Below are 72,089 nucleotides of genomic sequence, written 5' to 3' on the forward strand. Positions count from 1 at the left end.
CTAGGTTGGACCAAGATTTAAACAAGTTTAACACGTGAAAACGAAAAGGTAAGCATGGATCCTTCTTAGTCACTCCAAAATGTACCAATTGATAGATGTGTTAACTTTGCTTCATGGAAAAAATAATGTCATGTAAATGAGTTAACTTGGATTTCCTACCCTTGAATCCATAGGAAACTTTGCTCTAATGCACTATAATAATCAACCGAGTTTTTACACCAACAGGTCTGTCACTTACGTGTGGTGCCCATGCGTGAGGTCCCACACTTCAGTGAGCACAAGTCACGTGCAATAGGTACGCAAACTCCCAGCCATTTTCTTTGTCAAGAGAAGACGCATCAGGATGCGTATTGGAAGTCTCTGGGTCCTTCAGGATCCTTCGGTTGTCCCTCTCACAAAAAAAACAAATCTCTCTCATTCTCGGCCTCGCTCGACTCGCTCGCTCGCTCGCACCTGCTGCTCACTGACAAACCGTGCACAACAGTCAACATCATCACCCGAAAAAGGGGAGACACCATAATGCTCTCCCTCCTCCTTCTCTCCTTCCGAGTGATCCCTCTTCCTCCGAGTTTCACTCGACGGGCAAACACATATGTGCTCCATAGTAGAGTAATAATAAAAAGGTACTTACGTAGAAAAATCGACCTACGAATCTATAATTAAATAGGTTAAACTAGGGTTTTGCCCAGTACTACAGATCAAGGTTCAAAAAAATTCAACTACGGGGTTCGAACAACCCCATTTCTAATCAAAGATTTTTTTCGACGTCATCCAAATGGCCTCAAACTATAGCATGGGCGGATCCAGACTATAGCCAAGGGGGGCAGTGATGACCCACAAGTATAGTGGGTGTATCGTAGTATCTTCGATAAGTAAGAATGTCGATCCCAACGAGGAGCAGAAGGTGTTGACAAGCAGTTTCGATAAAGGATTCACTGTAAATGCTCACAGACAAGTATTCAGGGGGTTTTGATGTAACAGATGAATAAAGTACAAGTAAGTAAAATGCGAGAGAAATAATTGCAGCGAGTGGCCCAATCCTTTTTAGCACAAAGGACAAGCTGGTTTGTTTACTTATAATGAGCAAACGTTCTTGAGGACACACGGGATTTTAGTCTAGTGCTTTCGCTACATACAGCTGATTAATCTTCATTGTTTTGATAAGTGTTGTGTGGGTGAACCTATGCTAATGTACCGCCCTTCCTAGGACTAATACATACTTGTGATTATACCCCTTGCAAGCATCCGCAACTACAAGAAAGTAATTAAGATAAATCTAACCACAGCCTTAAACTCTGAGATCCTGCGATCCCTCCTGCATCGATATACCAACGGGGGCTCAGGTTTCTGTCACTCCGGCAACCCCGCAATTGGCAAACGAGTACAAGATGTATTCCCCTAGGCCCATAAATGGTGAAGTATCGTGTAGTCGACGTTCACACGACACCACTAGAAGAATGACACCACAACTTAAATATCATAACATTGAATATTACTCAACCATAATTCACTACTAACATTTAGACTTCACCCATGTCCTCAAGAACTAAATGAACTACTCACGAGACATCATATGGAACATGATCAGAGGTGATATGATAATGAATAACAATCTGAACATAAACCTTGGTTCAATGGTTTCTCTCAATAGCATCAATAACAAGTAGAAATCAACACTGGGAGAGTTTCCCCTATCAAACAATCAAGATCAAACCCAAATTGCTACAGCGGTGACGAGGTGCTGCGGTGGAGATGGCGGTGATGATGATGAAGATGATGGTCATGGCGATGGAGATGATGTCCAGCTCGATGGCGGTGACGATGGCGTCGATTTCCCCCTCCGGGAGGGAATTTCCCCGGTGGATTCCTGCCCGCCGGAGAGCTCTTTTCTCTCTGGTGTTCTTCGCCCCGCAGAGGCGGCTGTGGCTCTTCGCGACATACCCTCTGGAGCTTAGGTTTTCGGGACGAAGGGTTTCGCGAAGAAAAGGAGGCCAAAGGGGCTGTGGGGCCCCCACACCACAAGGTGGCGCGGCCAGGCCATGGGCCGCGCCGGCCTGTGGTCTGGCCCCACCTTGGGTCTTCTCGACTCCCCCTTCTGGCTTTCTCCGTCATCTGGAAAAATAGGATTTTTGGTATAATTTCCTTCCACAGTTGATCTTCCGAAATATTGCATCCTGGCGGTGCTTTTTCCAGTAGAATCCTGGCTCCGGTGCGCGATCTCCAAATAATCATGAAACATGCAAAATAGATGAAATAACATAAGTATTGTGTCCCAATATGAAATATATCAATGAATAACAGCAAATTATGATATAAAATAGTGATGCAAATTGGACGTATCAACTCCCCCCAAGCTTAGACTTCGCTTGTCCCCAAGCGAAACTGAACTCGGTAAACATGACCACATGTTTATGGAGTGAAGAGTCGATAAATAAAATACGGACAAGAAGCATCATATTAATTCACACAAGGTATTCTAGTGAACAACTTCCTCATATAATTCAACTTGAAATAAGTATAAGGTAATCACAAATAAAGGTGCATAGGGAATCATAATTGGTGATGGCAAACTTTGTTCTTGGTCAGAGAACAGTTAACAGATTATACTTATCTATTGAGCAGCGCTCTCATATTAAAGCTTATGGTAAACTTGCATACTCAATCATATTAATCATTGATGACTTTCAAAGCTATATTCATTCAGGTAAAACTTGTACTAAACAAGGAAGAGTAAAGACATGATGAAGCAAATCACAATATAATAGTTTGATCACAACAACTCAAATGCTTGCTTGAGATGGAGGGAAATAGGTTAACTGACTCAACATAAAGTAAAAGACAAGCCCTTCGCAGAGGGAAGCAGGGATTAAATCATGTGCTAGAGCTTTTTCAGTTTTGAAATCATATAAAGAGAATACAAGTAAAGTTTTGAGAGGTGTTTGTCGTTGTCAACGACTGGTAGCTGGTACTCTAACCCCCTTGCCAAACAGACCTCCAAAGAGCGGCTCCCATGAAGGACGTTATCTCTACCAGCAAGGTAGATCATCCCTCTTCTCTTTTGTTTACACATGTATTTTAGTTTATTTAAGGATGACACTCCCCCCAACCTTTGCTTACACAAGCCATGGCTAACCGAATCCTCGGGTGCCTTCCAACAATCTCATACCATGGAGGAGTGTCTATTGCAAAATTAAGTTGCTTACTGATGAATCAGAGCAAAACACGTGAAGAGAATTATTAATGAAAGTTGATTAATTGGGGCTGGGAACCCCGTTGCCAGCTCTTATTGCAAAACCATAGGATAAGTGGATGAAGCCACTAGTCCATTAGTGGAAGCTGCCTAACAAGACTGAAAGATAAAACACCACATACTTCCTCATGAGCTATAAAACATTGACACAAATAAGAAGTAATAAATTTTGAATTGTTTAAAGGTAGCACATGAAGTATTTACTTGGGATGGCAGGAAATACCACATAATAGGTAGTTATAGTGGACACACATGGCATGGGTTTTGGTTTAAAGGTTTGGATGCACGAGAAGCATTCCCTCTCAGTACAGGCCTTTGGCTAGCAAGGTTAAATAGCAAGCATAAGAGTTGAGGGAAACAAACAAATATACATGTGATAGAAACAATCATGCATCTTACTTGTAAGCACAAACAATCTTAACTTCAGAATAATAAGCTATGAGCTAACAAGAAAGGAAGACAATGAAACAACTATATGTATTTCTCGTTTTTCTACGTAAACCTCAAGGTGTTGTTGCTATTTGACCAATGCTAAGTTTGCCAAAACCAAATAGATTTACTCAATTCTCCCAAAGTGGTACCAATACTAAAATCAAGATCAATCATATAGTAGAAATTGCAAACTAAAATAAGGTGTGCAATATGTAAATGATAAGACTTCTCATTAATATTTCATAACGATAACTCACACCAAGGGATACATAGACAAACTAAAGGAGAGATACTTCCAAACTGCAACCCATCTTATACGATAACCTCCCTATTCACGATATGACACTACTTGATAGTAAAAAGTAAAAGGTAGTGATGATGTGATACCGCGGCACTCCCCCAAGCTTGGAACAAACCAAGGGGATGCCAATACCGATGATGAATTACTCCTTTGGCGATGGTGGTGATGAATTCCCGTCTTCAGACTTCCAAGATAGAGGCTCTCCATCAACGAATGACATCTTGGTCTCGGGAATCCTGAAACTAGCAGCATGGCTTATGTGTTTAAACCTGTTTTCATACTCACAGTTATGATTATGAACGTCATAGAGTTGAGCTTGGAGTTTGTTGGTGGTGTCGTGAAGTGAGAGGATGTCGCCCCATAGCTTTGCAGTTTCCTTCTCATGTTTAGCAATGAGTTCAGACACAATCTTGTGGAAGATATCCACTTCACGCTCGGCCATCTTCTTGTAATTGAAGACCTCTTGTTCTAGCTTCTCCATCCTGTCTTCCAAGCTTCCTTCTCCTTTGGGACCCTGAACATCTTTGATCTGCAGTTTTCCCTCAACGAGCATCAACTCCTTTGGGTGCATCCTCAGCTCCTCCATGTTCAAGTTGCCAACATCCTTGCAGGAGCTGTCCTTCGGAGTTCCCGACGAAGACATGATGGCTCTAGATCCGAAACAAATCCTGGCAGAAACAGCTCGAAACAAAACACGTCGAGAAAACGATATACGGACCTCCAGGGGTCCGGGAGATTATATAGTAAAAAATTTCAGAACAAACGGAAAGTACCAGGTCGAACCAGAGTCGGAAAGAGGCGACGAGGCGGTGTCCTCATAGGGCGGCGCGGGCCCAGGCCAGGCCGCGCCGGCCTGTGGTGGCACGCCCTCGTGCGTCTTTTCCACTCCGATTCGATCTCGTAATTTTTCATATTTTCCAAAAACAGCAAAAATATTGTTCGGAAAGTAAATTGCGAACTTTTCATTACCAGTACTGTTACCTATTCAAAGTCGAGTTCTGGCGGGCTGTCAATTTGTCCTTTGATGAAAGCCTCCGGTGTTTCCACTTGAATAATATCAACATCAACATTATAAGAATCACCCGAGATATAATGCTTGAGTCTTTGTCCATTCACCACTTGCGTAGCATTGCCTTGGAGAGAGCTAATTTTAATTGCTCCTGAACGATACACCTCCTCAACAACATATGGTCCTTCCCATTTCGAGAGTAATTTCCCTGCAAAGAATCTGAGACGAGACCGATACAATAGGACTTTATCCCCAATATTAAACTCTCTTTTGATAATCCTTCTATCATGCCATTTCTTAACTTTCTCTTTAAAGAGTTTAGCGTTTTCATAAGCTTCACTTCTCCATTCATCTAGAGAACTTAATTGCAGCAACCTCTTATTACCGGCTAGTTTAGGATCTTTATTTAATTCTCTAACAGCCCAATAAGCTTTGTGCTCTAGTTCTAAAGGTAAATGACAAGCTTTTCCATAAACCATTTTATAAGGTGACATTCCCATGGGATTTTTATAAGCAGTTCTATAAGCCCATAGAGCTTCCTTCAATTTACTAGCCCAATTTTTTCTAGATTTATTAACGGTCTTTCCCAAAATAGATTTAATCTCTCTATTCGATAATTCTACTTGACCACTAGTTTGAGGGTGATAAGCGGAAGCAATTCTATGATTAATACCATACCTAGCAAGAGTTTTTCTAAAACCTCCATGAATAAAATGAGAACCTCCATTAGTCATAATATATCTAGGAACTCCAAATCTAGGAAAAATAATATCTAAAAGCATTCTTAAAGAGGTCTCACCGTCAGCACTTTTTGTAGGTATGGCTTCCACCCATTTAGTAACATAATCAACAGCAACAAGTATTACCTTCTTAAGACGGAAAAGGTCCCATGAAGTCAAATCCCCAACAATCAAATGGTTCAATAACAAGAGTATAATTCATAGGCATTTCATTGCGTCTGGAGATATTACCAACCCTTTGACATTCATCACAAGATAAAATAAACTTCCTTGCATCTTTGAAGAGAGTTGGCCAATAAAAACCTGATTGTAGAACCTTTTGCGCGGTTCTATCTCCGGCGTGATGTCCTCCATAAGCACTACCATGACATTTACTCAATATTTCTTGTTGTTCATATTCGGGAACACACCTTCACAGAATACCATCCACTCCTTCTTTATATAAGTGTGGGTCATCCCAAAAATAATGCCTCAAGTCATAAAAGAATTTCCTCCTTTCTTTGAAAATTTGAAAAGGTTGGAGGCAAGTACTTGGATACAATAAAGTTAGCATAATCAGCATACCAAGGGCTATCTCGCGAGCTCACCTTTATTGTAGCCAATTGTTCATTTGGAAAACTATCATTAACAGGAACAGGATCATAAGCAATATTTTCCAATCTAGACAAATTATCAGCAACAGGATTATCAGCACCTTTCCTATCTACAATATGTAAATCAAATTCTTGCAAAAGAAGTACCCATCTAATAAGCCTCAGCTTAGCATCTTTCTTTGTCATAAGGTATCTAATTGCAGCATGATCAGTATGAATTGTGACTTTTGAATCAACAATATAGGATCTAAACTTGTCACAAGCAAAGACTACAGCTAATAATTCTTTTTCAGTTGTAGCATAATTTCTTTGAGCAGCATCAAGAGTTTTACTAGCATAATGAATAACATTCAGTTTTTTATCTACTCGCTGTCCAAGAACAGCGCCTACAGCAAAATCACTAGCATCACACATAATTTCAAAAGGCAATTTCCAATCAGGAGGTTCAACTACAGGAGCAGTTGTTAAGGCTTTCTTTAGAGTTTCAAAAGCTTCCTTACAATCATCATCAAAAACAAAAGGTACATCTTTTTGAAGAAGATTAGTAAGAGGCTTTGAAATCTTAGAAAAATCTTTAATAAATCTCCTATAAAACCTAGCATGACCAAGAACACTACGAATACCTTTAACATCCCTAGGATAGGGCATCTTCTCAATGGCTTCAACTTTAGCTCTATCAACTTCAATACCTCTCTCAGAAATTTTATGTCCCAATACAATTCCTTAATTAACCATAAAGTGGCATTTCTCCCAATTAAGAACAAGGTTAGTTTCTTCACATCTCTGCGAAACTTTATCAAGGTTTCGCAAACAACTATCAAAAGAATTCCCATAGACAGAAAAATCATCCATGAATACTTCCACAATACTCTCGCAAAAGCCATGAAAAATAGCAGACATGCATCTTTGAAAAGTAGCAGGAGCATTACATAAACCAAAAGGCATACGCCTATAAGCATAAGTTCCATAGGGACAAGTAAAAGTGGTTTTCTCTTGATCTTTAGTTTTAACAGCAATTTGTGAAAACCCAGAATAACCATCAAGAAAGCAAAAATGAGTATTTTTAGACAACCTTTCTAGCATTTGATCAATAAATGGTAAGGGGTAATGATCTTTCTTAGTAACTTTATTAACTTTTCGAAAATCAATGCACATTCTATACCCTACAACTACTCTTTGAGGGATGAGCTCATCATTATCATTAGGCACAACAGTCATTCCTCCTTTCTTAGGAACGCAATGCACAGGACTAACCCATCTACTATCAGCAATAGGATATATAATACCAGCTTCAAGAAGTTTTAATACCTCATTCCTTACCACCTCCTTCATCTTCGGAATTAGACGACGCTGATGTTCAACAACAGGCTTTGCATCATCTTCCATATTAATAGCATGTTGGCAAATAGAAGGAGAAATCCCCTTCAAATCATCAAGAGTGTAGCCAATAGCTCCTCGGTGTTTCTTCAATATTTCCAATAACCTTTCTTCCTCAATCTCTGAAAGCTTAGAACTAATAATAACAGGATATATTTTCTTATCATCAATATGAGCATATTTAAGATTATCATGCAAAGGCTTTAAATCAAAAACAGGATCTTCCTTTGGTGGTGGTGTTGTACCCAAATCTTCCACCGGTAAATCATGCTTGAGAATAGGTTGGCGAAGAAAAATTTCCTCAAGCTCATCTCTTTCTTTCCTAAAAACTTCACTCTCGCTATTCTCCAAATGTTGCTGCAAAGGATTATTAGGAACAAGAACAATAGATGCACACTGCTCCATTTTAAAATCATCACTAGGCAAATCAGCTTTATAAGGAGTTTTGGTAAATTTAGAGAAGTTAAACTCATAAGATTCACCAGCAAATTTAGTCAAAATTTTCTCTTTCTTGCAATCTATAATAGCTCCACAAGTATTTAGAAAAGGTCTACCAAAAATGATAGGACAATAATCACTAGCAGCAGAACCAAGTACCAAAAAGTCACGAGGATATTTAATCTTACCACATAGAACTTCCACATCTCGAACAATACCAATTGGAGAAATAGTTTCTCTATTAGCCAGCTGAATAACCACATCAATATCTTCAAGTTCACAAGAATCAATTTCGTGCATAATCTCCGTGTAAAGCTCATAAGGAATAGCACTAACACTTGCACCAATATCACATAAACCATAATAGCAATGATCACCAATTCTAACAGATAGCATAGGAACACTAACTTGTTTGGGTTTATTAGGATGTGAAACAATATTAGAAGCATCTTCACAGAAAATAATATAACCATCCTCCACATTTTCAGTCACAAGATCTTTAACTATTGCAACAGCAGGTTCAACTTTTATTTGTTCTTCAGGTTCTATAGGTTTCTTTTCACTTTTATGAACCGCACTATTTATAACAGAGTACTCCTTCATTTTAGCAGGGAAAGGAGTTTTTTCAATATAAGCTTCAGGAATAACATGATCAACAGTTTCAACTACAACGCATTTATTAATAGATGAATCAATTTTATCTTTATACGGTTCATGATACTTATCAAAATTCTTCTTAGGCAATTCATAATGAGAGGCAAAAGCTTTATAAAGATTTGCAGCAACTTGAGAATCAAGACCATATGTAGCACTCATATTACGAAATTTATCAGTATCCATAAAAGCTTCAATGCATTTATAATCATAAATTATACCTGATTCTCTATCCTTGTCGTTCTCCCAACCTTCAGTATTTTCTTGGATCCGATCAAGAAGGTCCCTTTTAAACTCTTCTTTGTTGCGTGTAAATGATCCAGAACAAGAAGTATCCAGCAAGGTCTTGTCTTGAAAAGAAAGTCTTGCATAGAAATTATCAATAATAACATTACCAGGAAGCTCATGAATGGGGCATTTGAGCATTAAAGACTTCAATCTCCCCCAAGCTTGGGCAATACTTTCTCCATCATGAGGCCAGAAATTATATATGCGGTTACGATCTTTGTGAATTTCACTTGGAGGATAGAATTTAGAATAAAATAAAGGCACAATGTCCTCCCAATCAAGAGAATCACCATTCTTCAGCAATTTATACCAATGCGCCGTTTTACCAGACAGCGATATAGAGAATAGTTTCTTTCTAACTTCATTCATAGCAATACCTGCACATTTGAATAACCCGCATAATTCATGCAAAAACAGTTAATGATCACCAGGATGGACAGTTCCATCCCCTTCATAGCGGTTATCCATAACACGTTCAATAATTTTCATAGGTATTTTATATGGTATCACTTCCTCACCTGGCGCCTCATCCACTACCGTTGCAGTAGTAGTAGATTTCCCAAATAGAAATTGAAGAGAAGATCTCTCCATAATGACTTATAGCAGCAGGTAGAAATAAAATCAGCACAAACAGTAAAGGTTTTCCTTACCAATTCCACTTACCAATAGCGCTTCACTCCCCGGCAACGGCGCCAGAAAATAGTCTTGATGACCCACAAGTATAGGGGGTGTATCGTAGTATCTTCGATAAGTAAGAATGTCGATCCCAACGAGGAGCAGAAGGTGTTGACAAGCAGTTTCGATAAAGGATTCACTGTAAATGCTCACAGACAAGTATTCAGGGGGTTTTGATGTAACAGATGAATAAAGTACAAGTAAGTAAAATGCGAGAGAAATAATTGCAGCGAGTGGCCCAATCCTTTTTAGCACAAAGGACAAGCCGGTTTGTTTACTTATAATGACCAAACGTTCTTGAGGACACACGGGGTTTTAGTCTAGTGCTTTCGCTACATACAGCTGATTAATCTTCATTGTTTTGATAAGTGTTGTGTGGGTGAACCTATGCTAATGTACCGCCCTTCCTAGGACTAATACATACTTGTGATTATACCCCTTGCAAGCATCCGCAACTACAAGAAAGTAATTAAGATAAATCTAACCACAGCCTTAAACTCTGAGATCCTGCGATCCCTCCTGCATCGATATACCAACGGGGGCTCAGGTTTCTGTCACTCCGGCAACCCCGCAATTGGCAAACGAGTACAAGATGTATTCCCCTAGGCCCATAAATGGTGAAGTATCGTGTAGTCGACGTTCACACGACACCACTAGAAGAATGACACCACAACTTAAATATCATAACATTGAATATTACTCAACCATAATTCACTACTAACATTTAGACTTCACCCATGTCCTCAAGAACTAAACGAACTACTCACGAGACATCATATGGAACATGATCAGAGGTGATATGATAATGAATAACAATCTGAACATAAACCTTGGTTCAACGGTTTCACTCAATAGCATCAATAACAAGTAGAAATCAACACTGGGAGAGTTTCCCCTATCAAACAATCAAGATCAAACCCAAATTGCTACAGCGGTGACGAGGTGCTGCGGTGGAGATGGCGGTGATGATGATGAAGATGATGGTCATGGCGATGGAGATGATGTCCAGCTCGATGGCGGTGACGATGGCGTCGATTTCCCCCTCCGGGAGGGAATTTCCCCGGTGGATTCCAATATGAAATATATCAATGAATAACAGCAAATTATGATATAAAATAGTGATGCAAATTGGACGTATCAGGCAGCCGCCCCCACTCAATTTTCTGAAACCTTGTAATATGTTAAGCTAAAGGCTGGTTTGCCCGCACTTAGAAATGATATTTGCATCACTTATCATATGTTTACCCATTTGAATCTTGTCAAATCCTAGATTTGACCAAGATAATTTAAACAAGTTTAAAACATGAAAATGAAAAGGGAAGCTTGTATCCTTCTTAGTCACTCTAAAATGAAGTTTGGGGAGGTTTTTGAAATTTCCATGCTTGAAACCAAAAACCACTTCTCTTCATGCTTGACTTCATAAGACAAAGTTTAGGGTTAGGGGGTAGATACATGATTTTTCTGGTTTGAATATGTCTAGACCTTGTTTATCAACTTAATTGAATGCCTACTATATAACATAAGAAGACCTTTTTTGTTTTTTTGAATTTTTATACCCATTTGAATCTTGGTCAAATCCTAGGTTTCACCAAGATTTGAATAAGTTTAAAACATGAATATGAAAAAGTAAGCATGCATGTATGCTTCTTAATTAATCACTTCGAAATGAAGCTCTTGGGAGGGTTTTTGAAATTTCCATGTTTGAAACCAAAAACCACATATCTTCATGCGCTTGACTTCATGAGACTAAGTTTAGGGTTAGGGGGTAGATACATGATTTCTCTGGTTTGAATATGTCTAGACCTTGTTTATCAACTTAATTGAATGCTTACTATATGACATAAAAAGACTATGTGCCTTGATTTTTCATTTTTTTAAATTTTGCCCATTTGAATCTTGGTCAAATCCTAGGTTTGACCATGATTTAAACAAATTAAGCATGTATCCTTCGTAGTCACTCCAAAATGAAGCTCTTGAGAGGGTTTTTGAAATTTCCATGTTTGAAACCAAAAAACCGCGTACTTCTCTTCATGCTAAACTTCATAAGATAGAATTTGGGGTTAGGGGTAGCTTGATACATGATTTTTCTCGTTTGAATATGTCTAGACCGTACCTTGTTTATCAACTTAATTGAATGCTTACTATATATATGACATAAGAAGACTATATGCATTGGATTTTCATTTTATTGTTTTTTTAATTTTATGCCCATTTGAATCTTGGTCAAATCCTAGGTTTGACCCTGATTTAAACAAGTTGAAAACATGAATATGAAAAATTAAGCATATATCCTTCTTAGTCACTCCAAAATGAAGCTCTTTGGGAGGGTTTTTGAAATTTCCATGTTTGAAACCAAAAACCACATATCTTCATGCGCTTGACTTCATGAGACAGAGTTTAGGGTTAGGGGTAGATACATGATTTCTCTGGTTTGAATATGTTTAGACCTTGTTTATCAACTTAATTGAATGCTTACTATATGACATAAGAAGACTACGTGCCTTGGTTTTTCATTTTTTTTAATTATGCCCATTTGAATCTTGGTCAAATCCTAGGTTTGACCATGATTTAAACAAGTTTAAAACATGAATATGAAAAATTAAGCATGTATCCTTCGTAGTCACTCCAAAATGAAGCTCTTGAGAGGTTTTTTCAAATTTTCATGTTTGAAACCAAAAAACCACGTACTTCACTTCATGCTTGTCTTCATAAGACAGAGTTTGGGGTTAGGGGTAGCTTGTTGATACATGATTTTTCTGGTTTGAATATGTCTAGACTTTATTTATCAACTTAATTGAATGCTTACTAGATGACATAAGATGACTATGTGCATTGGTTTTTCATTTTATTGTTTTATTTTTATTTTTTATGCCCATTTGAATCTTGGTCAAATCCTAGGTTTGACCATGATTTAATCAAGTTTAAAACATGAATATGAAAAATTAAGCATCTATCCTTCTTAGTCACTCCAATATGTAGCTCTTGGGAGGGTTTTTGAAATTTCCATGCTTGAAAACCAAAAACCACTTCTCTTCATGCATGCTTGACTTCATAAGACAAAGTTTAGGGTTAGGGGGTAGATACATGATTTTCCTGCTAGTTTGAATATGTCTAGACCTTGTTTATCAATTTAATTGAATGCTCACTATATGACATGAGCAGACCTTGGTTTTAATTTTTTTTATACCCATTTGAATCTTCGTCAAATCCTAGGTTTGTTGACCAAGATTTGAACAAGTTTAAAACATGAATAATATGAAAAGGTAAGCATGTATGCTTCTTAATTAGTCACTCCAAAATGAAGCTCTTGGGAGGGTTTTTGAAATTTCCATGATTGAAACCAAAAACCACTTCTCTTCATGCTTGACTTCATAAGTCATGGTTTAGGGATATATAGGGGGTAGATACATGATCTTTCTGGTTTGAATATGTCTAGAGCTTGTTTATCAACTTAATTGAATGCTTACTATATGACATAAGAAGACTATGTGCCTTGATTTTTCATTTTTTTTAAATTATGCCCATTTGAATCTTGGTCAAATCCTACGTTTGACCACGATTTAAACAAGTTTAAAACATGAATATGAAAATTAAGCATGTATCCTTCGTAGTCACGCTCCAAAATGAAGCTCTTGAGAGGGTTTTTGAAATTTCCATGTTTGAAACCAAAAAACCACGTACTTCTCTTCATGCTTGACTTCATAAGACAGAGTTTGGGGTTATGGGTAGCTTGATACATGATTTTTCTCATTTGAATATGTCTAGACCTTGTTTATCAACTTAATTGAATGCTTACTATATATATGACATAAGAAGACTATGTGCATTGGTTTTTCATTTTATTGTTTTTTTTTAATTTTATGCCCATTTGAATCTTGGTCAAATCCTAGGTTTGACCATGATTTAAACAAGTTGAAAACATGAATATGAAAAATTAAGCATATATCCTTCGTAGTCACTCCAAAATGAAGCTCTTGGGAGGGTTTTTTAAATTTCCATTTTTGAAACCAAAAACCACATATCTTCATGCTTGACTTCATGAGACAGAGTTTAGGGTTAGGGGGTAGATACATGATTTCTCTGGTTTGAATATATCTAGACCTTGTTTATCAACTTAATTGAATGCTTACTATGTGACATAAGAAGACTATGTGCCTTGATTTTCCATTTTTTGTTTTTTCTGAATTTTTATGCCCATTTTAATCTTGGTCAAATCCTAGGTTTGACCATGATTTAAACAAGTTTAAAACATGAATATGAAAAATTAAGCATATATCCTTCTTAGTCACTCCAAAATGTAGATCTTGGTAGGGTTTTTGAAATTTCCATGTTTGAAACCAAAAACCACTTCTCTTCATGCATGCTTGACTTCATAAGACAGAATTTAGGGTTAGGGGTAGCTAGATACATGATTTTTCTGGTTTGAATATGTCTAGACCTTGTTTATCAACTTAATTGAATGCTTACTATATGACATAAGAAGACTATGTGCCTTGGTTTTTCATTTTTTTTAAATTATGCCCATTTGAATCTTGGTCAAATCCTACGTTTGACCATGATTTAAACAAGTTTAAAACATGAATATGAAAATTAAGCATGTATCCTTCGTAGTCACTCCAAAATGAAGCTCTTGAGAGGGTTTTTGAAATTTCCATGTTTGAAACCAAAAAACCACGTACTTCTCTTCATTCTTGACTTCATAAGACAGAGTTTGGGGTTATGGGTAGCTTGATACATGATTTTTCTCGTTTGAATATGTCTAGACCTTGTTTATCAACTTAATTGAATGCTTACTATAGGACATAAGAATACTATGTGCCTTGGTTTTTCATTTATTTTGATTTATTTTGAATTTTTATGCCCATTTGAATCTTGGTCAAATCCTAGGTTTGACCATGATTTAAACAAGTTTAAAACATGAATATGAAAAATTAAGCATGTATCCTTCGTAGTCACTCCAAAATGAAGCTCTTGAGAGGTTTTTTCAAATTTTCATGTTTGAAACCAAAAAACCACGTACTTCACTTCATGCTTGTCTTCATAAGACAGAGTTTGGGGTTAGGGGTGGCTTGTTGATACATGATTTTTCTGGTTTGAATATGTCTAGACTTTGTTTATCAACTTAATTGAATACTTACTAGATGACATAAGATGACTATGTGCATTGGTTTTTCATTTTATTGTTTTATTTTTATTTTTTATGCCCATTTGAATCTTGGTCAAATCCTAGGTTTGACCATGATTTTATCAAGTTTAAAACATGAATATGAACAATTAAGCATCTATCTTTCTTAGTCACTCCAATATGTAGCTCTTGGGAGGGTTTTTGAAATTTCCATGCTTGAAAACCAAAAACCACTTCTCTTCATGCATGCTTGACTTCATAAGACAAAGTTTAGGGTTAGGGGGTAGATACATGATTTTCCTGCTAGTTTGAATATGTCTAGACCTTGTTTATCAATTTAATTGAATGCTCACTATATGACATGAGCAGACCTTGGTTTTAATTTTTTTATACCCATTTGAATCTTCGTCAAATCCTAGGTTTGTTGACCAAGATTTGAACAAGTTTAAAACATGAATAATATGAAAAGGTAAGCATGTATGCTTCTTAATTAGTCACTCCAAAATGAAGCTCTTGGGAGGGTTTTTGAAATTTCCATGATTGAAACCAAAAACCACTTCTCTTCATGCTTGACTTCATAAGTCATGGTTTAGGGATATATAGGGGGTAGATACGTGATCTTTCTGGTTTGAATATGTCTAGAGCTTGTTTATCAACTTAATTGAATGCTTACTATATGACATAAGAAGACTATGTGCCTTGATATTTCATTTTTTTTTAAATTATGCCCATTTGAATCTTGGTCAAATCCTATGTTTGACCATGATTTAAACAAGTTTAAAACATGAATATGAAAATTAAGCATGTATCCTTCGTAGTCACTCCAAAATGAAGCTCTTGAGAGGGTTTTTGAAATTTCCATGTTTGAAACCAAAAAACCACGTACTTCTCTTCATGCTTGACTTCATAAGACAGAGTTTGGGGTTATGGCTAGCTTGATACATGATTTTTCTCATTTGAATATGTCTAGACCTTGTTTATCAACTTAATTGAATGCTTACTATATATATGACATAAGAAGACTATGTGCATTGGTTTTTCATTTTATTGTTTTTTTTAATTTTATGCCCATTTGAATCTTGGTCAAATCCTAGGTTTGACCATGATTTAAACAACTTGAAAACATGAATATGAAAAATTAAGCATATATCCTTCGTAGTCACTCCAAAATGAAGCTCTTGGGAGGGTTTTTGAAATTTCCATGTTTGAAACCAAAAACCACATATCTTCATGCTTGACTTCATGAGACAGAGTTTAGGGTTAGGGGGTAGATACATGATTTCTCTGGTTTGAATATATCTAGACCTTGTTTATCAACTTAATTGAATGCTTACTATGTGACATAAGAAGACTATGTGCCTTGATTTTCCATTTTTTATTTTTTCTGAATTTTTATGCCCATTTTAATCTTGGTCAAATCCTAGGTTTGACCATGATTTAAACAAGTTTAAAACATGAATATGAAAAATTAAGCAAATATCCTTCTTAGTCACTCCAAAATGTAGATCTTGGTAGGGTTTTTGAAATTTCCATGTTTGAAACCAAAAACCACTTCTCTTCATGCATGCTTGACTTCATAAGACAGAGTTTAGGGTTAGGGGTAGCTAGACACATGACTTTTCTGGTTTGAATATGTCTAGACCTTGTTTATTAACTTAATTGAATGCTTACTATATGACATAAGAAGACTATGTGCCTTGATTTTTCATTTTTTTTAAATTATGCCCATTTGAATCTTGGTCAAATCCTATGTTTGACCATGATTTAAACAAGTTTAAAACATGAATATGAAAATTAAGCGTGTATCCTTCGTAGTCACTCCAAAATGAAGCTCTTGAGAGGGTTTTTGAAATTTCCATGTTTGAAACCAAAAAACCACGTACTTCTCTTCATGCTTGACTTCATAAGACAGAGTTTGGGGTTATGGGTAGCTTGATACATGATTTTTCTCGTTTGAATATGTCTAGACCTTGTTTATCAACTTAATTGAATGCTTACTATATGACATAAGAATACTATGTGCCTTGGTTTTTCATTTATTTTGATTTATTTTGAATTTTTATGCCCATTTGAATCTTGGTCAAATCCTAGGTTTGACCATGATTTAAACAAGTTCAAAATATAAATATGAAAAATTAAGCATCTATCCTTCTTAGTCACTCCAAAATGTAGCTCTTGGGAGGGTTTTTGAAATTTCCATGTTTGAAACCAAAAACCACATCTCTTCATGCTTGACTTCATAGCTTGACTTCATAAGTCAGAGTTTAGGGATAGGGGATAGTGATGTCTACGGGTGCTTCTATTCTTGTAGACAGTGTTGGGCCTCCAAGAGCAGAGGTTTGTAGAACAGCAGCAAGTTTCCCTTAAGTGGATCACCCAAGGTTTATCGAACTCAGGGAGGAAGAGGTCAAAGATATCCCTCTCATGCAACCCTGCAACCACAAAGCAAGAAGTCTCTTGTGTCCCCAACACACCTAATAGGTGCACTAGTTCGGCGAAGAGATAGTGAAATACAGGTGGTATGAATAAGTATGAGCAGTAGTAACGGCGCCAGAAAAATGCTTGCCGGCATGCAGTTGATGGTAGTAATATTGCAGGAAGTAAACATGTAACAGAACAGTAAACAAGCGGCGATAGCAGTATTTAGGAACAAGGCCTAGGGATCATACTTTCACTAGTGGACACTCTCAATATTGATCACATAACAGAATAAATAAATAGATGCTAGACTCTAAACCCTCTTGTTGGATGATGAACACCACTAACTGTGTAGGATTACACGAACCCTCAATGCCGGAGTTAACAAGCTCCACAATATTCAATGTTCATATTTAAATAACCTTAGAGTGCATACCAGATCAACATAACCAAACCAAGTACTAACATAGCATGCACACTGTCACCTTCACACTACGAAAGGAGGAATAGATCACATCAATACTATATCATAGCAATAGTTAACTTCATAATCTACAAGAGATCACAATCATAGCCTTCGCCAAGTACTACACGATGCACACACTGTCACCATTACACCGTGCAGGAGGAATAAACTACTTTAATAACATCACTAGAGTAGCACGCAGATAAATTTTGATACAAAACACATTGCAATCATAAAGAGATATAAATAAGCACTTCACTATGCCATTCATAACAGTGAATAAGTATTCTGTGAAATATAGCCTAAGAGACCCACACGGTGCACACACTGTCACCTTTACACACGTGGGACAAGGAGTCTCCGGAGATCACATAAGTAAAATCCACTTGACTAGCATAATGACACCTAGATTACAAGCATCATCATATGAATCTCAATCATGTAAGGCAGCTCATGAGATTATTGTATTGAAGTACATAGGAGAGAGATAAACCACATAGCTACCGGTACAAGCCCCGAGCCTCGATGGAGAACTACTCCCTCCTCATGGGAGACAGCAGCGTTGGTGAAGATGGCGGTGGTGTTGATGGAGAAGCCTTCCGGGGGCACTTCCCCGTCCCGGCGGCGTGCCGGAACAGAGACTCCTGTCCCCCAGATCTTGGCTTCGCGATGGCGGCGGCTCTGGAAGGTTTTCTCTGGTTTCGTCGAACGTGGTAGGGTTTTCGCGACGGAGACTTTAAGTCGGCGGCAGGGCAAGGTCGGTGGAGTCCTGGTGGGGCCACCCCCTAGGCCGGCGCGGCCAGGGCTTGGGCCGCGCCGCCCTACTGTGTCCCCACCTCGTGGCCCCACTTCGTTTCCCCTTCGGACTTCTGGAAGCTTCGTGGAAAAATAGGACCCTAGGCGTTGATTTCGTCCGATTCCGAGAATATTTCCTTACTAGGATTTCTGAAACCAAAAACAGCAGAAAACAGCAACTGGCCCTTCGGCATCTCGTCAATAGGTTAGTTCCGGAAAATGCATAATAATGACATAAAGTATGCATAAAACATGTAGATATCATCAATAATGTGGCATGGAACATAAGAAATTATCGATACGTCGGAGACGTATCAGGTAGATACATGATTTTTCTGGTTGAATATGTCTAAACCTTGTTTATCAACTTGAATGCTTACTATATGACATACGAAGACTATTTGCTAACAGAGGGAGCAAGCACTCCAGCTATGAAAAGTACCAAACGATGCATACCAAAATGATTTTTTAGAGGAATACTAGTTCGGATTATATAATTTTATATTAGCAGGCCAAAATCGAACCCCGTAGTTGGATTTTCAGAAATTGATCCGTAGTACTGGGCAAAACCCTAGTTTAGCTTATTTAATAATAGATTTGTAGGTCGATTTTTTTACGTTATTATTATTATTACTAGGCAGCACATGTGTTTGCCCGTCCAGTGAAACTCTTTCATTTCATTTTTCTTTTCCGCAAGGTCGGGAGTCGGAGGAAGAGGGATCACACGGGAGGAGACGAAGGGAGAGCAGTCACGGGGCCCCACTTATTTATGGTGTCTATCCTTTTTCTGGTGATGTTGGTATTGTGCAGGGTTGTCAGTGCGCAGCGCAGGGGGGTGCGAGCGAGCGAGAAAGGCCGAGAATGAGAGAGATGTTTTTTTTAGAGGGACAACCGAACGATCCTGAAGGACCCATATTTCCAATACGCATCAGAGCGCAGTTTACAGCAGGACACAAAATATGGAGGAAAATACGTCTAAATCCCTAAGATTTACATGGTAGACCCCAGGCTGAAAGCAAGAAATGCGATCGGGTCCTTAACAGCCACCGTCCGGATTGATCCTCGTCGCAGCCGGGGACGAACCACTTGGCGCGACCAAATCGCCATGGCTACAGAGCCTGCACACCATGGCCTACGAGCTGAGCTAGAAACGACCTACCAAAACCGGCAGCCAACGGAGGTGGATAATTGGAGAGAGAGAGAGAGAGAGAGAGAGAGAGTTGATGCCTCTCTCTTGACAAAGAAGATGGCTGGGAGTTTGCCTCCCTAGTGTACGTGACTTGTGCTCACTGAAGTGTGGGACCTCACGCATGGGAACCACACGTAAGTGACATACTTGTTGCTCTAATAACTCGGGTGATTATTATACTGTATTAGTACATAGTTTCCTATGGATCCTTCTTAGTCACTCCTAAATGAAGCTCTTGAGAGGGTTTTTGAAATTTCCAGGTTTGAAACCAAAAACCACTTCTCTTCATGCTTGACTTCACAAGACAGAGTTTAGGGTTATGGGGTAGATACATGATTTTTCTGGTTTGAGTATGTCTAGACCTTGTTTATCAACTTGAATGCATACTATATGACAGAGGACGAGTATGTGCTTTGGTTTTTCATTTTTTTATTTTTTTGAATTTTTATACCAATTTGAATCTTGGTCAAACCTATGGTTCAACCAAGATTTAAACAAGTTAAAAACATGAGAATGAAAAACTAAGCCTCTAACCATTTTAGTCGCACCAAAATGAAGCTCTTGGGAGGGTTTTTGAAATTTCCATGTTTGAAACAAAAAATCACTTCTCTTCATGTGCTTGACTTCATAAGACAGAGTTTAGGGTTAGGGGGTAGATACATGATTTTTCTGGTTTGAATATGTCTAGACCTTGTTTATCAACTTAATTGAATGCCTACTATATAACATAAGAAGACCTTTTTTGTTTTTTTTGAATTTTTATACCCATTTGAATCTTGGTCAAATCCTAGGTTTCACCAAGATTTGAATAAGTTTAAAACATGAATATGAAAAAGTAAGCATGCATGTATGCTTCTTAATTAATCACTTCGAAATGAAGCTCTTGGGAGGGTTTTTGAAATTTCCATGTTTGAAACCAAAAACCACATATCTTCATGCGCTTGACTTCATGAGACTGAGTTTAGGGTTAGGGGGTAGATACATGATTTCTCTGGTTTGAATATGTCTAGACCTTGTTTATCAACTTAATTGAATGCTTACTATATGACATAAAAAGACTATGTGCCTTGATTTTTCATTTTTTTAAATTTTGCCCATTTGAATCTTGGTCAAATCCTAGGTTTGACCATGATTTAAACAAATTAAGCATGTATCCTTCGTAGTCACTCCAAAATGAAGCTCTTGAGAGGGTTTTTGAAATTTCCATGTTTGAAACCAAAAAAACACGTACTTCTCTTCATGCTAAACTTCATAAGACAGAGTTTGGGGTTAGGGGTAGCTTGATACATGATTTTTCTCGTTTTAATATGTCTAGACCGTACCTTGTTTATCAACTTAATTGAATGCTTACTATATATATGACATAAGAAGACTATATGCATTGGTTTTTCATTTTATTTTTTTTTAATTTTATGCCCATTTGAATCTTGGTCAAATCCTAGGTTTGACCCTGATTTAAACAAGTTGAAAACACGAATATGAAAAATTAAGCATATATCCTTCTTAGTCACTCCAAAATGAAGCTCTTTGGGAGGGTTTTTGAAATTTCCATGTTTGAAACCAAAAACCACATATCTTCATGCGCTTGACTTCATGAGACAGAGTTTAGGGTTAGGGGTAGATACATGATTTCTCTGGTTTGAATATGTTTAGACCTTGTTTATCAACTTAATTGAATGCTTACTATATGACATAAGAAGACTATGTGCCTTGGTTTTTCATTTTTTTTAATTATGCCCATTTGAATCTTTTCAAATCCTAGGTTTGACCATGATTTAAACAAGTTTAAAACATGAATATGAAAAATTAAGCATGTATCCTTCGTAGTCACTCCAAAATGAAGCTCGATCTTGAGAGGGTTTTTGAAATTTCCATGTTTGAAACCAAAAAACCACGTACTTCTCTTCATGCTAGACTTCATAAGACAGAGTTTGGGGTTAGGGGTAGCTTGATACATAAATTTTCTGGTTTGAATATGTCTAGACATTGTTTATCAAGTTAATTGAATGCTTACTAGATGACATAAGATGACTATGTGCATTGGTTTTTCATTTTTTTTTGAATTTTTATGCCCATTTGAATCTTGGTCAAATCTTAGGTTTGACCATGATTTAATCAAGTTTAAAACATGAATATGAAAAATTAAGCATCTATCCTTCTTAGTCACTCCAATATGTAGCTCTTGGGAGGGTTTTTGAAATTTCCATGCTTGAAAACCAAAAACCACTTCTCTTCATGCATGCTTGACTTCATAAGACATAGTTTAGGGTTAGGGGGTAGATACATGATTTTCCTGCTAGGTTGAATATTTCTAGACCTTGTTTATCAATTTAATTGAATGCTCACTATATGACATGAGCAGACCTTGGTTTTAATTTTTTTATACCCATTTGATTCTTCGTCAAATCCTAGGTTTGTTGACCTACATTTGAACAAGTTTAAAACATGAATATGAAAAGGTAAGCATGATGCTTCTTAATTAGTCACTCCAAAATGAAGCTCTTGGGAGGGTTTTTGAAATTTCCATGATTGAAACCAAAAACCACTTCTCTTCATGCTTGACTTCATAAGTCAAGGTTTAGGGATATATAGGGGGTAGATACATGATTTTTCTGGTTTGAATATGTCTAGAGCTTGTTTATCAACTTAATTGAATGCTTACTATATGACATAAGAACACTATGTGCCTTGATTTTTCATTTTTTTAAATTATGCCCATTTGAATCTTGGTCAAATCCTAGGTTTGACCAAGATTTAAACAAGATTAAAACATGAAAATGAAAAATTAAGCCTTGATCCTTCTTATTCACTCCAAAATGAAGCTTTTGGGAGGGTTTTTGAAATATCCAGGTTTGAAACCCAAAACCACTTCTCTTCATGCATAGTTTAGGGTTAGGGGTAGATACATGAATTTTTGGTTTATAGTAAGCATTCAAGTTGATAAACAAGGTCTAGACATATTCAAACCAGAAAAATCTTGTATTACCCCCTAAGGCTAAACTCTGTCATATATATGAAGTCAAGCATATAAGAGGAATGGTTTTGGGTTTCAAACATGGAAAATTCAAAAATCCTCCCAAAAGCTTCATTTTTGGAGTGGATAAGAAGGATCCAGGCTTACTTTTTCATTTTCATGTTACTGACTTGTTTAATTCTTGGTCAAACCTAGGATTTGACCAAGATTCAAATGGGCATAAAAATTCAATAAAGAATTCAAAAAATGAAAAACCAAAGCACATAAGCTTCTTAAGTTATAGTAAGCATTCATGTTGATCAACGGAGTCTAGACATATTTAAACAATAAAAATCATGTATATACCCCAAACCCTAAACTCTGTCTAATGAAGTCAAGCACGAAGAGAAGTGATTTCCGGTTTAATTTTTTATTTCTTTTTTTTTGAATTTTTATGCCCATTTGAATCTTGGTCAAATCCTAGCAGGTTTGACCAATATTTAAACAAGTTTAAAACATGAAAATGAAAAGTAAGTATGGCTCCTTCTTATTCACTCCAAAATGAAGCTTTTGGGAGGGTTTTTTAATTTTCCATGTTCGAAACCCAAAATGACATCTCTTCGTGCTTTACTTCATAAGACAAAGTTTAGGGGTAGGGGGTAGATACATGATTTTTCTGGTTTGAATATGTCTAGACCTTGTTTATCAACTTGAATGCTTATTATATGACATCAAAAGACTATGTGTTTGGTTTTTTTTGAATTTGTTATGCCCATTTGAATCTTGGTCAAATCCTACGTTTGACCAAGATTTAAACCAGTTTAAAACATGAAAATGAAAAGTAAGCCTGGATTCTTCTTAGTCACTCCAAAATGAAGCTTTTGGGAGGTTTTTAAAATTTCCATGTTTGAAACCCAAAACCACTTCTCTTAATGCTTGACTTCATAAGACAGAGTTTAGGGTTAGGGGCCAAGTATATACATGATTTTTCTTGTTTAAATATGTCTAGACTTTGTTTATCAACTTGAATGCTTACTATATGACATCAAAAGACTATGTGTTTGCTTTTGATTTTTTTGAATTTGTTATGTCCATTTGAATCTTGGTCAAATCCTAGGTTTGACCAAGATTTAAACCAGTTTAAAACATGAAAATGAAAAGGTAAGCCTGGATTCTTCTTAGTCACTCCAAAATGAAGCTTTTGGGAGTTTTTTTAATTTCCAATGTTTGAAACCCAAAACCACTTTTCTTCATGCTTGACTTCTTTGAATATGTCTAGACTTCGTTGATCAACTTTAATGCTTACTATATGACATAAGAAGCTTATGTGCTTTGTTTTTTTTTTGATTTCTTTTTTGAATTTTTATGCCCATTTGAATCCTGGTCAAATCCTTTGTTTGACCAAGATTTAAACAAGTTAAAACATGAAAATGAAAAAGTAAGCCTGGCTCCTTCTTAGTCATGAAAATGAGTTAACTTGGCTTTCCAACCCTTGAATCCATAGGAAACTTTGTACTAATGCAGTATAATAATCACCCGAGTTTTTACACCAACAGGTCTGTCACTTACGTGTGGTGCCCATGCGTGAGGTCCCAAACTTCAGTGAGCACAAGTCACATGCGGTAGGCAGGCAAAATCCCCGATCAATCCGGGCGGTGGCTGTTAAGGCCCCGATCGCATTTCTTGCTTTCAGACTGGGGTCTACCATGTAAAAGTTTGTTCCTTTTGGATGCATCACTCGTATTTGCAAGTTTTTTGGGGGTCCCGCAAATTCAGGGTAGCATCATGCCCCCCTTCCCACGCCAACACAAACAGAGTTCAACACAACCTAATTAAGCAAGGTTCAACACAGACATAGTTCAACAACCCCTAATTAAGCTAATAGGTTCACCACAAACGCTGCTGAGCAGCAAATATAAACAGAGTTCAACAAAAGATGCTGCTTTTGAAGCAGTAGGAGAGACAAACATGCACAACAGTTACAGAGTATATTTACCATCTTCTTCTTGTCGCCTCCTCCCGGTCCCGCTTCTTCTACTTCTTGCTGCCCATACCTTTAATCTTTGGTGGCTTGGGCTTGGGAGGAGGCACACGACCGGTCTCGATAGCTTGGTTCAATTTCTTCCTTAGGAATAGCCCATAGGCCATGTGGTTGGCTATGAAGCCGGATCGGTTAACAGTTTCCCCAACTTTGAGACAGCTGGACCCACTGATGACCCACAAGTATAGGGGATCGCAACAGTCTTCGCGGGAAGTAAAACCCAATTTATTGATTCGACACAAGGGGAGACAAAGAATACTTGAAAGCCTTAACAGCGGAGTTGTCAATTCAGCTGCACCTGGAAACAGACTTGCTCGCAAGAGTTTATCAGTAGTAACAGTTTTATAGCGATGATGAGTGAAATAACAGCAGCAGAGTAACAAAGACAGCAGTAGTGATTTTAGTAAACAGCAGGATTAAAATACTGTAGGCACGGGGACGGATGAACGGGTGTTGCATGGATGAGAGAAACTCATGTAACAGTCAAGCAGGGGCATTTGCAGATAATAATAAAACGGTATCCAAGTACTAATCAATCTATAGGCATGTGTTCCAATTATAGTCGTACGTGCTCGCAATGAGAAACTTGCACAACATCTTTTGTCCTACCAGCCGGTGGCAGCCGGGCCTAGGGAAACTACTGGATATTAAGGTACTCCTTTTAATAGAGTACCGGAGCAAAGCATTAACACTCCGTGAACACATGTGATCCTCACATCACTACCATCCCCTCCGGTTGTCCCGATTTCTGACACTTCGGGGCCATTGGTTCCGGACAGCGACATGTGTATACAACTTGCAGGTAAGATCATAAACAACGAATATCTTCATGAATCAATAACATGTTCAGATCTGAGATCATGGCACTCGGGCCCTAGTGACAAGCATTAAGCATAACAAGTTGCAACAATATCATAAAAGTAACATCTACGGATACTAGGCACTATGCCCTAACAATCTTATGACTATTACATGACCAATCTCATCCAATCCCTACCATCCCCTTCAGCCTACAGCGGGGGAATTACTCACACATGGATGGGGGAAACATGGCTGGTCAATGGAGAGGCGTCGGTGGTGATGGCGGCGATGATCTCCTCCAATTCCCCGTCCCGGCGAAGTGCCAGAACGGAGACTTCTGGCTCCCGAGACGGAGTTTCGCGATGTGGCGGCGTTCTGGAGGGTTTCTGGCGACTTCGACTTCTCCCCCGTGCGTTTTTAGGTCGAGGCCGATAAGTAGTCCGAAGGAGGGCGTCGGAGGCCGACCGAGGGGGCCACACCATAGGGCCGCGTGGGCCCCCCTAGGCCGCGCCGCCTTATGGTGTGGGGCCCTCGGGCCTCCACTTGATTTGTCCTTCTGGCTCCGTCAGTATTCTGGGAAAATAGGGCCTTCTGTCAAAATCCCGAGGTTTTTCCTGAAAGTTGAATTTCTGCACAAAAATGAGACACCAGAACAGTTCTCCTAAAAACAGCGTTAGTCCGTGTTAGTTGCATCCAAAATACACAAATTAGAGGCAAAACAACAGCAAAAGTGTTCGGGAAAGTAGATACGTTTTGGACGTATCAACTCCCCCCAAGCTTAGCTTATTGCTTGTCCTCAAGCAATTCAGTTAACAACTGAGCGATAAAAGAACTTTCACGAACACATTTGTTCATATGATGTAAATATTCTCATGCTATGGCTAACACTTAGGCAGTTCATAATAAGGTACATGCAAATAAGATCATCCATAGCTATGTCAATCATGGAAAGGTACCAACAATTAATAATAAGCATCATGAACCATGTATATAAGCAGGATTGCAATGTTCATAAAAGAATATGATAGAGTGGTATCTCGCTTGCCCATATTTGATCAGCAAAACATAAATGCTCAGGCACCTCTGAAGTTCATAGAAAGACTAGAAATAGTGATTGTCAAAGATAAAAGCATCAAAGTTATACCACAATCAATCATATTTTGAGACAAGCATATTACACTAAGAATGACAGTTGTGCTCTCAAGAAAGTGCTCAAAGAAAGGATGGAGACACAATCATAAAAGTAAAAGATTGACCCTTCGCAGAGGGAAGCAGGGATTAACATGCGCTAGAGCTTTTCATTTGTAAAGCAGGAGTAAAATTATTTTGAGAAGTGTTTGTTGTTGTCAACGAATGGTAATGGGTACACCAACTACCTCGCCAACCGGACTTTCAAGAGCGGCTCCCATGAAGGACGTTATCTCTACCAGCAAGGTAGATCATCCCTCTTCTCTTTTGTTTACACACGTATTTTAGTTTTATTATGGGTGACACTCCCCCCAACCTTTGCTTACACAAGCCATGGCTAACCGAATCCTCGGGTGCCTTCCATCAATCACATACCATGGAGGAGTGTCTATTTGCAAAATTAAGTTGCTTACTGATGAATCGGAGCAAAACATGTGAAGAGAATTATTAGTGAAAGTTGATTAATCGGGGCTGGGAACCCCATTGCCAGCTCTTTTTGCAAAATTATTGGATAAGCGGATGTGCCATTAGTCCATATGAAGGTCCGTCAAGAGTAAATGACAAGGTTGAAAGTTAAACACCACATACTTCCTCATGAGCTATGAAACATTAACACAAATTGAGAAGCATTTTTGAAGGTTTAAAGGTAGCGCATGAGAATTTACTTGGAATGGTTTGAAATGCCATGCGTAGGTATTTATGGTGGACACTCTGGAATAACTTGGTTTTCATGTGTTTGGAGGCACGAGCAGCGTTCCCGCTCAGTACAAGTGAAGGCTAGCAAAAGACTAGGGAGCGACAAATCAAGAGAGCAATAACTGTCATAATCATGCTTGCGGCAAAATAAATTAACTGAGGCATAAAAGTGATACAAGAACTCTGAAGCAATGTAAATCATTGAGGCTTAATTGACTCTTGTTCAGTCATATGCATGCGTGAGCATGTGCCAAGTTAATTCAAACGAATTATTCAGAGGAGGATACCACAATATCATACCTATCTATGAATAAAACAATGCAAGCAAACATCCATGACATGCTACTCATTAATAAATTGGAGCTAAACATGAGAGATCATGAACTACTAGACTTTCTTAAATGACATATACCTCACATGAACCAACTAAGCATGCTCACATGGGTGAGTATATGTACAAAAATGAAAACAAATAGAGTTCATACCAGCCTCTCACCACAATCAGATTGTCGAATATCGTCATTATTGCCTTTCACTTGTGTAGCTTGGATAATATGAAATGAAAACCACGCTCCAGTCACCGAAGACCATTGAACTCATAAAGAACTTTACAAAACCAAAGAAGAACAGCAAATATTTTTGGTGTTTTCGAATTTGAGAACAAGAACAAAAGGAAACAAACAAACAAAGCAAAATCTTTTTGGGTTTTCTTATAGCAAACTGGCAATAGCAAATAAAGCGAAACAAATGCAAGAAACCAAGATAAACAAATTGTGAAGAGAAACAGAAGAAATATTTTTGGTCTTTTTGTGTTTTAGGAAAGAAACAAAGCAAGAACAAGAAAATGAAAACTAAAAGAAACACAGAAAAGCGAGATGGCAGAAATCTGCCAAAACCTGACAGTAGTACAGAAATCGATTTTTACAAAAATCTTACGTTGCTCAGCTCGAAAAGTGTTCAACTAATGAAAGTTAGATAACAACCTGGGGAACATGCACAAAAATTGTCAGCTCAAAATAACGTTCTGGCTGTACGCACGAATTTTTCTAGTAACAGTCCAGAATCTGTTTTCAGACAGCACTTCCCCAAATATCATCTCCCTCTCATTAGAAAACCACTCAAAGAGACTAAACAAGTATGTACAAGTATCCAGCAACCATAATATGCAAAGAATGAGTGATGCCGGGATACCTACCCCCAAGCTTAGGCTTTTGGCCTAAGTGGAGTTCAATCCCATCGACCCCATGAGGTGGTATCTCCGTAGTACGACGAAGATGGATCATCTTCCGGGTATGTGCTAGAAGAAGCACCCGGATACGTGACGGTGTAGTCGTAGGAGGGCTCGGCGTCCTCGGAGTCATGCTGCTGGTGGAAATCTTGTATCTTCATATGTTCATCCACCTCCTCCTTAGTGCGCGACCATGGTTGCCTGTCAATACAGAACAAACCTGGCTGGGGAAGAGGGATTTCTTTCTCATCCCCGTCAGCAAACAACATTCTATAGACCATATTATCTAAAGTGGAATCAGTGGTAACAAAATGATGGCTTTTCATAGCAGCGATATCAAGCCTCCTAGGGGTTATGGCACATCATTAGGATCAATAGGAAGTCTTAAATGTGTTAAAACGCGCAATGCAATAGTTCCTCCAAAAATAGGCCCCCTGTTAGACAGGCGGCGAGCAATAAGAGAACCAAGATGATAAGATGTCCGTCCAGTAAGTGCAATATTCAAGAAAGCAAGATGGTAACTAGAAATATTGCTAGTGTTCTCCCTACCAAGAATGCTAGTAGCAATGTAATATGCAAAATATTTAATGGCGGGGAGTTGAATGTTCCTTATCTTGCCACGCTGAATGGTGCGACAATCATCATTGTGATCCCTCGATAAAGCTCCAACAAGTCCCGGGGGTTGTCATCAATCCTCCTTGCTGTACCTACAGGGGCAATATCCAATGCACGACAAAATTCTTTCAATTCCATAGTAACAGGATTACCATAGATCTTGAATGCAAATGTCGGCTCATATTGCGTGTTTTGGAACTTGAAGCTCTCGACGAAGATTTTGGTGAGCATGTAGTATTGCTCCCTTTCATCTCCCACGTAGGTGGCTAAGCCCGCCTTGTTGACAAGGGTGAAGAAATCATCCAGTATCCCTGCATTTGTCAGAAAATCATAACATGGGAAGGATGAAGCATTAGGAGCCCCATTGTCCTCTTCGGGCGCGAAGCTAGGCGCGATGATATCCTCATTGTACGATCACCTAAGTTGGGTGGCGGTCCTAGAAGGTCTCCCGGTGTTGGTTGTTCCTTTCTTGAACAACTCTCCAAAGTTGAACTTCTTCATCTCTTTTCTGAAATTTTCAACAAGTGATATAAAATTTGATTTGGTGACATATAATTGAGGGAAACTACCATAGGAACTTGCTAGAGTACTAATCATGCATCAAAACTAGTTTCTACCACTTAGAACAAGCATGCAAGCTCACTAAACATGTTACCTACAGCAGCAAAATATTCAAGATATACTCCACCAAACAAAATTCTACTTGGATAATCGGAGGAGTCACATACCGAAGAGCAAATGTGCCAAATCTCGGGCCAATCTGGGCTGAGCAAAGAGATCGAGAAATCTGGAGTTCTTGAGCAAAAACGCGAGTGAGAGGAACCTGGTGCGAGTTTTTTCGGGAGAGAGAAGATGCTGGGAGAAAGAGATGAAATAGTGGGGCAAAGAGGGGCCCACACCACAGGGTGGCGCGCCCACCTCCTTGGCCGCGCCGGCTGGTGGTGTGGCACCCTGCGGTGCCCCATAGGTCATCCTCTGGTGCTCCCAGGTGCCTCGTCGAAAAATCGGACCAACGGTATAATTTTTGTGAATTTTTGAAAACTTTGAAAAATGCACATTTCTGGGTATTAAGTTTATTATTACTGGCCAGGAAAATTTTTGAAATCTCCAATTAACTAAGGAACTTTGCAAATTAAAAGTGCTACAGCAACTAGAGCAAGTGGAGGAAGAAAGAGATGTTGTTTACCTCCTGTATGCATATAAAAAGTATTTGTTAACAAGGTTGATCAAGTCTTGCCACCAAATAAATTTTACATAGCATAAGAAGAAATAAACCTCAAATCAATCATGTTACCTTGAATTGTATTGATATGGATCCAATCATAAGAGTTTGATATTCTTCTTTAGGCTCATATACAGGATAATCAATAGTTCCCACTTTGATAGTTCTCACATTAGAAATAGTATTAACTCCACACGCTTTCTCAATCCTCTTGGGAAAATAAACGGTATGCTCCCTATCATCAACATTGAAAGTAACCTTTCCTTTATTGCAATCAATAACAGCCCCTGTGGTGTTAAGAAAAGGTCTCCCAAGAATAATAGACATATTATCATCTTCAGGCATTTCCAACACAACAAAATCAGTTAATATCAAGCAGTTATTAGTAACTTGAACAGGAACATCCTCACATATACCAACAGGAATAGCAGTAGATTTATGGTTTTTTATCATTCCTACCACTATGACCAACGTGAATATCAGATTTGCCATTTGACCGACGGAAACCTCAATCTTGCCATTGCTCAACTAAAACACTCCTCAATTCTGCCATTTTATCATCTCCACCATTAGTCTATAATCAATTTTGCCATCTGAAGAGTGGAGGGAGATGGAAATGCATTTAATATGTCAAAGGGGCAAGCATTCAACATTTAGAATTACAAACAAAGAGCCTGACAATGTTCTTTCTACAAAGGCATGTCTCCACAAATTTCTGCACTTGGCATACAAACTATTTCAGTTTGTATGCATTAATTAATTTAGTCTAAATTTGACGAGTAAGAGACCACCAATGAGAATGCTAGCACAATATCTATTGCTACCCTTGTAGCCAATAAGAATGCTAGCACAATATCTATTTCTACCCTTGTAAAGTACTGACTAATGGTATGACTCAAATTCTAATAACAATTGAAAGGAGTTATGCAAGAAAAATCTTGATGAAGGACTTGCAACAACTAATTAAGGAGCGATGGGTTGCTTCTTCAACTGGCTCATCTCTCGCTTCACCCGCATGTCGGTGGGTAGATGCGGCCTCTTTCCCATTGTTGTTCCACGTTGGTAGGTGGAGGAAATTACCACCGAGGACACCATGGTGTGGCATTTTGTGGGCAACTGGGGACACCTTGGCGTGGGAACTACTGCTTTGGATTTGTTAAAAGTGATTACATATAAGTGCCACCAATTAGTTAGATATAAAATAAAGAGAAATGTTTGGAAAACCTGAAATGGTAAAATTGGTTATAAACTAACAGTGAAGATGGCAGAACGGCAAAACCGAGGAGTGTTGCAAAGGAGCAGTGGCAAATTTGAGGTTTCAATCAGCAAAATTGATATTTGAGTCGGTCATAGTGGCAAAACTGATTATAGACTAACGGTAGACATGACAGAATGGCAAAACTGATGAGTGTTTTAAGTGAACAATGGCAAGATTGAGATTTCTATCGGTAAAATGGCAAATTTGAGATTCACGTTGGTCATAGTGGTAGAAATGATAAAAACCCTAGATTTATCAGCCATTTGCAAAGATATATCAGTAGGTATCAACTTATCTAAGTAAAGTCTCTTATAAAGAGAAAAAGGCATAACACTAACACCGGCTCCCAAGTCACATAGAGCAGTTTTAACATAATTATTCTTAATAGAACAAGGAATAGTAGGTATACCTGGGTCGCCCAACTTCTTTGGAACTTTGCCATTGAAAGAGTAATTAGCAAGCATAGTGGAAATTTCCTCATTGGGGATTTTCCTTTTGTTAGTAACAATATCTTTCATATACTTTGAATAAGGAGGCAATTTAATAGCATCAGTCAAAGGGATTTGCAAGAATAAAGGTTTCATCCAATCACAAAATTTATTATAGTGTTCTTCTTCCTTTGATTTTAGTTTTCGTAGCAGGAAAGGGCATTTGCTTTTGCACCCAAGGTTCTCTTTCATTACCATGTTTCTCAGCAATAAAATCTTCTTTAGTATACTTTTTATTTTTAGCATGCTTTTCAGGTTCTTCTTCAACCTCTTCTTTATCAGGAGTATCATTCTTATCATTATCTTTATCATGTTCATTACCACTTTCAGTTTCAGCATCAGAAATAGAAATACTATTAGGATCATTAACAGGTTCAGAGGATTCTACAACATTCTTATGTTTCTTTTTCTTTTTCTTAGATGGAGCACTAGTTTTAGTTCGTTGAGAATCTTGTTCAACTCTTTTGGGATGTCCCTCAGGATATAAAGGATCCTGAGTAGAAACACCGCCTCTAGTTGTTACTTCATAAGCATGTTTTTCTTTAGAATTATTTCCCAACAAGTCATTTTGCACTTTAGTGAGTTGATCAATTTGAGTTTGAACCATATGAAAATGTTTAACAAGCATCTTAACATCATTGGAGGTTCTCTCCACAATATCATGCAATTCACTAATAGCTTGAGAATTTTCCATTAGATGATTCTCTACTCTCATATTAAAATTTTCTTGCTTAACAATATAATTATCAAACTCATCTAAGCATTGCGCGGGAGGTTTTGAATACGGAATATCTTCCCTAGTAAAGCGCTGAAGGGAATTTACCTCAATCATGGATGAAGGGGGAATTATCTCACATATATCTTCTATGGGAGGAAGATTCTTCACATCTTCAGATTTAATACCTTTCTCCTTGAGAGACTTCTTGGCTTCCCTCATATCTTCATCATTCAATTTAATTAAACCCCTCTTCTTCAATATTGGCGTTGGAGTTGGTTCAGGCGTAGTCCAATCATCATGATTCCAGCCTATTTTAGCCAATAATTTTTCAGCGTCGTCTGGAGTTCTTTTCCTGAAAACACAACCAGCACAACTATCCAGGTATGCCCTAGACTCAATGGTTAGTCCACTATAAAATATATCAAGTAAATCATGCTTTTCCAAATCATGGTCAGGCCGAGCTCTAATAAGAGAGCAAAATCTCGCCCAAGCCTCAGGCAATTTCTCTCCATCTCCCTGGTCAAAATTATAGATTCTCTGCAAAGCAATATGTTGAGCACTAGCAGGAAAGTATTTACAGAAGAAAACATCAAGCAATTCTTTTGGACTTTTAATAGAATTAGGTGGCAAACTATTATACCAAGTTTTAGCGTCATCCTTTAATGAGAATGGAAAGATTTTAGCAACAAAGTAAGTACGCTTCTTAACATCATCAGAAAACAAGCTACTCAGAGTAGATAGCTCAATCATGTGTTCAACAGCACTTTCTTTTTCAGTACCACAAAAGGGTGTTTTCTCAACAATAGCTATATGAGATAAATCAAGAGAAAAATCATAATCTTTATCCTTAATGTTTATAGGAGATGTGGCAAACCTAGGATCAGGAGACAGTTTATATCTAACAGCATGTTCTGCAAGCAACTTTTTAATTTTTCTTGCATCAGTAGTAGCATTGCATTTTTCAATAAAATCATCATCAAGTTCCACAAAATCTTCATCAAGATCATCACTAGAGTATTCAACAGACTCAGGTGAATTAACAGGTGTAACAGCATTTTCATTAGGAGTTTCAGTATTTTCAATTTGTCTAGACCTAGCAATTGTAGCATCTAGAAAAGATCCTAACGAACCATCATTATCAAGCACAGTAGAAGCATCATCACAATTATAAGGGGAATTTTCAGATTCAGCAAAAGTACCAGCATTTGAAGCTTGTGGTGGTGAAACAAGTTTACTTATCACAGATGGTGAATCAAGAGCAGCAGAGGTACTCAGAGTTGTACCTTTTCTTGTAGTGGATGGTAATATGGCGACCTTAGTATCGCGAGGTTTACCCATGATGGAGAATTTGCAGCGAACAATATCAATCCAAGTGAACTTCCAAATAAAGCTATGCTCCCCGGCAACGGCGCCAGAAAATAGTCTTGATGACCCACAAGTATAGGGGATCGCAACAGTCTTCGCGGAAAGTAAAACCCAATTTATTGATTCGACACAAGGGGAGACAAAGAATACTTGAAAGCCTTAACAGCGAAGTTGTCAATTCAGCTGCACCTGGAAACAGACTTGCTCGCAAGAGTTTATCAGTAGTAACAGTTTTATAGCAGTAGCAGTAGTGAAATAATAGCAGCAGAGTAACAAAGACAGCAGTAGTGATTTTAGTAAACAGAAGGATTAAAATACTGTAGGCACGGGGACTGGTGAACGGGCGTTGCATGGATGAGAGAAACTCATGTAACAGTCAAGCAGGGGCATTTGCAGATAATAATAAAACGGTATCCAAGTACTAATCAATCTATAGGCATGTGTTCCAATTATAGTCGTACGTGCTCGCAATGAGAAACTTGCACAACATCTTTTGTCCTACCAGCCGGTGGCAGTCGGGCCTAGGGAAACTACTGGATATTAAGGTACTCCTTTTAATAGAGTACCGGAGCAAAGCATTAACACTCCGTGAACACATGTGATCCTCACATCACTACCATCCCCTCCGGTTGTCCCGATTTCTGTCACTTCGGGGCCATTGGTTCCGGACAGCGACATGTGTATACAACTTGCAGGTAAGATCATAAACAACGAATATCTTCATGAATCAGTAACATGTTCAGATCTGAGATCATGGCACTCGGGCCCTAGTGACAAGCATTAAGCATAACAAGTTGCAACAATATCATAAAAGTAACATCTACGGATACTAGGCACTATGCCCTAACAATCTTATGACTATTACATGACCAATCTCATCCAATCCCTAACATCCCCTTCAGCCTACAGCGGGGGAATTACTCACACATGGATGGGGGAAACATGGCTGGTCGATGGAGAGGCGTCGGTGGTGATGGCGGCGATGATCTCCTCCAATTCCCCGTCCCGGGGGAGTGCCAGAACGGAGACTTCTGGCTCCCGAGACGGAGTTTCGCGATGTGGCGGCGTTCTGGAGGGTTTCTGGCGACTTCGACTTCTCCCCCGTGCGTTTTTAGGTCGAGGCCGATAAGTAGTCCGAAGGAGGGCGTCGGAGGCCGGCCGAGGGGGCCACACCATAGGGCCGCGCGGGCCCCCCCTAGGCCGCGCCGCCTTATGGTGTGGGGCCCTCGGGCCTCCACTTGATTTGTCCTTCTGGCTCCGTCAGTATTCTGGGAAAATAGGGCCTTCTGTCAAAATCCCGAGGTTTTTCCTGAAAGTTGAATTTCTGCACAAAAACGAGACACCAGAACAGTTCTGCTAAAAACAGCGTTAGTCCGTGTTAGTTGCATCCAAAATACACAAATTAGAGGCAAAACAACAGCAAAAGTGTTCGGGAAAGTAGATACGTTTTGGACGTATCACCCACCGGCTTCGGCATGCTGCAGGACGCTTCGAAAGTCAACCTTTATGCTCTTTGTGCAAAAGGGGCAGCTGTTCCTGGCACCAGTCCAGGGTTCACTCCAATACTTGTCGAACTTCCCCGCCTTAAGCTTGTTGAGAGTGGTCCTGGCCTTCCTATGACGCGACTCGACATCGCTGTCAACCTCATCAGTAGCAACCTGATACATGCCAAATAAACAGGTGAAGCAAATATGTAGCAGTTGCAACTAATAATGAATATGAATCTAAAAAGATTCTGACGCTAATTCAAAACCCTATAGCGCAAAAAAAGAGGGAGAGACCATAGAGCAAATCGATACAGGGCTATGTTGAATAAGGGAGAGAGGTGAATCGGATGTGAAGCAAATATGTAGCAGTTGCAACTAATACTGAATATGAATCTAAAAAGATTCTGACGCTAATTCAAAACGCTATAGCGCAAAAAAAAGAGGGAGAGACCATAGCGCAAATCGATACGGGGCTATGTTGAATAAGGGAGAGGTGAATCGGAACATACTTCCTCCCCCTCGTCGACGATATTCTCGTCGAAGGTCGGCGGCGGCGGTTCAAAGATGAGTTCAACCTCGTCCTCGTCATCTAGGGGATGCTTCCCAAGAGAGTGGACCCATCTACCAACAGCATCAGATGTCGATGAGCGACCGATGGCCCGACCTTCGGCAATGGCCTCCGCTTCGTCTTTGGCATCCGCTGCGGCGATGATCGCCGCCGTTGCGGCCATGCGTGCTGCGGTCGCGGCTCTGGACGCCTCCTCTGCGGCTAAGGCCAGCCGCGCAGCTTTCGCTTTCGCTGCGTTGACGTCGTCGGTTGGGCTCTCCATCGGTGGAATGGGAAGGGGAAGTGAAAAGAGGTTTTTTTCCTAGTCCGTGGAGAGAGGGAGAAGTGTGGACGTGAAATGGATAACTGACGATATTTCAAGATTTGGGAGACATAGCACGAACGGGTAGATGACAGCGCGTGGGTGCATTACCTCATACTGCCTCTGTCCTAGAAAGAGCGTACGTGTGGGTTTTCAAGGCATATTAAGGATTTTATTATTACATTGGGAGACTGTCATCGACCATCACTTTCCTCTTCAACTTTTCCACCTCCAATGAGCTAAATGCATGTAGTAAATAAGAAAACCATATTATGCTAAATACTACTACATCCATCCCAAAGCGTAAGGCTTATATTATTTTTAGAAGCTCAAACTATGTCAAGGTAAACTAAGATTTTACCAAAAATCATTATCATGCAAAATACAAAATTAATATCAATACATAGACAATGATTTTTTTTTGGTATGGTATCTACAAAATATTATATTAGTTGATAGATTGTTCTAAATTTTCGTCAACCTTTAGTTGCTTTGACTCTTAAAAAAAGACTTAAGCTTTGTGATGGAGGTAGTACGTACTAGTCGTGAAGAAACTATATCCCTCGTGATGAGAAATAAATATTTTTTACTACCACTCTTTTGTGGACAAATTTTGAAGTGCATTGCAAAACGAGAAGTACACTCTTTTATGGACAAATTTTAACTCTACACCCATTATTTCAGGATGGAGGGAGTATAGCCCAACTTGTTTTTTTTCTTCTGGGCACTACACTGCTTTTTCCCTGTGCAATGCTTGGTTCTACCCTTTTTCTCATTGTAATGGTCACTTTAAGTCAATTTTTCCCACACACATTTATTTTGTACTTCTCTACAGTGTTGACCGTGCTACTACTATTTGTGTTAGTGCGCCAAAAACAAAATGTTATTTTCTAAGTGCCAAATTAATCTAGGGCGTTGGTTGTGAACCGGTGAACAAAAAAGAGATAGCCCAAAAGAGGAACACACCAAGGTACAAAAACTAGCATATATGCATGTTTCTATGTACATATATATGACCATGGGTGTGTAGATAAAAAAACATTCATATATGCGCTTACTATTAATATACATAAGTTTATGCTGATTCTCTTGGTTTAGGTATATATATGGTTAGGCATCACTACTAATTCAGAAAAAACAAAAATGTAACCCTTCAAGTGAAGTCATTTTAAGTGACCTAACAACTAAAATTCATATATAGGATTTGTATAGGAATTATGTAGGATTTAGATCACATGTGAATTTTAGTTGTTTGATTCATAGGAACATATCCTATAGGAAGACAAAAATGCAAATCCTATAAGAATAAAACATTAGGTCATACCTCATGGAAAATTTCCTTTGGCACAATCAAACACAACTCATCTTCCTATATGATTCAACTAGCCATTAAATCTCAATCCTATGTTTTTCATATTTCTATGGTTTTCCCATCCTATGAATCAAAGGAGCCTTAGGGCTTATATCTTTTTTAGAAAGGCAAACTATGTTAAGATTGGCCAAGTTTTACGAAAAACCTTTGACATGCAAAATACAAAGTTGAGTCATTTCGTTTGAATCGGAGGGAGTACATTTGACGTTATGGTACAATTTGACAGCTGCTTGGCACTGTATTTTTTTTCGAACCAAACTTCCCCCTTCATGAAGCTTTTATTTTGGGATAGAGCTTCAGTGACTTGATACATCCATATATCTAGACAAAGTTGAGTCAATTCATTTGAATCAGAGGGAGTACATTTGACTATATGGGTACTGTTTGACAACTGCTTGCTTGTCTTCTTTTTTGAACCAAATTGCCCCCTTCACGAAGCTTTTATTTTGGGATAGAGCTTCACTGACTTGATACTTCCAAGTCTCACAGTGACTTGGTGCCACCATCCACCATCCATCTCAGATCCAATGTATGCGATCGACTTAGAATTTAAACTAAATAATTATTATAATTACTCAGAAACATTTCAAGAACTTCCAGTTAATCATGCATATTTCGATTTATATTTTGGTGAAGTTTCATTCGATTTGAATCAAAGGTTTGTGAGCAAATATATACTATTTAGTTTAAACTAGTGCTCGTATACGTAAAAAGCTCTTTAATCACAAGCTAGTCGTCCGAGTGGGATGAAATATTCACAGATTTTAGAACAAGGCATCTACATTTCTTGGATTTTTTCATAATTTTCTGAATAATTTTTGTTTTTAGGTTCGAAATAAGAGATAGTTTGGAACGTTGGATCTCAAATGGTTGGTAGATGGTGGCACCAAGTCACAATGAGATTTGGAGACTTCAAGTCACTGCAGCTCTATCCTTTTATTTTGACAAACTGCAGAGCCGCTGGTGCATCTATGGTTGCGTACGGCCGACGCCGATTCTTAGCAAGGAAGTTCTTCCTATAAGTAGTAGTATCCATACTCCACTCCAAGGCATGTATAAAAAAAGAACCCATCCCGTTCTCGTTTTCCCGATCACTCTTCTCTGAAGATGGAGGAGGCCCTCTTCTTGTGCCCCCTCTGCCTGCTGCCCTTCAAACCCCCCATATCCAAGGTCGCTCCCTTCTGATTTCATTCTTAGGTTCACCTGTGAGAAATGTCAATGACAACTGATGCCACGTACGTTGTTCCGTGCAGTGCAAGGGCGGTCATATGGGCTGTCGGTGCTGCATCGGCGAGCTTGCGCCGAACCCGTGCAAGAAGTGTGAGCAGCCGGCGAGGTTGCTGCCGTCGAATCGATCTGGGGCAAGATTGCCGCCGTCCAATCGATCTAGGGCAATGGTCAAGTGCGTCGGCTGCCAGAGCTTGGTCGCCTCCACGGAGTCCTACAAGCACTATATCGCGTGCCCGCATGGTCCGTGCGGCTGCACAGAGGCCATCAATACCGGCTGCAGCTTCACCGGCCCGCCGCGGGAGCTCCTGGTACACCTCCAAGCATCCCACTCCATCCCAGTGTTTACGTTCCAGTATGGCATACCCGCCTGGTGCATAGTTCGTGTTCCGGTACAACCGCGGGGACACCTGTTCATCGGCAGTGGGGAAGAAGACGGTAGCATGTTCGCCATCACCGTTGGCGCGCTCGGCCCGACCACCATTGTGTCCTGTGTGTGCATCAGGTCGGCCGCGTGCTTGTTTCCGATGTACAAGGCGTAGCTGTTGGTGATTGGTCCACCGGCGCCGGCGACGGCTGGGACCAGTGACCTCTCGACGGACACCTTGACGGCGGTAATCGAGCCGACGAGCTCCCCGACGCCTAGCTCGATCATGTTGCAGCAGCTCACTTCTTTCCTGGCGGTGCCGCCCGTTCTGTGACGCAGAATGGAGGGCAGCGTGTGTTGCCTATCTGCGTTTGCATCAACAAGAAGGTTATACAATAATCTTCGTTTAATCATACTGCAATGTAGTTACTCGAAGATCGGAGGGAGTAGTTTAGTTCGAAGTAGGGTTCGTTCGGATGTATTTTGGACTTGTATAGTAGTACTACTACTCCAGAACTATTAGCTAGCTAGTTGGAGTGCTAGAATGCAGCTCGGAGTATTAGTATTTTGGTAGTACTATATATATGTGACTGCAAGTTCAAACTAAAATGGAGTATTTCTTGCTAATGTTGTTCTCTTGGAGTCATCATTTTTTCTGAACGTGTTAACTATGCTATATTGTCTAAGGATTCGTTTAGTTTTCTTTGGTTGAATTCATATTTCGTCTCTTCCTAATTTGGCAAAACTGCATTGTCATGGGCATTCTTACAAGGTCGCTGAAGTTTCGAACTTTCTTAATGCATATTGCGTAGGGTGTACCCCCTTAACATGGATCTGTTGCATTTTTGGGTTGTATTTTTTTTTGGCAATTTTCAGGACCATAAAATAGCACGCCTTCAGTTGAAATTTGAATTACTTTTCGAAAAGTGGCCGATACTAGCATGGAGTAGTAAAGTTTTTTTGTACTCCCTTGGTCCCACCAAAAGTGTCTCACCTTTGTTAAAACTTAGATGGATAGATGTATTTTTGTTTACAAAGTTGAGACAACTTTGGTGGGACGGAGCCACGGAGTCCTAGTTGATGGCGAGAAGGTTGATGCCTTGCTAGGTTGGTGTACGTTGCAAAAAGAACAAGGTTGGTGTGTATTTGTTTTATTTGTTCACCATAATACTGACATGGCCATCGATTTGATTAGACAACACAAGCCTGGGATGTTTCACTTATTTATTGTAGGAAGCACGATTAATGGACTGTAATGATGGAGCTACTCCTATAGTCCGTCTGCTCCTACTCGGGTGTCGGGTCACAGTCACACTCTCCTCTTTTTTTGAACACATTCACACTCTCCTCTTTTTTTGAACACATTCACACTCTCCTCGAAACTGCATTAGGCAGTATATGCATAAGAGGAGGAGCCTCTCGGTTCACCTCCGTCGGCTATCCCCCATCCGCCCCGCTTCCATAGCACGCGCCTGCGTCTCCGCCATGGCGCTTTCGCATCCTATCCAGCAGTGCCCAGTTTGAGAGCCTCTGTTCTCCAACTCAAACCCCCACCTGCCGCCATTGATCGCCATCTCTCTCCCAAAGTTCGAATCAGTAAATCTCCCAAGAAAATACCAACCCCATTGTACCACCTGCCTCATTGCGATGGCGAAATCGAGCAGGGTCTGTGGATCTGGGCTGTTTCACAAGGTGTTTACGGAAGGCCCCCTTGAAGTGCTCATCAGCCAGTGCAACGCCATCACCGCCGTGTCCCTAGTCGGTTCCTCCAAAAGTATTCTTCAGTCAGCCAAATACAGTGCCACTCTGCCTGCTTCTCAGCCTTTTGGCCTTCCGTGTGTTCTCTGTTGTGACCCGGCGGATAAACCATGGGTGTTCAAGGAGGATTTGCCGGTGCACAGCAAGTGCAAACTAGTGCCGCTGGACAGGTTCTCCTATGATGGCCTAATTGTTGGAGATATGCCCAAGAGGCAATAATAAAAGTGGTTATTATATATCTTTATGTTTATGATAAATGTTTATATACCATGCTATAATTGTATTAACCGAAACATTGATACATGTGTGTTATGTAAACAACAATGAGTCCCTAGTAAAGCCTCTTAACTAGCTTGTTGATTAATAAATGATTAGTTTCATAATCATGAACATTGGATGTTATTAATAACAAGGTTATATCATTATATGAATGATGTAATGGACACACCCAATTAAGCGTAGCATAAGATCACGTCATTAAGTTATTTGCTATAAGCTTTCGATACATAGTTACCTAGTCCTTTCGACCATGAGATCATGTAAATCACTTATACCGGAAAGGTACTTTGATTACATCAAACGCCACTGCGTAAATGGGTGGTTATAAAGGTGGGATTAAGTATCCGGAAAGTATGAGTTGAGGCATATGGATCAACAGTGGGATTTGTCCATCCCGATGACGGATAGATATACTCTAGGCCCTCTCGGTGGAATGTCGTCTAATGTCTTGCAAGCATATGAATAAGTTCATAACAGACCACATTCCACGGTACGAGTAAAGAGTACTTGTCAGGAGACGAGGTTGAACAAGGTATAGAGTGATACCGATGATCAAACCTCGGACAAGTAAAATATCGTGTGACAAAGGGAATTGGTATCGTATGTGAATGGTTCATTCGATCACTAAGTCATCGTTGAATATGTGGGAGCCATTATGGATCTCCAGATCCCGCTATTGGTTATTGGTCGGAGAGAAGTCTCAACCATGACTACATAGTTCACGAACCGTAGGGTGACACACTTAAGGTTTGATGTTGTAATAGTAGAACTTGAATATGGAATGGAGTTCGAAGTATTGTTCGAAGTCCCGGATGGGATCCCGGACATCACGAGGAGTTCCGGAATGGTCCGGAGAATAAGATTCATATATAGGAAGTCATATTCCAAGTTTGGAAATGATCCGGTGCATTTATGGAAGGTTCTAGAAGGTTCTAGAAAAGTCCGGAAGAAATCACTAAGGAAGGAGGAGTTCCGGAGGGACTCCACCTCCCCATGGCCGGCCAACCCTAGAGGGGGGAGTCCAAGGTGGACTCCACCAAGGGGGCCGGCCACCCCCCTTCATGGAAGGGTGGGAATCCCACTTGGGTGGGAGTCCCACCTTGGGTAGGTTTCCCTACTACATGGAAGGTTTTGGGTTCGGGTCTTATTCGAAGACTTGTAGTCCAACACTTGGGGTTCCACCTATATAATGAGAGGCATAGGGGAGGGGGCCGGCCACCATAAGCCACCAAGCTGGCCACACCCCTTCAGGCTGGCCACCCCCTCTCCCAAACCCTAGCCGCCCCCTCTCTCCTCCACCTCTCCCGCACGCTTAGCGAAGCTCCGCCGGAGTTCTCCATCGCCACCGCCACCACGCCGTCGTGCTGCCGGAGTCAAGGAGGAGCTACTACTTCCGCTGCCCGCTGGAACGGGGAGAAGGACATCGTCTTCATCAACATCGAACGTGTGACCGAGTACGGAGGTGCTGCCCGATCGTGGCACCGTGATCAAGATCTTCTACGCGCTTTTGCAAGCGGCAAGTGATCGTCTACCGCAGCAATAAGAGCCTACTCTTATAGGCTTTGTAAATCTTCAAGGGTGAGTCTTGATCATCCCCTCGTTGCTCCCGTCTTCTAGATTGCATCTTGGCTTGGATTGCGTTCTCGCGGTAGGAAATTTTTTGTTTTCTATGCAACGAATCCCTACAGTGGTATCAGAGCCGTGTCTATGCATAGATGGTTGCACGAGTAGAACACAATTGTTTTGTGGGAGTTGATGCTTATGTTATCTTTAGTTCTAGTACTTTGCATCTTTGTGGCATGGTGGGATGAAGCGGCTCGGGCTAACTTTACATGACCGCGTTCATGAGACTTGCTCCACGTTCGACATGCAACTTGTATTGCATAAGTGGCTTTGCGGGTGTCTGTCTCTCCCACCATAGTGAAGATTCAATTTACTCTGTCTATTGACAACACTAGTATCACCGTTGTGGTTCATGTTCGTAGGTAGATTAGATCTTACTCGAAAACCCTAAACCACGTAAAATATGCAAACCAAATTAGAGGCGTCTAACTTGTTTGGGATTTCTAGTTTCGTGCCCCTGGTTCGTTAGTTGTACTCAGTTTTCCCCAGTCCCTTAGTTTTTCCTCAGTTTTCCCCTCCTCTAGTTTGAAACACGCACAAGTGCTGGAACGGCCGGTAGCCGTCAGGTCAGAGGCCTTGACCGTTAGTCTGACCGGGTGGGGCCGCACAGGGGCAGCTCCTCCCTGACCGTCTCGTGCTGACGGGTAGGGTCAGGAGACACGTCGGAGCAGCCATCCATCTATCGCTGACGTGTGGGCCGTTTTATTTCATGATTTTATACGCGGTGCTGCCAATGACAAATGGGGCCGCTCTATAGGGCTGCCGCAGCCAATGACCAGTGGGGTCGTATATTTTTCAGTAAAAGACATATATTGCCGCTCTGTGGGGCTGCCGCAGCCAATGACCAGTGGGGTCGTCTATTTATTTAGGGAAACTCATATATTGCCGCTCTGTGGGGCCTCCGCAGCCAATGACCAGTGGGGTCGTCTATTTTTCAGGAAGACATATATTGCCGCTCTGTGGGGCTGCCGCAGCCAATGACCAGTGGGGTCGTCTATTTATTTAGAGAAACTCATATATTGCCGCTCTGTGGGGCCTCCGCAGCCAATGACCAGTGGGGTAGTCTATTTTTCAGGAAAAGACATATATTGCCGCTCTATGGGGCTGCCGCAGCCAATGACCAGTGGGGTCGTCTATTTATTTAGAGAAACTCATATATTGCCGCTCTGTGGGGCTGCCGCAGCCAATGACCAGTGGGGTCGTCTATTTATTTAGAGAGAAAAAATCATATCTTGCCGTTCTGATATATGTCTTTAGAGAATATCATAGAGAGAAGCAACAAGTTCGCTAATTAATTATTCTTAAGCTAGACCGGAGAACCGCTGGCAGCTCGTTCCCCACCGTCGGACGGAGCAGCCATCGCCGGCGGCGCGCAGCGCCTCGTCGCGCCGCCCGGCTCTGTCCCCGGCGGCGTCGGACGAACTGCGGCGCTGCACGTCAACCACGGCTCCAGCACTTGTTTCGTCCGCACGCATTGTACCCACCGCAGGAAAGTCCGCCGCAAGCAGATCCGCCGCCCACGACGACCGGGATTTGTTCCGCGCACCAATTGGTAGACCTCCGCTTCTGCCTCCCCCGCCCCCTAATCGATTCGGTTCCCGTAATTTATTGGAGTTTGCAGGTACGAAATAGTCCTCAATGTCTCGTCGTAGCGGGTACACCGGCGAGGGTGGGGATTCGATCATGTCGTGGCCACGTTCTACTTCTCCTACCTCGTCGGAAGTGCAGGTATATAGCTTCAGCTCTCTGTACTACCGTTGAATTTGAAGTTCCGCCATGGCCTGTTGGGGTGATTTCAGTTGTTCTTTTTCCATTATTGTTACGATTAGCCAGGCAAGCCGATGATCCATGGTACATTGCATACCAAGATGAATCAACCCGGTGGTGTAGCCAGAGGATGGATTTGGAGGAGAAGGTGGCCAATTTAGGTGATGAATTGGCCGTAAAAACCTAATGATATTCGAGCTGAAGCGTATTGTGGATGAAGAAAAGAAGAATTCAGAGCTTATTCGCAAGGAGAAGTTGAGAGTTGAGACAGATCTTGCCGTATTTGATCAAGTGGTAGAAAATCTAGAACATGAACTAAAAGTGATGGGAGAGGAGAAAAGTAGATTCATCTGTGCAGTTTTATTAGGTGTCATCCCTGTCCTAGCAGTTATGTGGTTCTGGTAGACGATTTAGTATAGAATTGTTATTCAGTAGATGGCTCTAACCACTGTATTTTGTTGTGGCTCTAAGCACTGTATTTCGGTGTACAATTTCCTACTTGTGCTAAGTAATGTGCACGATAATTTTAGCAAGGGATCCCAAAAGTGAAAGCATGTACCAGCCTCCGGATCAAATACATATCAATATCTTCCCAATCAAGTTGGGATAGAATTCAAATCATACATACGGATGTACATGGACACATCAAGAACGTGAAGAAGCTTTTTTGAGACGGAGGTAGTAGTTCGAATTTATAATAATTTATCCCAATTTGCGGCGTCGAACACGGTCGCGCAGCAATGGGCAAGAAAGGCCGGGACGACGGGCGGTGAGGGGTGGTCATCTGCGCCATCAAGCGTTGAAGCGATGTTATCGGCGATGGCTTCAATGTTCGTGGCATCGATGACCACTGTCGGAACCGCCGCTGTCTTGGTGTTCTTCATCGATGACGGATCTGCGGAGGGCTGGATCGGCGGCTTTGCAGCGCGGTTGTAGACGATGGCTTCAATCGTCTTGGCATCGGTCGCACTCTCGGCACCGGAAGTGAGACATCATGACTCCGACATTGAAGGCTGGGTCTGCGCCGTCGAAGCGATGTTGTAGGCGATGGCTTCAATGTTCGTGGCATCGATGACCAACATCGGCACGGCCGCCGTCTTGGTGTTCTTCATCATTCAACAGATCTGAGAATAGAATCGAAAGTGAGACAGAGAGAGACATTTCAACTATTTACGACGGTTAGATCCTCACCGGCACTCTTAGATCCACGCGCACGCACGGTTAGATGCACGCCGCCGCACGCACGGTTAGATCCGCGCCGCCGCACGCCGACGCACGCACGGTTAGATCCGCGCCGCCACACGCCGCCGCACGCACGGTTAGATCCGCGCCGCCGCACGCCGCCGCACGCACGGTTAGATCTGCGCCGCCGCTCGCCGCCTGCACGGTTAGATCCGCGCCGCCGCGACGCCGTAGTAAGAGAGGAAATACGAGAGAGGAGGATGCGTTGGAATATGCATTGCCAGGGTTGGTAGGTATGTGCTCTGCTCTTGTCTCCGTATGCGTCCATCGTGGTAGAGAGAGAGATACAGGCCGTCCGATCATAAATGATCGAACGGTGCAAGCGTTCGTTGAGCTTTCAACTAACCAAGATCCGTGTGACATACATCTCGACCAATCGAGAGATCAGCCGGTGAGTACAAGTTAGGAAAACTGAGTAGAACTAAGAGGGGGAAAAGTGAGGAAATGTTTATCGGAAGGGCAAAACTGAGTATGGTGAGTAAAACAAGTGGGCCCGGAGGGGGAAAACTGAGTAATACTAAGTAAAACAGGGGCACCCAAATAATAAACGGACTAAGGGAAATTGAAGCTTTTGGCATAAAAATTGTAAAATTGTGTTATTTGAACAATATATTACATTTTGGCCGACTAGATATTGTTTGCAACTCAAAGATACACAAGTGTGACGAATTTGGACTCATTTGGACAAAGTTTGTAAGCATAGTGGGTATTTGGGAGGTGTATTGAGCAGAAAGCCCTGCATCTTCATATCTAGTAGCTCATGGACTAGGAAGTGGTTTTGAAGCTTTTGGCATATCTAGTATCTCTATATTTCCTTTTCCATTATTATTTCTCTAGGTTGTAGGTAACATAACAAGGCTCCATGGGAAGGTTCCACCATGTTTTGAATTATTTTGAATTGAACCTAAAACCCTAAAACCCTAAAACCCTAAAACCCTAAAATGATAAATGTGGCTTAAATGTGGCATACAAATTGTTCATACAAATTCAAATTGTTCAACACAAAGGGATCCCCAATACAAAGGGAACCACAATACAAATTGTTCATACAAATTCAAATTGTTCAACACAAAGGCATCCCCAATACAAATTGTTCAACACAAAGGCATCCCCAATACAAATTGTTCAACACAAAGGGATCCCCAATACAAAGGGAACCACAATACAAATTGTTCATACAAATTCAAATTAGTTGTTCAGAATAAAATCTTTCTCTTGCTCCTGGTGTGACTGTTGGCCACCACCTTACTCGGGTAACCCTACCAGGGATATTACCGGTGTCTACCTTCCTTTTGCCCTCTTTCTTGTTCTTCTTCTTCCGCAAAGCTTGTGCTTTTTCTTCTGCCATGTACTCTTCGAAGTTAGCATCTATCATGGCCTTACTACTTTCGAGGCATTCTCGACTATCATTCCCTCTCCTCTAGACTCATCGGTTGAAGCCATTCTACATCCATCTGTTCCCTCTGCTCTCGATCCATCGGTTCAATCTCCTCATGTTCAATTGCTGCTTCAATCTCCTCTGCATTTGCTGCTTCAATCTCCTCATGTTGACCTGCTGCTGCAATCTCCTCTGCATTTGCTTTGCTTCAATCACCTCATGTTGAATTGTTGCTTCAATCTCAAGTTGAATTGCTGCTTCATTCTCCTCTGCATTTTCTGCTCCCTTTGATCTTCCATTCCAAAAGCTGGGTCAACTCCATTTTTACAAATCCTAGCAATGTGTCCAGGGATTCCACAACGTTTGCACTTACGTTTTCGAATCGGTGCACCACCCTCTGCACTAGCTCGATCCTATTCTTCCTCGGCCTACCTGCCGGTCTAGTCAATCTTGGAGAGTCTGGTTTGAAGCTTGGATCGACTTTCATCCATTGGTCTTTTCCCAACAAGGTAGGAACATTCATAGCATATGCAGCCCTAAATTTGGCAACAGAGAAATACTCTGACACATACTGATCAACTTCACCATCTTCACCCCCTATAACACTCATGAAAAACAATGCGTGTATGCAGGGTATCCCACGGATCTGCCATCCCCTACAATGGCATGTCCTATCAACCAAACTCCTTTGGATACCTCCACTTGCTGTTTGTTGTCGGTGTAGGTTACCTCAGCCTCCATTCCTTTTCGACGCATTGCATCCTCAATTGTTTTGCCCTCTCATGCAAAGACTTAATCAAAGATGGGAGCATGAGATGGCCAACATAATTTGTGGATGCAATTCTTTGACGCAGATCGATCTTTATCATGATCATCTGCCTAATCTTATCAAATATTTGCCACAGCATAAGCCCTTTCAATGACTTGACCTTTGAATTGAAACTCTCCGCAAGGTTACTTGTTACATAGTCTACCTTGCAAATTTCATTGAATTGGCTTCTTGACCACACCCTACCATGATGTTCATCCAAGTACTCCTTCACCCCAGGTTTTTGTTTATACAACACATCCAAATGAAACAGATGCTTCCTAGAGCTGCATGTGTATGAAGCTGGCCATAGGTTGTCAGTAAAAACTTTACCCTTGAATTTCTTTGTAAAATTCTGTACCAAGTGTCGCATACATTCCCTATGCTCCACTCCGGGGAATCTGCTTCTACTGCAGTCTCCAAACCTTTGCAAGCGTACGTGTGGATAACAAGTCCTGGTGGATGACCTATAAGATCGCGCAAATTCTGCAGAAACCAAGTCCAACTTTCTGTGACTCAACCTCCAAAACCCCATAAGCAACGGGGAACATCCAATTATGTCCATCAAGCTGCAGTAGCGACAACTAGCTGTCCTTTAAACCTGCCATGAAGAGCTGATGCATCCACGGCCAAATAAGGCACACTGCAACCGTCCAAAAAGCCTTTCCAGCAAGCTTTGAAACAAACAAAAGCCCTTCTGAAACATTCCTTGTGCATTACCTTCCCGCTTTTCAATTTGTAGGGAAGCGTATGCTTGTCTATCGCTACAACACTTGCTGGACTAGCCATCTCCACTTCAGCTTTGAAAGTGTAAAGCAAGGCGAAAGCTTTCATTCCATGGACCATTGATCTTGTCAAGAGCCATTTCCTTTGCATAGAACATCCTCATGTAAGGTACTTCCATTTTATACTTCTCAACCACCTTTACGAGTCTTTGTTGGACCAAGTGAAGGATCTTCTCTCAGCCAATCTAGGATTATATCTGCCAACCACCTAGTCTTCGCTAGCTTTGTTTTCAGCTCTGGCTCTCCCCCTAGAGGTGGACACCTATGGATCTCCTTATTCTTCTTTACCTGAAACATAATGATAAGGGATGTCGGTAATAGATAACAAATTTTACAACGTGATCTAAATACACAACTGGTTGGCGTAGTACTGAACCAAGTACATACTGCGCATTGTGGATGCATGCAGCCTAAACCTACACCTTGGGTATGGGCATTTAATTGTGAACCTACGGCTCACTTTTAACAACCTCAAAATTATTCTTAGTGAGAATGTGATATGTAGTAATTGCATTACGGCAGTCCATCATCGTTTGAAACACGGTGCCTTCTACAAGCTGGGGATTCTCCTGTTCCACTCAATTGTAGGCAAGTCTTCACCTTCGTAATCGGCTAAAACGAGGCTGTCATCATTCTCATTCTTCTCTTCATCATCGGTGTCATCAAATCTGGCACCAAAAGCAATATCTTCCATGTATTGATCCTCCATTGCACTGCTTCTGCATCGATCTACCAATTCAGGAAACATCAACTCATCCTCATCATCTTGAGGAGGCTGATCCTCAATGTCTGCATCGTCCTCCACAATGACCGTACGAACGATCTGGCTACCACTAGCCAGGGGACAGGATGGTGCTGCTGTGGACCTACAAGGAGCGCCGCGGCACTGCTGTTAGAAGAGGCAGCAGCGGTAGAGAGACATGATGCCCGACCACGATGATGCCCCAGCACCAGAGAGAGATGATGCCCGGCCCCTGTCCCCCGGGATACGCATTGTCCCGAACCGGCAAGAAGCAGTCAAAGCACACTGACTTCCCAGAGCGTGGGCGGAAATTCGTGGCCCAAATCTTCCCGCCGAGTTGAAATATGCGAACGGAACTGCGTCGTAAGAGCTCCGAGCTGCATGCGAGCGCAGATGTTAGCTTTCAAATCCCTCAAAGAGATGGTGGTTGCAACCAACGCAGGGAAGAAAAACCCTTTATTATAGCGTGTAGAATAACGCGTATAGCTAGAATCCAGCCTAGCCACCGGTAGAAAAGCCAGCGCTGGATCAATCCTATTCGAAAAGCAACGCGATTGGTTGAGCAACAACGATTGGCGCTCAAAAACTGCCTCTGTTAATTCACATAGGCAGACGATGCTTACCCAGATGGGAATCCATGCGTTAGATCCCCTGATTCCCAATCTTCTCCGCGGTTGACGCGAACATTTGGCACACCAGATGGACATACAAACTCCACGAAAGGGGTAGATCCAGATCTGGTGGAGGCGGAGCCCTCTCCGCCTCCCGGTGGTGGTGGTGGGGACGGGGGCGGCTCGGCGGCGGACGACGCCATAAGGTAGGAGGGCAGGACGGCGTGGCGGCGGAGGGGCGGTGTGTGAGCTCCTCCAGTATCGGGCGGAGTGGAAAGCTTTGGGTGAGCTCCTCCAGTCAACGATCCAACACAGTTCGAAAGAAACGGTCAATTCAACACCAACGCGGCTCCCTAGCCGTCACCGGTAACGGTGAAGGCCTCTGACCAGACGGCAACCCTCCCGTCTGAGCGTCTGCGACGGGTTTCAAACTAGAGGGAGGGGAAAACTGAGGAAAAACTAAGGGGCTGGGGAAAACTGAGTACAACTAACGAACCAGGGGCACGAAAATAGAAATCCCAACTTGTTTTTGCAGGGTTTGGTGATGTGATATGGCCATGATGTGATGATGAATATGTATGAGATGATCATTATTGTATTGTGGCAACCGGCAGGAGCCTTATGGTTGTCTTTAAATTTCATGTTGAGTAGTATTTCAAAGTAGTTGTAATAGTTGCTACATGAGGTGAACAATCATGAAGACGGCGCCATGGACCTTGACGCTACGCCGACGATGATGGAGATCATGCCCGTTGATGATGGAGATCATGTCCGTGCTTTGGAGATGAAGATCGAAGGCGCAAAGACTAAAGGGCCATATCATATCACATATGAATTGCATGTGATGTTAATCCTTTATGCATCTTATTTTGCTTAGATCGCGACGGTAGCATTATAAGATGATCCCTCACATTAATATTAAGATAATAAAGTGTTCTCCCCTCGTATGCACCATTGCACAGTTCGTCGTTTCGAAGCATCTCGTGATGATCGGATGTGATAGACTCAACGTTCACATACAACGGGTGTAAGCCATGTTGCACACGCGGAATACTTGGGTTTGCTTGACGAGCCTAGCATGTACAGACATGGACTCGGGACAACGGAAACCGAAAGGTTGAACACGAGTCATATGGATGATATGATCAACATGTTGATGTTCACCATTGAAGCTACATCATCTCACGTGATGATCGGTTTTGGTGTAGTGGATGTGGATCGTGTACCACTTAACAACTATGAGGGATGTTGTATTAAGTGGGAGTTCATTAGTAATTAGATTAAAACATGAACTAATTATCATAAACGTAGTCTGAGTAGTATTTTGAATTAATTTGTAGTATTGGCATCCGTTTTCTACCAAGCGCTAGTCTTATAATTGAGATAGAAATACTGTTAAAATCTGACAAGAAACTTTACGGACTGGTACCGTATTGTTAAAGAATCGAGAAATGATTAAGTCCTATTGCAAACTTTTAGTAAACCTCACATTGTTGATTCAAAGAGCTATGGTTTCAATTAGTACCTAAAGTTACCTTGTCTCCGTGAAACTTGAAGTTCAAATATGTTTGAAAAGTAAGGAGCTGAAAATTTTGTTTTCAGAAATAATCAAGGTATGAGATATATGTGATATCTAAGACCTTATTGCAAGATGATAGAATATAATTTGGTGAGACTACATAAACTCATAAGTTTTATGGGAATGTAGGAAGGTTGAAGACGCAAGGCGTCCCAATCCTCCAACTATTGGGGCACTAACGATATTCGCATATCCATGAAGTGATCGTCCTTAGTATGCACCGTTGCTAAGACTCGTCGTTTCGTAGCATCACGTGATGATCGGGTGTTATAGATTCTACGTGTGCATACAACGGGTGCAAGTCAGATTTGCACATGCGAATACTGAGGTTAAACTTTACGAGCCTAGCATGTACAGACATGGTCTCGGAAAAGTCGTCATGATATGATGGATAAAATTATGAGTGAAAATGTTCATCATATTACAAAGTTACTAATAGTGAAATCTGAAACACTTGTCATATGATGATCAACTTCAAAGTAAGAACCTCAAGGTTATTGGTATTTGACCAACAAACCTAGAAGTTATTGAAGGTGAAGTATTTTCTGAATAATGAGGAAAGCTAAAAGAGAAACTACAAAAGATATTTTGGCAGAAAGAAAAAGAGAAGACTAGAAAGTCTAGCTCAGGTGTATATACATGATATACATGTTATGGTTGTATTCCTAGTTTGGTCACATAATGAAATTCTTGGGTATTAGTACCATATTGGTTGGTATGAAATGTCATACAAAACAACGCAATACAAGAATACAATGGCCTAAGTGACTGACAAGGAATATGATAGGAATGCACTTCTGGAACAAAAATAAAGTGTTATTATGTTCGTCGTTGGCATCCTATCTAGCCCTTAGAATTTATAATAAAGAACTTAATAATTGTTATTTTGCTCTGGTCAAATGAAAACAATGAGTTGTTCAAATTATGACATTACTCCATGTACGATGGATAAGTTATTATAAATCTTAATGGTGAAACACACATACCACTACAAGAAAAGTTCTGATAGACAACGTCTCAAAATCGTCCGCTAAGGGGTATTTTTCGTCGCCTATGGGCCTAACCCGACGATATGGGTTCTGTTGTGGAAACTGCGTCAGGCAAAGTCCTACGACGATTTTTTCGGTCCGTCGCGCTTGGGCGCCCTTCCGCCACGGAAAATCGGACCGTTGCCCAAGTGTTTCCGGGAGCCCGTTGACTGCTGACGTCATGCAACCGACACGTGCGTACGGCCGTTAACTGGCAGTTAACGGCGTTAACCGGCTGAAACCCCGTGGTAGATGGTAGGCCCACACGAGGCCTGCCACGTCTTAAGCGGGCCGGCCCATTAAGTTTGCGGGCCGGGCCAGCTGACTTTGTTTGACCGGTCAACTATATAGCTGGGCTGGTCCATTAGTTACGTGGGCCGGGCCTAACCTCTAAGGTTGACTGGTCAAAACTTTAATGGGCCGGCCCACTAAGCATGTGGGCTGGGCCGAATGCACTCGTTTGACCGGTCAACAGGCAAAAGGGCCGGCCCACAAGACATGTGGGACCCACTTTCCTGGTATCGGGCCGGCCCATTTACAAAGTAGGGTCCACATTAAAGCAACTGGGCCGGCCCAAGAAGTTAGTGGGCCGGCCCAATTAGCATGTGGGTCCCACTTTCCTGCTATCGGGCCGGCCCATTTAGTACGTGGGATCCACATTAGATCAAATGGACTGGCCCAACAAGCCAGTGGGCCGGGCCAAAAGCACCGGTGGGTCCCACTTTCCTGTTAAAGGCCCATTCCATTTAGTATGTGGGGTCCACCATATAGCAAGTGGGCCGGCCCAACAAGATAGTGGGCCGGGCCAAAAACACAGGTGGGTCCCACTTTCCAGTTAAAGGGCTGGCCCATTTAGTATGTGGGGTCCACCATATAGCAAGTGGGCCGGCCCAACAAGATAGTGGGCCGGGCCAAAACACTGGTGGGTCCCACTTTCCTGTTAAAGGGCCGGCACATTTAGTATGTGGGGTCCACCATATAGCAAGTGGGCCGGCCCAACATGCTAGTGGGCCGGGCCAAAAACACAGGTGGGTCCCACTTTCCTGTTAAAGGGCCGGCCCATTTAGTATGTGGGGTCCACCATATAGCAAGTGGGCTGGCCCAACACGCTAGTGGGCCGGGCCAAAACACAGGTGGGTCCCACTTTCGTCTTAAAGGGCCGGCCCATTTAGTCTGTGGGGTCCACCACAAAAGCAATTGGGCTGGCCCAACTAGTTAGTGGGCCGGCCCAGTAGTGGGTGGGGTCCACCTTAAAGCAAGTGGGCCGGCCCAATAAAAGTGTGGGGTCCACAGTAAATCAAGTGGGCTGGCCCAATAAGTAAGTGGGCCAGCCCGTTTAGTTGCTGTTTATATGCCGGCGTAATAGGCGCTTTAGGATTTTGCGGGCCGGCACATATGTGATTTCGCTTAATTGGGCCGTTTAAGGGATGGGAATTCGTGATTTAGGTACTGAGAATATTTACGTAGCATTGATTTCTGTCGGATAGCCTCACTTACCACAAGCACCAAAGAAAAAATGCGCGAAAGAACTATAAAAACTAACTAAATATTACATCAGCTGCAAGGCATTGAAAAAATATTACAGAACCCAGAGAAATTGAATGGTAATTAAACCTAGCAATACAATGAAGGGACCCGGCAATCTTTTAAGTGTCCATGCAGCACCTATATCCGAAACAAAGACATTACAAGTTAAGACATCAACAATGGAAAGGCAAAGACACTACAATATTGTTTGCCAAAGAATTTGGAACTCATCATTTCGTCGTTATAACAAGATCATTGTAATGCGCACAATAAGCAAACAAAGAGTGCATGCCGCATACCAACAGCCAATATAACAGAGCATGTTAGAATGAAACAGCAGACTTACTACTGTCGAGTCCCATGCAAACCAACATGTTCAGGGAGTACAAAATTGGCATGAACAACATAGTAGCAGGCTATAAATTTTGTAACAACGACTGAGCAAGATGAAGTTATGATGGCTACATCTACAGAGCAGGGAATGTGAACCAACATGTGCCAAGTGCAATTACTTCATTTTGGCCGTGAACTAAATAATACTCCTGAACTTATAGTGAAGGGGATGCAAATCAAGATGTTTCGGGATATAAACTTGTAATGAGCAACACATAGAGGATAGTTAATGCTGGAGCTTAGGATGGACCAGATACAGAATATAGTGGGATCACCTGTGAACTTGTATAAGAGGGAATGCAAACCAATATGTTCAGCTTTCCATATGTTAGCGTCATGCCAAGTCAGAGAAACAAGTCAATAATGCAGCTTTTGAAGAACAAGATGGCACGCAAAATTATTATCTAGTAGTATGACAAGTTTATTTGTACTACAGGCTAGATAGCAGAGTGATAGCATGCCAAACTAAGTCCTTACTTTGTTAGCTTACAATGAACTAGATACAAAACAATGGCATCACCTGTAGTACAGGGAATGCAAGCCAACATGTTCATGGAGTAAAAAATTGGCACAAACAACATAGTAGCAGGCCATAATTTTTGTAACAACGACTGAGCAAGATAAAGTTATGATGGCTAGATCTACAGAGCAGGGAATGTAAACCAAATATAGAAGTTACGATGCCAAAAGCTATAGAGCAGGGAATGCGAACCAACATGTGCAATTACTTAAAATTGGCCATGAACTAAATAATAGCAGGATGTTACTATAATACCTATAATTTTTGTAACAACGATCACAAGTAAGATAGAAGTTATGATGGCTACATCTACGAGCAGGGAATGCAAACCAAAATGTTCAATCACTTAAAGTTAGCAATGAAGTAGAAAATAGCAACGTGTTACGGTCATAGCTAGGAATGAACTAAAAGAGCTTCGGACAAACAAGCATCCGAACCCGAACATGGCGCTAAAACAAGGGACTTACATTAGGAGAAGCACTCTGGGAGTCACAACAGATCTTCTGGGGTTGATAGATCCGGTGATGAAGTACGCTACATGTGCTACTTGGGGTTGGAGAGACGGCCATTACACTTCATGGTTACTCATCTCATCCGCAAAAAAGTAACGGCGCGTCGTTAGCACAAACAGGTTCCCCCAAGATTAAACAAGAACTTGCAGGCAAGCAATAGAAAAGCGACAGTAGAAGAGTTTAGATCATGCACGGCGCCGGTGAAGCAGATCCGGTTCATGCACAGCGGTGTCGGTGAGCAAGATCCGATGCGGTGGAAGACGGATCCGGCGAAGCGGCTAAGCTGAAGCGACTGCGGTAGACTGCTGGATGAGCATATGGTTTCGAGGTACGGCGGGGATGATCCGGTCCGGTTGATGACGGCGTCGATGAAGCGGCTCCGGCAGGCAGCCGGATGACGAGGATCGCGAGGGCTCGGTTAGGCCAGGGTCGTCCGGCGGGGATGTTCCGGTGAGGTTGTCGTGGAGTTGGGAGAGAGGGACTTGGAAGTTCCGGTGGGTGGTCCGAGGGAAATGAATTTTTTTCTGGGAGGGTTTCCGGGCTAGGGAGGTGGTGATCCAAAAAATGACGGGCATACCCCCCACCCCCCCACCAACCGACCTTTCTGTCATCTCCGCAGGGGTAGAATGGGAATTTGGAAGCGTGTCAAATTTTTGTATTTTGTGGGCGGGAAGTTTTGCCGCTATGAGATTTTGAATTTGGCTAAGGTCCAACTATAATGATTAAAAAATGTGAGACCGTACTAGTACCTCTGTTCAAGGCCGAGTGCAAAATCAAATCATCATCACATTAAATACCGGTTACTACCATGATCATCATCTATCTCTGAAATTGGCTCATCCGCTAGATCTTGCAAATTATAGTGATAAAAAAATTGTGAGACCGTACTAGTATTTCAGATCAAGGCCGAGTGCAACATCAAAACATCATCACGTTGAAAATTTGTTACCCTGATCATGATCTATCTCTGAAATTGGTGCATCCATTGCAAAGTATAATGCTAAAATTTTGAGTGACCGTACTAGTACTTCTGTTCAAGCCCGAGTGCAACATCAAATCATCATCATGCTGAAAATTTGTTACCATGATCATGATCTATGTCTGAATTTGGCGCATCTGCTAAATGTTGCAAAGTATAATGATTAAAAAAATTGTGAGACCGTACTAGTACTTATGTTCAAGGTCGAGTGCAACATCAAATCATCATCACGTTGACGATTTTTTCTGTTACCATGATCATTATCTATCTATAAGAGCATCTCCACCGGCACAGCATCCTCTATTTGGGGACGCTGCTCCCACACCGGCGGCCCCAAAACGGCAGCCCCGATAGATTTTAAAATTTAAATTGACATCTAAAAACCCAAATTCATACGAAATTTATACCAAAGTAGCTCGAATTTAAACATAACTAAACATAAACTTAATCCTGGTCTACTGGCCGTCGGTAGGGGCGCTCGACGGCCCTGCCTCGTCGTTGTTCTTCGCCATTGCCGCCTGCTTCCGTGCCCGCTTCTCCTCCGTTGCTTCGCGCATCTGGCAGTGGAGCATGGCGGCCGGCGTCGCAGGGGCTTGCCGGCGGCGCTGTCCCCGCGCTTCCAGCCTTTCCCGAGAAGCTTCGATCTCGGCGCGCCTCGCCTGCTGGCGAGCGAACGCGTCCTGGTGGCGATGAGCGTTGAGCTCTGCGAGCTTCTGTCGCTCCGCCTCCTTGAGGCGGCGTCCCGCCTCCTCCGTGACCGCTCGCTGGCACGATATCTCGAGGACGTGCTCGAGGTTCGCGTCGTTGACGAACTCGCGCTCCTCCTCCCTCAACCGCTGGTATCGTTGTGCGTTCAGCGACGCGAGGATCGCCGCCTGCTCCGGGTCGGCGGGGGCCTGCGGCGGCTCGCCCGACTGCGCTGACTCCTCGATCCGCCGCCTCTCGCTTCGCACGCTACGTAGACATCGTGCCAGGACTCGAACCGTGGGTCCTCGTCCTCGTCGGAGCTGTGCTCGTCGTCGGCCTGCAGCTCCGGCTCCGGCTCCGGCTGCCGTGGTGGTGGAGGCAGCGCGCGGCTATTGAGGCCAAGCATCGAGTAGGTGGTCTTCAGACGGCGCGGCATCTTGATGTGGAGAGTAGAGAATGGAGCGGCGGTGGTGGACAGCGTACGTCCTATATATCTAGCGGTGGCAACTACCCACATTTACGGCGACTGGACGCCGCGTGGCCAGTCGCTGCCCTCGTGGCCAGTCGCTGCCTCGGTTTCCGCGCGGGAGGCCATTTAAACGCCGACGACCAACCTTCCCGCGTCGTGGCCAGTCGATGCGAACCGTCGCGTCCTCTCGCTGACAAGGCGCCTCCACCAGCGAAAACCGTCGTTCCGCGAGGCACCCGGAGCGCCTGATTCGCGCCCCTGGCGAAGGGGCCGGCTCGGGGATGCCGGCGATTCTACTCGGCTCGACAAATAGCCGGCGCCGTTTGGAGCGCACCGGTGCGAGCCCTAAAACGACGTCGGCCCCCAAATCGCTATGGGTGCTTTGAATTTGGGGCGACCGCTAAATCTTGCATAGTATAATGATAAAAAATTGTGAGACCATACTAGTAGTTCTGTTTAAGGCCGAGTGCAAGATAAAATAATCATTACATTGAAAATTTGTTACAATGATTGCAAACTATAGCAATAACAGGAAAAAATGCTCAAGGATTACAATAACAGCAAAAATTCTCAAATACAACAACAAGTCGAAATAACTCAAATGATACAAGCCATACAAATGGCATCATCGGCAAAACTGCATTTCTGTTAGGTAGAATTCATCGGAGTGCAAGTAACAGCTGGCTTTCCATTAGATCTGCAGAGTAGATTATTAAGGATCTGCTCAATCCAAGCTTGCCTATTTTTCAATTCATGTATCTCATTGACTGTTGTGATGATATTTGAATCTCTTTCATCTCTTTGCTGCTGAATTATATCAATTGATTCATGTGCAAAGGCAGCGATTGTTTGCGCTGGAATGGCTGGGACAGTAGCTATCATCTGACAATCAGATGAATTGGCATTGTCATGGCTGTGCTGTGGAAAGACCTGGACACTTGATGTACATGCCCTGCCATCTGCCTTCCTTGCTCTATTCAGGGGCTGAAAACAAGACAGTGCAAGTTACAGAACCATACAATTTGAGAAAACAACCATATTATTAGTTGTCACAGATTTTTGCAAAGCATCAAAACAGATGGCAGATTTTCACAAAGCACAAGGCATAATATAACAAAGCAAGCTATCAACCCCAATGCAACAGGCAGAGCAACCGGATGGCAAATATGAACAAAATAAATCAAGTAACTAGACAGTCTGCCTAATAAAATAAGCCAGGAAACTGCATAACAGCTGTCTATTAAAATTGACACTTGGAAGGGGTGCTTCAGATCCCTTAAGTTCCACAAAAGTGGTCATGTGGACAAAACTAGCCAGACATTGTGCAGTTGGAGAATCTCCAACCCCCTAAATTTCATTATTTTAATCATCGGCCAGCCATGGGAATGCCTCAGATAAAAGAGAAATATATCCATTTGGTGCCAAATATAAACGAGCGGGACCAATTAAGGCAGATTAGACGGCAACCATTAGGGATTCATATAAGCGACATATTATTTCAATGTTTAACCCATGAGCGCAATATAAGGGAAGGAGAAACAAACAAATGAACCATTTTGTGCCTAAAAATAAAAAGATGGGTCAGCCAAAAAGTAACAACAAATCTTATTTATGATACCTATTTGGAGGTGGATTTCCTACTACAGAAGGTGGCATTGGATTAATCTACTGTGAATTCCGAAAAAGTCTTACAAAAAACAAATATGCTCATTATATCCCACAACAAGCATGCCAGATAGTCGCAAGGTTTATATGTTTTAATCATCAGTCAACTCAATGAATCAAGGACTAATAACCAATTGAATCATCATCTGACTCATATTCACCAAGCAAAACATTCTTATCATTATGGAAGAAATCCAGAAGACATAACGGTATGAGGAAGTGCATGAGCAATCAAACATTATGTGGCTAGAATAAAATGCCAGATCATTTAAGTTAAGCAAAACAATTAAATTGGTTTAATCACGATCAAACAAAAAAAGATTAGACAGGCAATAGAACAAGTTTGAGAAGCTAGCAGGAAAATGAACGAAGACGTGCAGTCATACAAATAGCATGATTTATTTCAAACCAGTTATCCTATCTATATGGAGAGTAAACGTGTTAAACACAAACTGGTTCCAGCACGATAGGCATATCAATACAAAAATGAAAGGTACTTACTGGATTATAGGGGTGATTCACTCCACGATTTGATGTGTTCCATGTGATAGTGCAACATGAAATTACAGCAAAGAGTTAGGGTTGCAGCTCTTGAAGAACAAAAACAATGAAGAATTTAAATGTACCAGAGCAATGAGTTCACACATGTACTACATGATGGCAAAAGGATAGCAGAATGGAAATAGTAATTGGCATTTACCGTCATTGTTTACAACAAAACAGATGGAAATTATAATGTAAAACCTTGTGAACACAGAAGAGCACAGAATGGCGGAATATAAAACAACATTTTGCAACGAACAAAATAGACGGCGGCTATGGTCCCAGCACACAACCTGTCACCTGAGAATAAGAAAAGCAAACAAACATGTAGGTTTCCTAACAAAAATAGATGAATTACATAGCATGCAATTACTGTTCTAACATTAGGACGAACTAGATAGATATTATAGGGGTGTTTCTTGAGAGTTTATAGAGCAGGGAACGCTTTGCTAGTCTTAGTATGAACAAGACAAAATTAATACTATTTTTTGCAACACACAGTACAATCATAGACGCTCACACGTACATACATGCACTCATCACTCAAGCACACACACTATCCCTTCGAGCACCTTCAGGAAACTGCATCCAAGAAACTGTTCAGACGGGTATTGAGATTGACGAAGTCACCACTAGCACCACAATGTCATCGGGAACGCCGCATCCCACAGAAGAATATTCCTCCATTTTTGAGACACCAAAGCGTTAAATGCGGGGTGCCACTGCCCTCCTAACCATCCAAACACAGGTTGGTTCTCGGTGATTTGGTACTTGACATGTACTACATGATATCTAAAATGAAGTCGGTGTCAGGCTAACAAGCAGGGTGCGGCGTCGTTGCTTGACGTGAGTCGGTGTGATGCCATCACAAGATGAAGTGCATGGTCCATGTGATCTGGATTAGGGGATACTAGCATAATACCCGTGTGTTGCAACGGGTTAATAACGAAAGATGGCTCCCTCCAAATATAGAATAAATGGAATATAATCGCAATGTCTATGTCCAGGATGTGTGGCCACATGGTCCTCATTTTTCTTTAGAATCTGTGGTACGTCAGTATCATACAATGTGCACTATTTTTTGTCATCACTGAGACAACTCTGATGCTCGATCGACCGATCCGAGTTGATCAATCGACCGATCTAATTAACATGTTTGAACAAACGATCGAATAATTCATAGTATTTATTGAATGATACTCCCTCCGTGCCAAAAATAAGGCGTCTAAGGATTAGTTAAAAGTCAATGTTTTTAAAGTTTGACCAAGTTTACACACAAAAATATAAATATTTACAATACTAAATCATTATCAATAGAGTCACCCTAAAGTATAATTTCTTAATATGTCAATTTGATATTGTAGATGTAAATATTTTTTAAAATATTTGGTCAAAGTTTGTAAGGTTTGACTTTTGACCAATCCTTAGACGCCTTACATTTTGGGACGGAGGGAGTATATCGTAAAAGGTGCCCATTTTACACCATCTTTTTTAACAAAACACGGTACAATATAAATGCTCACTAAATGCATACTCGCTCCTACGAACGCACAAATGCACATGCAATCTCTATGAACACCTTCGAGATACTTTGTCTGAGAAACTGATTTGTCGAGAACACACGTCGAAACGTGGCCCCAACTGAACAGATATTTCTCTTTATTAATGAAACACCCACGCATGAAACATGGTTTTTTTAGGGAGAATGTCACTGCGCTCCAAAACATGTGGTTGATTCTTGTCACTAACCTCTTAAAAGCTGCAGGGTATGAAAGCTTTGTTTTTTAAGGATTTTTAGTTGCATAAGTGTTGAGATTTGTATGTCCTACGAATTTTAAAGGGAAAATGCATGCACGTGCAAAAATTAGGAAAAGAAACCTAGAGTCATATAGGTTGTCACTGTATGTTTGCGAATGAAAGAAAAGTTAGAAAATTTAAAGTAGCACGGCAAGAGGAGCCTAATCAATGGGTCTCTTTTGGCCTTTTTCTTTTTTGCCGATTGTGTTGATCTAACCGGGATTGCCGGACACGCGTTGATTAACTACGGCAGAGGAGAAAGGACGGATCACCTGCCGATCTTTTACAGAACTATGCCAGAAAGGATATAAAGATTGACCGGTACAAAAACCATCTCCATCAATCTACGCTCGTTAAGGAGAGGGTTCCTTAGAGAATAAAAAGGGGAGCGAACGAAAAAGATGTGTGGCTGAACCGATCTATGCTTGTCTTACCGATTAGAATTAGGAAAGGGATGCTGATTTTGCTACCTAGTGCTACGGATTGGATTTTGGTCGTGACCTAACTAATCCTGATAAGAACTCCTCATGGAGCCGGTCACGCTGACCTTACTTTTTATGTTCGGGGTGAGTTGTATACACGTTTGACGTACCATCACCAACCACCGCGACCTATTTTAAATTTAATAGTAAAGATAGTTTATATGACAAGATTATGGGGGGGATTGTTAGTAGTAATCTTATCAATGTGGTTGGCTAGTAAAGGAGTTAGCTTAGTCATGAAGTATCCAAGGTATGTAGAGAGAACTGTAGAATGGGGAATGTTCTAGAGTAAGATATTTACGAGTAGTATGAAATATCTAGAGTTTGTAGAGTATTCTAGAAGTATGGTATAGGGTTTGGATTCTGGCACATGGCAACAATCTAAAGGGTCATGTACAAAAGTTTAAATAGAGTATCACCCGTCCCATGTAAGTAAGCTTTGTACCACTGAGATATCCAATAAAGCTTCCTAGTAGTAGTAGCCCTGTGTGTAAGTGTATGTGAGGCACAAGCTTCCTAGTATTATAAGCCCTGTGTGTGAAGCACATCAAGACAGAGAGCTCAAGGAGTGGCATGGGCAAATGCGCAGGATCCTGCCATCTGCCACGCGCATTGAGAGCGGGGCGGAGCTGGATCTATGGGACTTCTCTGTCGATGCTTTTTTAGACGGACGAATCAGTATATAGACACATTCTAGTTGACCAAGACATGCTTGAACCTTCTATGGTAACAGACCAAAACGTGTAGGGGGGAGGGGGTCTGGTTACCTCGACGGTGGCTTTGTGTAGTCATACTCGGCATCCTTGCGGGTCACGTCGACGATGGCGGGGGTGTTGCGGTTGCGGTGGGCGTCGGCGTCGAGGAAGCAGATCTGGGGCGGTCGATGATGGGTTCGGGGAAGCAGATCTGAAACAAGGGAGTCGGTGAAGCAGATCTGGTGCAGTGCACGGCGTCGTTGGTGAAGCGGATCAGGTACGGCAGACGAGGGAGTCGGTGAACTCAGATAGTGCAGTGCACGGCGGCGTTGGTGAAGCGGATCTGGTGCTGCGGATGAAGCAGTCGGTGAAGCAGATCCGATGCAGTACACGGCGGCGTTGGTGAAGCGGATCTGGTGCTGTGGATGAGGGAGTCGGTGGCCTCAGGTAGGTGAGGTGGTATGCCGGCTAAGTACGGCTGGGATATTCCGGTGCGGTGGTCCGGCAGGTGAGAGATGATGGGCCTGGAGTATTGCGACAGATTTTTTGCGGAAATGGGGAAGACGAATGGAAGGCGGTAGACTATATATATCAGAGGGGATGTGTAAATTACGAACGAGACCCCAACCAACGCCGGCTTCACTTGTCTGCCTTTGCGTCATTGGTAATAGGGGTCGAAAGGGAATTCGAAATATGTGTATGGAGGCGGGAGTTTTGGCGCTCAACTCGTATTTTGAATCTCCCTGGTGTATAAGCAGTACAGTATACTAGATATTGAATCATAGACTAGGGAAGACAAGTACAGTAGTACAAAAATACTGTAATGTCTACATTGCATGATGCTGATCTACCTTGCGTTAGTGTTTGTACTTTGTAGTGGTAGCTAAGTGGTGCAAAGAAGACATATTTGTAATTTCTACAACTAAGATATGTCTATATACATCCGTATTAGACAAAACTAAGACACCTCCTTTTAGACGAAGGTAATATTAATTTTGAATCTCTTTGTACTAATGTTGATGATTTTTAATAGATCTTCAGAGTTTCGTAGAAAAAAACTAGGCTCCTCTCGAGAAACAAATAAGCATACAATTAATTAAGTACGTGGGCGGTTATTATTATTTTAACAGGGAAACTGCATTTGTGCCCTATGGCCCGTCATCTTCAAAACCGTCCAAATGCATGCATCTAGCGACGGGCGGTTTGCAGGCCCTGGCGTGGCGGTTAACATTCGTCTTCCTCATTTCGTCTTCTCCCTGACACTCTCGCCTGTGCCCCTCTCTCGCTACCCTCCATGGAAGCGTTCTACCAAGGACACACTTTCCTCGCTCATGGAACAACCACCATTACGGCGAACTATACCAATATGGCGTCTAAGGTGGAGGAACACATCAACAAAATCGAGTTGATACTGGAGAAAGAAGACTCGTACAAAATTGTTGGCCTAGACGTAGAGTACACCTATGGGCCTGAACAGAAGGCTGCCCTCATACAGTTGTGCATGGGCACAGACTGCCTCCTGTACCAGATTTCCTCGGCCGACCAGCCCTGCCCCAAACTCGCTGACTTTCTTGGCATGCCTGACATAACATTTGCAGGTGTTGACATCGGCAACGACATTACCAGGCTTGGGCGTTGCAACCTCTCAGTGGTGAACTTCGTGGACATCCAGAAAAGGTGGAAGCCTGCCGATTCCACTAGTAACAATAAGGATTCGTTGGCTGACTATGCTGCGGCCATTATAGACAGCCAGTACAAATCTATCATGAAAAAACTTACGAAAGAGGAACACAAGCTGTGGAAGCAGGTGCCCTTGTCCATGAAGCATATCCTGTATGCAAGCATCGACGCATACGCGACATATGAGGTATACAGGCGAATAGTGAACTTTGAGAAGGGTCAACAAAAATTGGCGGAATTCCAGGACAGCGGGAGTAAGAAGAAGAAGAAGAAGAAGAAGAAGAAGAGCAACATGGTACAGGCTGTGGAAGCTGAAGAGGAAGACCACTGATAAGTAGTTCTGTACATCCAGCTATATTTTATCCTAGTGTTAAAAGTAGTACAGTACTAGTATGTATACGATCGTGTGTGTATGCACCCAGTGATAAGTAGTTCTGTACATCCAGCTATATTTTATCTTACAAGTAGTTTTAAAAGTAGTACAGTACTACTGTAGTATGTACGATCGTGTGTGTATGCTCCCAGTGTCATGAGTACATAACTGATGATAATAATACTAATATGTATGGTAGATCTTTTTTTTATCTTGCATACTCCCTACGATCCATAATAAGTGTGCCGTTTCACTCTAACAGCATCCACTGTGTTGTCCACAACAGCTATCCTCGTCCACAAGCAATAAGTGTAGTCCATGCCCATATATATAGTGGACACGTACAAGCTTTTGGTTGCCCATAAGTAAATAGTAATTATTTTACTCTGTGCTCTGTCTTGCATGTGTGTACTTCTAACAAATATGTGCGTCCCAGCGTGTGCCAAACTTAACCTTATACTGAGTATATTGTATAGTATTACTCCCTCCGATCCACATTACTTGATGCTAAAATGGAAGTATCTATAGCTACAATATGTCTAGATACATCTACATTAGAGTCAAGTAATGTAGTTGCTATTTCAGTAATCTTGTGGTTCCCATAGGTGGTGCCTTAAATGACAAAAGTCATGGCCATATCTAAACCATGATTAAGCCGAACCTCTGCCCCAAAACATGACATCTCTTCTAGTAGAATGCTCTCCGTCCATAATAAAATAATCAATGGATGGGACTGGATACCTTTGTTGGGAAGGTATCGTCACCTGCCGAGTAGGGTGTATGTAGGCATCCTATCACGTCAGGACAGCTATCCAGTAGTAATATCCATCTCCCAGTGACCCAGTCTATGTGTGTGTCTTGTCTTGTCGATCCATGGACATGGCACCTATCGAGGTACTCCACTGCTGATGATTTTGTAGAGTACATATATTTATATGAGCACGATGCTTTGTACAAAGTTGTCCCGGTCACCTCAAGGTTGCATTAGCAGGACGAAAAACAGTTACTCCCTTTCTTGTTCTTTTTCTTTTGTTGTCACATATTTGAAACCAATAAGTTCAAGTTATGTTCCTGATGATGTTACCCAACAATAGAAGCGAAACTGAAATAATAGTACAACTCAGACAGTGTTAGTACTAGTACTTTACTAGAGGTTACATCCGCATTAGCACTATACTAGTACGTATCATCATATGGAGTAGGAGTACTTATTTTGAGGATTAATTGTTCTCCTTCTCGATGCGAATGTAGAAACGCAGCAGCTTGGAAGGTCCACCAAGCACCAGGTACAGCGGCGGCACCGAGAGGAACGACGTGAGTTCATGAAACGCGACGTTGCCCGGCAAGGCGCAGCTCGACGCCTCCAAAGACACACTCACGGTGTCCGCCCTGCTCCTCGCGTGCGCCAACGAGCACGACGCCAGCCCATTCGCCCACATCTTTGCCATGTACAGAGGCCACACGCACGCGGCCGCCCTAACGCACACGGTAGACACGATGGTGGTCGAAGTCGAACCGAGCACGCCGATGATCAGGACGAACACGGCGCCGTCCTCCCCTTCGGCGATGATCCGCAGGCACGACGAACCCGGCACCGGCACCGGCACCTGGAACACTTTGGTCGTGTTGTACGGCGGGAGCTTGTGCACTTGGATCGAGTGGGCCGCTGCGAAGTGCGCGACGAGCGCTGTTGGCGGGGCGGCGAAGTCGCAGCCGGGCTCCGTGCAAGCGCAAGGGGCGTGCGGGCATGCAATCTTGTGGTCGTGGACCTGGTGGTAGGCCACCAAGCTCCCGCAGCTGCTGTGGGGGCACTCAACCGTCGCCGCTGATATGACGGCGTCCATTGCCGGGTCCTGCTCGAATCCACCGCGGGGTTCCACGCACCTATGGCACCGGTTCCCGGGAAGCTCGCTGAGGCAGCGGCCGCAGGCCAAATGATTACCCTTGCACTGCACAAATCAAAGTTCGTGGATTCCCATTTTTGCAGTAGTGAACCCACAAAAGAAACATCAATGGAGTGTGGGAGGGAAAGGGATCGACCTTGAAGACGGGGGGCTGGAGGGGCTGGGAGCAGAAAATGCAGTGAAGCACGGTGGAGTCCATCTTCAGGGTAACGGTGACAGTTTCCAGCATTGCGAGCGCGTGAGGAGTATGGCCTATCGATGGCCTCTCTTATCTCCTAGCCTCGAGGCTGGAGTACTATATTTAAGGGGATGGGAAGGGATTTTGCTTAAGACGAGGAAAACCCAATATAGTACCTCCATCTCAAAGCTTAAGGCTTATATTATTTTTAGAAAGTCAAATTATGTCAAAATTGACTAAGCATTTACCGAAAATCATGGTAGTTAAAAAATGTGTATCTCCACCATCATACTATTTGAGACTATATTTGTGATGGTAATAGGCACAACTACATACACAAAAATTGACATCATCTGATTATTAGTTATTTGGACTGCGGGATGAACTTTTTGGAACTGTGCATTAAGCACCGGTAACCACTTAGGGCTTCTTTGATTCATAGGATTGACATAGGAATTATGTTGGATTTGATTCCTATGGGAAAATTTCAATCCTACACCTTTCCTATTTCTACACTCTCCACATTCCTTTGAATCAAAGCAGCAGTGCTTCTTTGTTTTTTATAGTAAGTGAAAGGACATCTAAAAAACAGGAGAAATGATCTGGAAGTGCACATAGTTTTATATAAATCAGATGGAGGGGTTACAATTACATATAGTTGGAGTATTCACTTCCGATTCACAAAAAAAAGGAGTATTCACTTCCACGCTGCATTATTATTAAGTATAAGTACTACTACAAACAGTTCAGCACAAATATGAAACGAGGAATCCATAAAAAAATAGCAGCCGTACGAACAATCAAGTACTTTTCAGCAAAATTTATCATTCCTCATGACAAATTGACAGTTTTTTCAACTACGCAAAGTAGCAGTAGCTACATCTGCTTGCATATGCGAATGTAGAAACGTAGCTCCTTGGATGATCCAGCACCAACGAGGTATGGCCCTGGCACAACGAGGAATGACGTGAGCTCCTCAAACACGACAGCGCCCGGCGACGCGCTGCCAGAAGCATCGGCAGACATCTTCACGACATCCCGCCTGCAGTCCGATTTCGAGGACAGCGGCGGGCCGTGCGCCTAGATCTTCACCCTGTAGAGCGGCCACACGGATGTGGCCGAACTGACGCATACCAAAGACAAGACAATGGCCGGGCCGAGCGCGTCGATGTACAGGACGAACACGGAGCCGTCATCCCCTTCGACGACGAGCAGCCTGCACGGCGAGCACGGGTGCGTCATGGTCACCCGGAACTCTATGGACTTGCCATACTCTAACCTGTGCACCTGAATCGAGTGGGCCTCTGCGAGGTGAACGAGGAGCGCTGACGGTGGGGCGGCGAAGTCGCAGCCCTGCTCCGTGCAGTTGCACCGGCCGTGCGGGCACGCGATCTGGCGGCTTAGGGACTCGTGGTAGCTGACGATGACCCCGCAGCCGTCGTGGGAGCACATGACCTGCGCCGTTCCAGCGATGTTGTACGCGATGGCCTCCAAATTCGTAGCGTTTATTTCCATAGTGCCGTCCATCGCCGCCAGTTGGTTGAATCCGGAGCCGCGCTACTCTTCTTCTGGCGCCGTTTACTTGGAACCTCGCCGACGGTGGCAGGCGGCAGGCCTCATACCACGCTGCAACTCCGATCAATATTAATTGATGGTAAAATGGATGTATCTACAACTATAATGTGTGTAGATGCATCTATATTACCATCAAATAATATGAATCGGAGGGAGTACAAGGAATGACAGTTTAGCACAAGTGACACCAGCAAATAAAAATCAATGGACTCTCAGAGGAAAAGGGGGCGACCTTGTTGAACTTGGGGCAAATCAATGGAGTCTGACAGACAAATGATGCGATATCTAAAGCCGGTTAGAGAGAGAGAGAGAGAGAGAGAGAGAGTGTGTGTGTGTGTGTGTGTGTCCGTGGCGGGGGGGGGAGAGAGTTTGTTCACTTCTTCTTGGTTTAAAATGAGGATTCGTACAAGGAAATAGAGCCCGCATGCTCGGCTGGGTAGACAGCCAGGAGTGACCCCAACATGGTCGTGCCACAAGGATTCATGTCAAATGAAAAGGGAAGCATGTATCTTTGAATCTTGTCAAATCCTAGGTTTGACCAAGATAATTTAAACAAGTTTAAAACATGAAAATGAAAAGGGAAGCATGTATCCTTCTTAGTCACTCTAAAATGAAGTTTTTGGGAGGTTTTTGAAATTTCCATGTTTGAAACCCAAAACCACTTCTCTTCATGCTTGACTTCATAAGACGGAGTTTAGGGGTTAGGGGGTAGATACATTATTTGTATGGTTTGATATGTCTAGACCTTGTTTATCAATTTTAATGCTTACTATATGACATAAGAAGACTATGTGATTTTTTTTTCATTTTTCTGTATGCACTATAATACTCAATCGAGTTTTTACACCAACAGGTCTGTCACTTACGTGTGGTGCCCACGCTTGAGGTCCCACACTTCAGTGATTACAAGTCACGTGCAATAGGTAAGCAAACTCCCAGCCATCTTCTTTGTCAATAGTAGACGCATCAGGATGCGTATTGGAAGTATGTGGGTCCTTCTGGATCCTTCGGCTGTCCCTCTCACAAAAAAAACAAATCTCTCTCATTCTCGGCCTCGCTCGACTCGCTCGCTCGCACCTCCTGCTCACTGACAAACCCTGCACAAAAGTCATCATCATTACCCGAAAAAGTGGAGACACCATAATGCTCTCCCTTCTTCTCTCCTTCCGAGTGATCCCTCTTCCTCCGAGTTTCACTCGACGGGCAAACACCCATGTGCTGCATAGTAATAATAAACAGGTAGTAGAAAAATTGATATACGAATCCATAATTAAATATGTTAAACTAGGGTTTTGCCCAGTTCTACAAATCAAGGGTTCAAAAAAATCCAACTACGGGGTTCGAACAACACGATTCTAATCCAAGAATTTTTTCGACCTCATCCAAATGGCCTCAAACTATAGGGTTAGTATCTAGTGCAGTATGTGTGAAAATGTATGCACTATGTGTGCTATAAATTGTATGTCTTTCAAATTTGAACCAAATTTGAATAAGTTTGAAATATTTGAAAAGGGGCTTTTGGCTTAAACGTTTGAAACCAAAACCACTTCTCTTCATGCATGCTTGACTTCATAAGACAGAGTTTAGCTAGGGTTCGGGGGTAGATACATGATTTTCCTGGTTTGAATATATGTCTAGACCATGTTTATCAACTTAATTGAATGCTTACTATATGACATAAGAAGACTATGTGCCTTGGTTTTTCATTTTCTGATTTTTTTAAAAAATTATGCCCATTTGAATCTTGGTAAAATCCTAGGTTTGACCATGGTTTAAACAGGTTTAAATCATGGATATGAAAAAATAAGCATCTATCCTTCTTAGTCACCCCGAAATGTAGCTCTTGGGAGGGTTTTTGAAATTTCCATGTTTGAAACAAAAAAAATCACTTCCCTTCATGCATGCTTGACTTCATAAGACAGAGTTTAGGGTTAGGGGTGTAGATATATACATGATTTTCTAGTTTGAATATGTCTAGACCCTGTTTATCAACTTTAATGCTAACTATAGACATAAGAAGACCATGTGCTTTGGTTTTCATTTTTCTGTTTTTTTTTGAATTTTATGCCCATATATTTGAATCTTGGTCAAATCCTAGGTTTAACCAAGATTTAAACAAGTTTAAACATGAAAATTAAAAGGTAAGCCTGTATCCTTCTTAGTCACTCTAAAATGAAGCTTTTGGGATGTTCTTGAAATTTCCATGTTTGAATTCCAAAACGACTTCTCTTCATGTAGACTTCATAAGATCGACAGGGGGTAGATACATGATTTGTCTGGTTTGGATATACCTAGACCTCGTTTATCAACTTGAATGCTTACGATATGACATATATAAGAACACTATGTGCTTTTGTTTTTCATTTTTCTGATTTTTTTGAATTTTGTGCCCACCCATTTGTATCTTGGTGAAATCCTAGGTTTGATAATGATTTAAACATGTTTAAAATATGAAAATGCAAATGTAAGCATGGATCCTTCTTAGTCACTCTAAAATGAAGCTTTTGGCCGGGAGGTTTTTGAAATTTCCATGTTTGAAACCCAAAACCACTTCTCTTCACATGCTTGACTTCATAAGAGAGAGTTAATTATTTTAGGGGTTAGGGGGTATAGATACATGATTTTTGTGGTTTGAATATGTATGGACCTTGTTTATCAACTTTAATGCTTACTATATGACATAAGAAAACTATTTGCTTTGGTTTTTCTTTTTTCAGATTTTTTTTTCAATTTTGATGCCCATTTGAATCTTGTCAAATCCTAGGTTTGACCAAGATAATTTAAACATGTTTAAAACATGAAAATGAAAAGGGAAGCATGGATCCTTCTTAGTCACTCTAAAATGAAGCTTTTGGGAGGTTTTTC

This window comes from Lolium perenne, chromosome 4, assembly GCF_019359855.2.
Source record: "Lolium perenne isolate Kyuss_39 chromosome 4, Kyuss_2.0, whole genome shotgun sequence".
Classification (NCBI taxonomy): domain Eukaryota; kingdom Viridiplantae; phylum Streptophyta; class Magnoliopsida; order Poales; family Poaceae; genus Lolium; species Lolium perenne.